Consider the following 72,089-nt stretch of genomic DNA (forward strand, 5'->3'; position numbering starts at 1 on the left):
CAATTTCACATTTCCGTATAATCTTTGAATGAGATGGGGGTAAACATATTGCTTGTCTATATGTGCCATATTCTTTCTTTTTACTATGTAATTAATAAAGATAATATAAATAAATTGTGGAGAATTTTTTAAGCCATTGTTTATAAACTGCCATTCAAAGTTTGAAAAAAAATAAATTAATACTTTCAATTGTATTATTTTTTGACATTATTACTATTGTAATGCAGCCTTGGTGAGCATAAGAGAATTCTCTCAAAAACACATAAACAATAAAAATAAAAGATAAAAAACCTTACTGACCCCAAACTTGAACGATAACGTAAGTCCTTGTGGTTTGATTGACAGAATTAGATTTGCATGTTTCTCCCAAACTTTTATCTACAGCTATAAAAAAATTTGTGGGCAGTGATAGGCAAATAGCTTTGCTTTCCGACTGATATTTGTTATGTTAGTCTACCGACCTACAGCAGCACATCACTTTACAGCTCTTTTAGCATTTTTTTACGTTTCGTTTCGTATCGTTTCCAATTCTGATTCCTTTTTCCCATAAATTCACCCAGATTAAACATCTTTGACTGAGGCAGCTGTTTAAGACCCGCCACATCACTGCAAGCTTACAAATAAAACAGGCAGAAAAAAATCCAGCCAGAAGCAAACAAACTAGCACAAACAACATATGCTTATACTCTCATGATTTAAGGAGCGGTTCCTCTCTAATACATCTTATCACAGCTGAGTGACACGCTCTGCAACGGTGGCATTTCTCCCATCTGCCAGTGTTGAGCCTACACACTCATTACGAGGCGGAGTGAGACAGCACTGTTGCACCCTGGGTGCGTTTGTGTGTGTGTTCGAGATGAGCGAGATGGGTTGCTGGTATCGATCACTTGCATACACAAACTCACTTCCACCCCAAATTCTCTCATTGGGATGTGGAGCGATCCTTCAGTGTTTCCCTCATCTCACCAGACCCCCTCCTGTCTCCGACACGGCGCTCTACAGCTCTCAGACTCTCTCTCCGAGGGGTTGGAAGGTGTGGCGATATCTGAAGGATCTGCTGAGGAGAATGGGGGTCAGTCTTGTACTGGCGGTCCTGAAAAAGCCTTAAGCCTGGCTCAAGGGGGCTTATGCTGATACCTTGACCTTTCTACCAGGGACTACATTTCACACCGAAATTACCATTACCATGCGGCTCTCCCCTGAGGTCTGCCGTCAAGTTCCCTCCTCTGGGATTAAAAGTCATCATGGCATGATACCCGCCTCGCATGCTAAATGACCGAGACACATGTTAACCACGAAGTGGACCCCATTCCCAGTGAAATCCCTACTCATTGCTGCTCCTAAGACTCGTCTAAGAGAGCTGATGCTGAATGGTTTGATATTTGACCTAGCAAGGGATGGACTTGCCAAGGGGAGCACTGGGACTCCAAGATGGCCGGTCAACATGTGGGCCAAAGGCTATTGAAACTATATGTTTATCCTAAATAAATATTACAAAGATTTAAAGAGGGAATAACCTTCAGACTAACTATTGCAATGCCATGGCGGATATGAAAAAAATGTATATCATAGTTACATTTGCGGCCAGGGGCGGCCCCTGGCATAGGCGGAATAGGCAAATGCTAGGGGCACCACTCAATAGGGGCGCCAAAATGAGTGAACAAGTGAATTTTTTTTTTAGAATTTTTTTTTACTAATACTATTTTAAAAACATTAATTCAAAATACTACAAAATAAAGCAAAAAAACTCCACAAAAACTTAACTAAGTCCCCCGACTCCGATCCGTCGCATCAATCTTCCCCCGCCCAGCGAGTGCTTGAAGTGCGTCAGAAACAGAGCGCGCGCGATCAGTTTACTGTTGGTAATTTGTTGTGTAGCGTCGCCCCTCGCTGCATCCAATGTAGACAGCATTGCTTTCATTTGAGGGCACTTAACACACTCAAGCACCCCGTAGAAACGGGCCTGGCAGCTCACGCCAGGTCTAGACATGGTGAAAGTTACCTGATTGTGACGGATGGCCAAATTTCATGACATATTTTAGATTAGCATTATAGTCTGCAATAGATACAGTGCCAAACGGAAGAGAAGAGGATAAAACGGGATAAAAACAGAGGTAATGTAATGAATGAACAGTTTATCTAATTGCATAGTAGTAAGATATATAATTTAATGGCAGTTATTTTAAGCTAACAGTTGTTCTGAGTTCTCCAGAGCCCCCAGACAGTGTGATTTGTAACAATCTCAATCATTTTTTTTAGACGCATTCACTATCACTTTTATTAATGAATGTTTTACTCTACAGTTGTGCAGTTTTGAGGGGGATATATGGCATTTTTTTAATTTATTTGCCAAAATTATTAATGATATTTATATAGGCTACAGGTTTATTAAAAGTAGTAACGTTTTATGGAAAATTAACATTAAAGAAGACATTTCGCAGTTTCATTCATGGTGAAAACATGAAACGTGCCATAGTTTAGTGGAATATTGCTGCCATCAACTGCAAAACAAAAACTTTTGCTAGCGCTCAATGAATAGTTTGTGCATGAATGACATTTGGACGATGACATAACTGTTTTATCCAGAGCGGCTATATATACTGAACAAAATTATAAACGCAACAAAACTGTAAGGCTGTAAATCTGCCTTGAAATAATCTATATTGTAAAAAGCGCTATAAAAATAAATGGGACTTGACTTGAATGCTAGATGTAATGCTCTTGCTATTTGTGTTTAGGCTGTAATGTGTATATATATATATATATATATATATAGGATAAATAATCATGAACACAATAACAGGGTGAAATGGGCTGTGATGCATGGGGCACCAGGTAAAATCTTGCCTAGGGCAGCAAATTGGCCAGGGCCGGCCTATTACCACATCTTATTTATCATAGAGAAACCATACCTAATCCAATTCAATTCAGTTCAAAAACATAACTGTATTATGAAATAATGAGCAACAAAAGTATCTTATAATATCAAAGGTCTGAGTCACAAAGTCTCTATGCTTGATCGACATCTATGTCTGTAGCATTTTTTTGGAATTATACCCGTTCTTATCAAATGTACCCCACTAGTTAAGTTAAAAACAAAGTATGGTTCTGGTTTCAAAGTCTGGTTTCTCCCAAGGTTTTTTTCTCCATTCTGTCACCTGATGGAGTTTTGGTTCCTTGCCACTGTTGCCTTGTCTTTTGGCTTGCTTAGTTGGGGACATTTATTATTCAATAATATTATTGATCTGCCTTACTTAAGGTGGACGTTGACTCAATTTTCTTTTAGAAACAAACTCTGTTATATTATTTTCATGTTATCACTGTGAAGCTGCTTTGATACAATCTGTATTGTAAAAAGCGCTATATAAATAAAGGTGACTTGACTTGACTTCTCTTTGTGGATCTTTGATGTTATTCCATGTATTTTATTTATTTTACTGTTTTAAAATTCAGCAGTGATGTATTTGTATTAATTTATTGTTTATTGTGTTATTGTTTTGCCTTAAATGTTTTAAAATGGCTATATGAACAAATCAATACAGCTTACTATTATTAGAAATGTTTAAGGACTCATTACTCATCAATGGCTGGAGTTGGCTTGCTTTGGCTAGTTGTCTGGCTTTTTTTCTGTGAAGCTGCTTTATAAGAATATTTGTATTATGTACATATATAAGTGCTATACAAAATATCTTCTTATATACCAATAATCGATGGAAATAAAAAAAAAAAACCTGTTCCAAAGACAATTTCAATAATCTATTTTCATTTTATAACAATGACAAATAAAAGCTAATAATTCCATTACAATAGTTTGCCTGTTTTTAAATAAATGCATAAATAAATAAATAAACTGCTGATGCTGTTCAGGTCTTTTGTTGTAGATGCTATCTTGTCTCATAAAATGGTCTGGCACTTGTCTAATAAAATGGTGAGTGTGAATGTATCTTTCGAGATAATCTGTTAATATATTGGCATAAACATTAAAATGGCTGGTTTGTTAGCTAAGGCCGATGTTGAGATTCAGGTAATGACATTATATCATTCCTATGGTGCTGTACAGTCAGCTGGGACGCCTCTAATGTGTTGGAAATATGTGAGGAAACGATTGGCTGTGGGGTAGCCACATCAAACACAAACACGCACACACCATTTACCGCTGGTTTATTTGTCTTTAATTCTCTCCCATGTGGGGATAATCAGAAAGCAGTGACAGCTGTCATTCTGAGATGACCTCCAGTGAGCACTGAGTGGTTGTGGCATGATAATTGTGATGGGTGAGTGTGAGTGAGAGAGTGAGTGAGAGAAACTATTACACCCCTGAGGGCATGATGCCAGTGTGCATTGGTGCCACTTGCCAGCAATTCAAAGTGACAGAGTTACAAATAAACAAGCATATGAGCCCAGGTGGATGTGACATACAGCTATTAACACTTACTGTATGCCGTCTGAACAGAGTGCATTGTATATTACTGTATATGAGAGATGTGTTGTATTGTCACATTAGAGTAACGCTCACTGGAGAACAAATATTAAACAAATTCATGACAAATTTTCTCATAATTATCCATTTTTTTCGCAACAGCTCAGAGAAAGTTAAGTGACAAAATTGTCACCATATCTTATTTGCACAAACATCACACAGGTATGGCATAAATCAATGTCCATTCATCCGACAGATTAAAGCATCCAAAACAGCCACTTATCTTTCTAGTACATGCACAGAGGCGATGCCACATGCACCTTCAATTTTTTTGAGCCATTTTTGTTGCCCATCCTCTTCATGTCTCATAACACTTTTGTACCCACTATAATGCAGCTGAAGTGCTACTGTTCAAAAGTGTAGGGTCAGTAAGTTTAATTTATATTTAAAATTAATGTTGTTCTTTTAAAATTTCTGTTGATCACAGCATCCTGGAAAAAAATAAAATTCTACAAAAATATAAAGCAGCACAACTGTTTTCAACATTGATAATGATAAGAAATGTTTCTTGAGTACCACATTAGCATATTCAAATAATTACTGAAGACTGGAGTAATGATGCTAATTATTCAGCTTTGTCATTTTAAAATATATTAAAATAAAATGATTTTTTAATATATATACAGGTCCTTCTCAAAAAAAATTGCATATTGTGATAAAGTTTATTAACCTAATCATCTGAATCAACTAATTAACTCTAAACACCTGCAAAAGATTCCTGAGGCTTTTAAAAACTCCCAGCCTGTTTCATTACTCAAAACCGCAATCATGGGTAAGACTGCCGACCTGACTGCTGTCCAGAAGGCCATCATTGACACCCTCAAGCAAGAGGGTAAGACACAGAAAGAAATTTCTGAACAAATAGGCTGTTCCCAGAGTGTAGTATCAAGGCACCTCAGTGGGAAGTCTGTGGGAAGGAAAAAGTGTGGCAAAAAACGCTACACAACGAGAAGAGGTGACCAGACCCTGAGGAAGATTGTAGAGAAGGACCGATTCCAGACCTTGGGGGACCTGCGGAAGCAGTGGACTGAGTCTGGAGTAGAAACATCCAGAGCCACCGTGCACATGCGTGTACAGGAAATGGGCTACAGGTGCCGCATTCCCCAGGTCAAGCCACTTTTGAACCAGAAACAGCGGCAGAAGCGCCTGACCTGGGCTACAGAGAAGCAGCACTGGACTGTTGCTCAGTGGTCCAAAGTACTTTTTTCGGATGGAAGCAAATTTTGCATGTCATTCGGAAATCAAGGTGCCAGAGTCTGGAGGAAGACTGGGGAGAAGGAAATGCCAAAATGCCTGAAGTCCAGTGTCAAGTACCCACAGTCAGTGATGGTCTGGGGTACCATGTCAGCTGCTGGTGTTGGTCCACTGTGTTTTATCAAGGGCAGGGTCAATGCAGCTAGCTATCAGGAGATTTTGGAGCACTTCATGCTTCCATCTGCTGAAAAGCTTTATGGAGATGAAGATTTCATTTTTCAGCACGACCTGGCACCTGCTCACAGTGCCAAAACCACTGGTGAATGGTTTACTGACCATGGTTTTACTGTGCTCAATTGCCCTGCCAACTCTCCTGACCTGAACCCCATAGAGAATCTGTGGGATATTGTGAAGAGAAAGTTGAGAGACGCAAGACCCAACACTCGGGATGAGCTTAAGGCCGCTATCGAAGCATCCTGGGCCTCCATAACACATCAGCAGTGCCACAGGCTGATTGCCTCCATGCCACGCCGCATTGAAGCAGTCATTTCTGCAAAAGGATTCCCGACCAAGTATTGAGTGCATAACTGATAATAATTATTTGAAGGTTGACTTTTTTTGTATTAAAAACGTCTCAGGTTACGTATGTAACCCTGGTTCCCTGATAGGGAACGAGACGCTGCGTTTGAGACGCGGTGGGAACGCTCTGCGTGATTACGTCGTGAAGCACGTGTAAAATCAGTCCAATGGAAGCCCGCTACGACATAGGTGACGTCATAGACCAGGAAACTATAAAGCAACCTTGAAATCAGACCGCGATAGCTTCTGAAAAACCTGAAGCAAGTCGATCAGGGCATGCAGGAAGTATGGCAGGCAAACGCAGCGTCTCGTTCCCTATCAGGGAACCAGGGTTACATACGTAACCTGAGACGTTCCCTTTCAAGGGAACTCGAGCTGCGTTTGAGACGCGGTGGGAACCCTATACCCACTACGCCATAGTGACAAATGCCTGTTCTGTGTGAGGTCCTGCGCACACTAAGAAGCAAACAACCTCGCCCCAGGAGTGGAGAGGTCAAGTTCATAAAACCTGACAAATGTATGCGGAGAGGACCATCCTGCCGCATTACACACGTCAAGAAGGGAAACTCCCGAAATTAAGGCCATAGAGGCCGCCATACTCCGAGTAGAATGGGCCCGCACAGCCATAGGTGAAGGCTGTCCACCCGCTTCATAAGCCAATGAAATAGCCTCGACTATCCATTTACTCATAACCTGCTTAGATGCAGGGCATCCTCTCTTGAGTGACCCAAAACAAACAAATAGTTGCTCAGATTTACGCCACAGGGCAGCTCTGTGAACGTAGGCATCTAAAGCCCGGACTGGACAAAACAGGTTAAGCTGTTCCTGGTCAGGGGTATTAAAGGGTGGAGGATAGAAGGCCTGCAGCACTATTGGGCCCCCAACATTCAGTGGGACCTTAGGAATATAACCCGGCCTGGGATAGAGAAATGCCTTCACCATACCAGGTGCAAATTCCAGACATGAAGGAGCAACCGACAAAGCATGTAAATCACCAATTCTCTTGATAGATGAGATAGCAAGGAGAAATAAAGTCTTTAGAGTGAGGAACTTTTCAGAAACCTCCTCGATGGGCTCGAAGGGAGCTAAAGCCAGACCCTCGAGTACAATGGCCAAGTCCCAAGCCGGTGCTCTAGCGTGTAGTGCAGGTCTCAACCTCAATGTACCACGGAGAAAGCGAGTAATTAGAGGGTTTCTCCCAATAGAAGTACCCCCCAGAGGGGTGTGGTAGGCAGATATAGCCGCCACGTAAACCTTTAGGGTGGAAGGAGATAACCTGGCCGAGAAACGGTCTTGCAGAAAATCAAGAACTGAACCAACAGGGCAGTTAACAGGATCTAACTGACGTTCAACACACCACGTGGTGAAAAGTTTCCATTTTAGCGCATACAGCCTTCTCGTGGAAGGAGCTCTGGATTGAAGAATGGTTTCTACAACATCGGTCGAAAGACCGGTCTCCCTGAGCCTGGCCCCCTCAGAGGCCAGGCCCACAGTTTCCACAACTCCGGCCGAGGGTGAAATATCGTGCCCCCGGCCTGAGACAGGAGGTCCACCCTGATTGGGATCTCCAAGGGGGAGCCGTCCAGAAGAGACACCAAGTCCGAGAACCAAACTCGGGTCGGCCAATAAGGGGCTATTAGAAGCAGACGAGCCCCTTCTCGGCGAACCCTCTCCAGAACCCCCGGAAGCAAAGATATCGGGGGAAAGGTGTACAGGTGCAGCCTCGGCCACACCTGCAACATAGCATCCAGACCGAGAGGAGCTGGGTGCGTTAAAGAGAACCACATGGGACAATGGGTTGAATCTGATGATGCGAAAAGGTCTACCTGAGCACGACCGAACTTTTCCCACAGGAACTCCACCACTTCTGGGTGAAGTCTCCACTCCCCGGGCCTCAGCCCCTGTCTCGACAGAATATCTGCTCCCACATTCTGACGCCCCGGAATATATACCGCCTTGAGCGACAGTAACTTCCCCTGGGCCCATAGGAGGATCTGATGGGCCAATTTGCAAAGGTGACGTGACCTCAGACCCCCCTGATGGTTGATATAGGAGACCACCGAAGTGTTGTCTGTGCGGACCAACACGTGATGGCCTCTCAGGTCTGGCAGGAAATATTTGAGTGCTCGAAATACCGCCATCAACTCTAAACGATTTATGTGCCAGGAACATTGATGGTCCTGCCACATACCTTGCGCCGAGCGGCCACTCATGACCGCCCCCCATCCCGTGAGGGAAGCATCCGTCGAAAGCGTGACGCGTCGACAAGGAGCCCCCAACACTGGGCCCTGGGCGAGGAACCAAGGTTTCTTCCACAAGGCAAAGGCACGAAGGCATAGCCGCGTGACCCTGATCTTGCGGAACGGATTTCCCCTCGGAGAAACCCCTTGGTCCTGAGCCACCACTGCAGGGGTCTCATGTACAGAAGGCCAAAAGTAATAACGTTGGACGCAGCTGCCATGAGACCCAACAGTCTCTGAAACTGTTTCACAGTGAGTGACTGGCCTAGTTTCACATTCTTTGCGGCTGTGAGAATCGCAGAAATACGAGCAGGAGACAGGCGTGCCTGCATTGTGGTCGAATCCCAAATTACACCTAGAAAAGTGGTCCTCTGAGCAGGGAGGAGCACACTCTTTTTGGTGTTTAGCCGCAACCCCAAACTCTTTATGTGGGACAGAACAGCATCTCGATGCTGAACTGCCACCTGCTCTGACTGAGCTAAAATCAACCAATCGTCGATGTAATTTAATACGCGGATGCCCTGGAGTCTCAACGGAGCCAGAGCTGCATCCACGCATTTTGTAAAAGTGCGGGGAGATAAACCTAGGCCAAATGGAAGAACCCGATATTGGTATATTGGTATGCTTCGCCCCCGAAAGCGAACCTCAGGAACCTCCTGTGATGAGGATGGATAGATACATGGAAGTACGCGTCCTTCAAGTCTATTGTGACAAACCAGTCCTCGGACTGAATCTGTGATACAATCTGTTTGAGTGTAAGCATTCTGAACTTGAGTTTCTGAACCCTGCTGTTTAACTGGCGCAGGTCTAGAATAGGACGCAGCCCTCCATCCTTCTTTGGAACAATGAAGTAACGGCTGTAAAACCCTGACTCTCTGCTGGGAAGAGAAACCCTTTCTATAGCTCCCTTTCGAAGAAGTGTCAGTACTTCTTGCTCCATTACCAGAGCCTGCTGTGAGTCCACCACCGTGGGGAGGACTCCTTGAAATCTGGGCGGACAAGAACCGAGCTGAATTCTGTAACCCTTTTCTATTATGTGCAGGACCCATAGAGAAATATTTGGCAGAAGTTTCCACGCTGCCAGAAATTCCGATAAGGGAACCAGTCTCTCGAGACTGGCCTCTGGATTTGATTGAACAACCATTTCGGTGCCCTGAAGCGGCGAACCGGCAGGGAACAACCGAACTGACCATTCTACAACCCTCCTCAGAGGATTGCACGGGGACGCTGACACCTCGGCGCCCTGAAGCGGCGAACCGGCAGGGAACAACCGAACTGGCAGCGCTGCGACCCTCCTCAGAGAGTCGCACCCCAGAGGGCGCCGTTAGGAGAAACGATTTCTCAAAACCATCCCTCTTTTTTTTTTCATTCGACAGGACTTCTTGTCTTAAGCTTTATTAGAGATGACGACAGTCCTCAGATCTTGCCTACCTCTAACTAGCTTAGTTCCTACGACCCTCCTCGGAGGATCCTAGGAAAAAGCAGGCACCTCGGCACCCTGAAACGGCGAACCGGCGGGGAGACCGAACTGACTGCTCTACGAACCTCCTCGGAGGATCGTATGGGGACGCTGACACGGCGAACCGGCAGGGAACAACCGAACTGGCAGCGCTGCGACCCTCCTCAGAGAGTCGCACCCCAGAGGGCGCCGAGGAGAAACGATTTCTCAAAACCGTCCCTACCCCGGAGGGGACCACCCTTAGAAGCCTGATAGCCTCGGCATCAGGTCTTCTTCTTTGTACTCTATGCCAGTTTCAGGAACATAGATTGGTGAGGAAGAAACCTCTGGAACGCCGCTGAAAGGTTTAGTTTTCTTGAAAGTGGAGCGTCCAGAAGAACAGACATTTTTATCTTTCTTTTTCTTTATTTTTATATCAGAAAAACGTGTATATATATATATATATATATATATATATATATAAATATATATATATATTCTCGAATAGAGTCAATGCTGACATCCTCACATTCATCTATGTCCTTAAATACTTTACCCACCAGTACTGCCTAATAAAATTTATTTATTATTAAAGATGGCTGGTGGGTAACGTCGGGGTTAAAAATGATGACGCCGACTCGGGAGAGAGAAAGCTCGCAAGCGTCTCTATAATCCAAGGCACTGTCATACCATGATACTTAATACCCATAACATTACTCTAGTTAGACGTTTGGGTATTAAACACATAAAATAGAAACCGGTTTATTCCACGATCTCGACACCTTAGTGTGGAGATAGGGAAAAACCAGTAGTCCCCGACGAGGAGGCTGAGATACAGAGTTTTCCTGTTTTTTTAGATATATTTCATCTAATAAACTCTTTTTATTTTCACTCTCATAATGTTCAGCTGTCCAGTAAATATTTAACTAGCAACAGCATTAGAAAAGCCTCCTTTTAAAAGCTCCTCTTTATTCAACAGAGTTATGAGCTGCCTATTTATTGAAAACTCAAACATCTGCCTTCTTCTTAATATTTTAATTTGTTTTGTTCACTTTTTCTTAACAAAACACTAACGATACCAATTCCTCAGAACTGGAAATCGCAGCACACTGGATCTGCAGGTGAAAGCTGAGATAGGGCGGGGCCCGTCCCAACCCACGCTGTCAGATCCGATTTCGAACCCCAAAATGCGAGTCGCCGCCGTGTCTAGGCAACAGCGGGACCCGCGCGGGGAGCGCAAACCGTACCGTCCTCCTCAAAGAACGATCGGCGAGAGCGGAGCGTCTTCATAGATAGACTCATACAATGCTCACAATCAGCCACCTCGAGGACTGACTGAGCATGCTCCACTCCCAAACAAGCAACACAAAGCTGATGTGTGTGTCCCCACCCGTATATAACGAGGGCAGGGAACAACACACCGTCTATAATCTTGCTTGCTCGCCATAATAATGATAGATATATTGGGCTTGACAGACAACAATAAATAGACTAGGACAGATATACAGAGAGCGCTTGCTGAAGGTGCAGAAGCTATCGCGGTCTGATTTCAGGGTTGCTTTATAGTTTCCTGGTCTATGACGTCACCTATGTCGTAGCGGGCTTCCATTGGACTGATTTCACACGTGCTTCACGACGTATCACGCAGAACGTTCCCATATACAGTATATATATATATATATATATATATATATATATATATATATATATATATTATATAATGTATATATTTGTAAAGTTTATTTTGATCTGGATGATTTAAATATAATGTATGTATACAAATGTAATGAGTGTCACAATGGTGGTAGCAGTCCAACATGACTGACTGTCACGGTTATGTTCAGATAGTTTAATTTTCACTTTTAATTTGCACTCATCAGCTACCTGTCTCCTTGGTTCTCAGTTTCCCGCCACTAGTTTGTCTGCTTTGTTACTCATTTGATTTGTCATTCTGTTCAGCTCTTGCCTTTTCTTATTCCCTGTATATAAGTTCCCTTGTTTCATTAGTTTAGTGTCCGGTCTCGTCTTTGTATAGCAGTTGATATGTTGCCTGCCTTCTTCTGAGGTATTCTTTGTGGATTATTCATTCAAGATTTTTTAATCTCATCTTCTTCATTGTGTGTGCTAAACTACCATATGTGACAGACACAGGTAATACAAATAAACAATATTTTGATAAGCAAATAGAACACTCAGGAGATTAACAGGAGTTACCACACATATAACAGACAAGAACTGACAAGCAACAGAACCAAACAGTGTGTATATATACAAGAAGTACTAGACAAGACACTAGTAGGGCTAATCAATAACTAAGGCAATTAACAGATAGTAATTAAGGTCAAGCTGAAATTAAACACTAGGAACAAAGACACAGGAATGAAAACACAAAGAAACCTAGGGAAGAGCCTGGGGGCCGACTGATTGAGGTGGAACTGGTTAAGCTGTAGACCTCAGCAAACTGCAAGGACGATGGCCCAGAGCAACATCAACGGCCAGAAAGTCCAAGGCGGATCCAGCAGCTTGTGGGACCAAAGTGGACATGGTGCCTGGCGGAGCCCGGTGGAGCCAAAGGGGTGGAGGGTTGAGGCACAGGCAGAGGACCGGAAGTCCAAGGCAAAACCAGGACAACAAGAGACCAAGGTGCAGCCAGAGGGCCGAGGGAGCCTCGTGGAGCCCAAATGATGGTGGACCAGAGCGGGGCAGAGGTAGCGCAAAGCCAAGGTGGAGCCACAGGCCGAGGTGAAGACATGGGCTTGTGGTCCCAAGGTGTAGGAAGGGGATCGCCACCAACTCTGGGGTGGACATGATACTCCAGCCTCGGGACGGATATGACATCCAGCCTGCTCTGTCTCCAGTAAAGACACGGTGGCTGGCTCTAGCTCTGTGGCTGGAGGTGGTGCATAGGGGGCACTGGCTCGGGCTCTGTTTTTATAGTGGGCTCAGACGTTGTTGCTGGGTCCTTGGCGGAATATTTTCCCTTGGTTCTGGGGCTTTCCCGGCTGGGAAGATGAGGCTTCCGGTCTGGAACTGGCAAGTAGACAGGCTCTGTGCAGTCAGAGTTGTTGGTGTCTTCCTCTACGACTAACACTTTGAAGAAAGATCCACACATCCACAGGGTATAGTTGATGAAGTCCTCCTCAGATCTTCCTTCACAAGCAACATCTGGCCTAAGATGTCATCTATCCCACTCCAAAAGATGTACTTAAGAGCCTCATCATCCCAGCATCTCAGGGTATAAATCCAGGATCTCCACTGTTAACTCTTCTAAAGTTCGGCTGTTCTGCGAAGGGCAATACATTTCTTTAAAATCAAATTGAAATGAAGCACAACGAACAAAGACACATGAAAGAAAACATAAAGAAACCTAACATAACCATAACAATTACCTTAATCCGAATTGCTTTGAAATTTTTAAATGATACATTAATAAATTTAATATTTAATTGTGTATTTAATTATTTGTATGTGTGTAAATGTATATATTTACTTATTTATTAAGTTATTAATTAATAGGTTATGAATTTTTATATTATACCTTTTTTTTGGATCATGTCTGGGTTAGGCTTAGGGAAAGAATTAAAGAAGGCTTGCGACTGGTGCATAATGCCCCAGCATGCACACATTTCTTTTTCATTGTCTCTTTGCTAATCTGCAGGAGTGAATTTAGTCAGTGCTTTGTGTGGATGGAGGAGAGATAGACAAAAGAGTGAGGTGATGGCTTGAAACTTTGTATCAGGAGGAGAGAGAGCGTATATCCACAAATCAGCCCCGACAGGATCTGATGACTGGGGTCATCTCTCAGTTAAGCACTACCACTGGAAGAGGTTGTTTACTGGGCTGCGGATGAGTTCAACCACAGGAAATGTTAATGTGATATCGTATTCCACTGATGTTGTAGTTGCAAAGCAGACCCAGGAGATGTGTATCTGTAATTGGGATGGTGTATGGAGCATACAAGCACACACCCGCACCAACATACATATACCGTTCTGCTACAAGCGATGAACCTTGGATGAGGTGAGCATTGAAAACCGGAAGCTAAGCCTGGCCTCTGTTATTGACCTCCTTCTGTCTACCCTCCGTCAATCACTCTGTGTGCGTGTGTACACTTGCCTACGCTACAGAATCCATAGCAAACCGCTCTCCCTTCTAAAACGATCATATGTCAGCAATCCCCCCAATTTGGTGCCTGCTAAAGCGGGCTGTGAACTCATTGCTCCCATCTGGAGAATTATGCAAGAAAAAACACGGCTCTCACCTGACAGCGTGGCTCAGCCCACCGCCACAAACGGCTGCCGGTCATGTGATAAGTCGACCCTGACCAGTTCAAAGCTGATTCGGCGACAGGCTGATTGCTGGCAGCTAATCATTTTAGCAACACCTATGAGCAGGGGGCACTGCTCGAACGAAGGGAAAGAGAAAAAGTTTTCCCTGTTTTGCCTTCTTTCTCTCTTCCTGCTCTCCTGTCTTACTGCTGGCCTTTAGCAGCTGAACTTGGAGTGAACCTGGCTATGTTATTATATATTTCATATCTTCTTCCATGCTTTTTTTTTTTTTTGAGAAATTTGTTATTCAGCGGAGCTCTGCATTGTTCTGCAGGCCTTACCTCAATAGGGTGATATGCACAAGGTTACCTTTTGAACCGGTTTAGTATTATAAGCCTGACTTCTTTCTAAGCATTACAGGAGTGGATGGGGATTTTAAATCTTTATTAGCGCAACAGGGATAAAAGTGATTAAGCTGGAGTTTTTCAAAGTTCCCCATCCATCTGAGATATTTATGAAGTAATTAGTGGATCTCTCTATAAAAGCTGATCTGCAATCAGATATTTGAATTAATGACTACAAGTCTCTACAAGTCGCAAGTAAGCAAAATTCACAAAACTGATTTGGAATAGTTGGAAATCTGGCAATCAATACAAACGGTCTGTAACCGTCTGTAACAAGAGAATGGCAGTGTAGCTTACAGCTGTAGAGAAATCCCACAATTCTCATTCACTCGTTCCTCCTGAGTTCTGCATACTTTATAATGAGCTCTCTAATGGCAAGGATGGAGAAAAGGAAAGAAGGAAAAGGGATACAAGGGATGCTCTCTCTTCTGTCATTCCGACTGCATTAGGATCACCTCCCCGCCCGGCTTCCAAAATCTAGCATGCAGATCTTTTCTAATGGCGCTTTTCCACTGCATGGTACGGCTCGGTACGGTTCAGTACGGTTCGGCTCGGCGCGGCACGGTTCGGCTCGCTTCGCTTTTCCACTGCGTGGTTCGACTCGGCTCGGCGCGGCACGGCTCGGTTCGCTTTAGCTCGGTTGCTTTTCCACTGCAGTTAGTATCGCTTCAAAGTGGGTGGGATTATGACTCGTTATAGTTTATCCGCTCCTCGTCAACCAACAAGAGGAACGTCTGTACTTCTCGTCCACTGACCACGATACAGCCATTACTTTTTGGGACGTTTTTTTTCTTCAAGCAAGTCAAGCAAGTAGTTTTAAAACAGGTGCTACAGCGGTGGCTGTTACTGGCTATTTAAATCTAGCAGGTTTGATGTCTCGCAAATACAATGACGCTGGTAGTGACGATTCTGTCTGTCTGAGCAATCAGTGATATGCAGTGTTTTCACGTCACATTTTAGTATCGGTACGGTACGCTTGGAACCTCAACAGAGGTGGTACCATTTAAAGCAAGCCGAAGCGAGCCATACCGTACCGTACCATGCAGGGGAAAAGAGCCACAAGTGAGCCGTACCGAGCCGAGCCGTACCGTACCATGCAGTGGAAAAGCGCCAAAGCGTGCCGTACCCAACCGAACCGTACCGTACCATGCAGTGGAAAAGCGCCATAAAAGAGTTTACCTGAGTGTTATTTTTTTTTCAATTTGTGCTTTTAGCATTTTATCCTAAAATATTCACTAATTCCATCGGTAACACTTTATTTTGATGGTCCCTTTTGAACATTCTGTTAACTATAAGTAACTTTGCAACTACATGTCAACTAACTCTCATTAGAGTATTAGTGGACTATCTGCTTCATATCTGCAAACTATTTATTGTGATGGTCCTCCAACAGACACTCCACTGACTATAAGTAACTTTGCAACTACATGTAAATTTATTCTAACCCTAACCCTACCAGTCTACTAATACTCTACTAATACTCTAATGAGACATGAAGGTGCAATGTTACTTATAGACAACAGAATGTGTTAAAGGGACCATCAAAATAAAGTGAATCCATTCCATCATATAACATAATGTGTAAATATGTTTTTATCTCTCTTTAAGAAGCATTCAGTAGTCTCATGCATATGTAAGATATTGCTTTGCATTTCACATAGCAAGAGAGTAATGTTTGCTCTCCAGCAGCAAATTAAAAAAACATGAAGCTGGATGTGGCACAGCAGGTCTCATAGAAAAACAGCCACTTGAATCTTATGTCTTGAAATGATCATCTCGCACCCCACTATTGTGATGAACATTGTGTCGCTAACATCTTTTTATAACATATTCACTCAAAACACACTGTGAAACTCCATCTTGTATCAGTGAGTCGATATGGTTTCTTGCAGGGGAGTTATTGCGCAACAGTGCTGGTTTTCGCCCAGAGCACAAACCACAAGTGCACAGAGACTACAAAGTTACTTTCTCATCTTTTATTTATTTATTTATTTATGTATTATTATTTTTATGTCTTAAGTGTGCTGGGGTTTTTTTTTAAGGAGCACAATCATGAGAGTATTGTTCATTTAACATGCCAGCTTTTGCATCTCCTTTGCATTTTTAGGACCAGAAGCAGTGCAGATTTCTTCAGGCAATTTGTTTCAGGTAACGGGAGCTTTCAGGTGCAGAAAAAGGTATCCTGGGAACTGTTAGAAAATAGAGAGGGGGAGATAGAATGAAAAAGGAAGGGTGGAGCTGTTCAGATCATTCATAGATTCTGCTTTGCGAACATGGTGTCGAATTTGGTGTTTCGCGAATATGGTGTGCTCTGCACTTGATATTGATGGCAAGTCTTTTAACAACATTTACTTATATGCTGTCTCTCTTGGTAAAGATAGCCATTTGATTTTAGTGTACCAGACAAGGTTACTTTTGAATGAATATTCAGACAGACTCTAGAAGTGCTCTTATGTTTTGCATCATTAAAGCAGTTCCCTTAAGGGAACTCGAGCTGTGTGAAACGCTGTGGGAACGCCCCTGCGTGAGTGCGTCATGAAGCACGTATGAAATCAGTCAAATGGTGAGACGGAACGTCATAGGCGGGTGACGTCATCGACCAGGAAACTATATAAGCACCCCAAAACACAAGCGCTTCAGCTTCTGAGTCTTCAGCAAGCGCTCTGTGCATGAAAAAGTCTGTGTCTCAAGTGTTTTTGTGTTTTTAAATATATATATATATATATATATAAATATATATATATATATATATATATATATATATATATATATATATATATAAACTATAAAAGAGACTATATATATCATGGCGAGCGAACAGCAGTTCAGAAAGTGTGTTCATCCCTGCCCAGGTTATATTATGGGTGGGGACACACAATCTGTGTGTTGTTTGTTTGGGAGTGCAGCATGCCCAGTCAGCTCTCGTGGGAGCTGATTGTGAGCATTGCGAGCGTTTGTCCATAAAAATGCTCCGCTCCAACCGAGCCCTCTTCGAGGAGAGTGGTTCGGTGCGCGCTCCCCGCGGTTCGGTTCCCGCTGCTGCCGAGGCACAGCGAAGGCTTCAATCGTGGGGATCGCAAATGGATATATCAGCGGGGATTGAGAGGGGCTCTGCCTTATCTCAGCCCTTACCTGGTAGATTCAGTGCCTCAGATCCGGGTTCGGAAGCACGCGCTGCGGTTTCTTCCGCCCGGGCTGAGGCACCATCACTTCAATTATCCAGTTCTGAGGAACCGGATGTTGAAAGTAATGATACAGCAGAGACTGGGGACTCGTCACTTCGGTCTCCTGCTAGTGAGGAGCTTATGGAGGTGCTCACTCGTGCTGTAGAAAAATTAAGTATCGAGTGGCCAGCTGATAGACAGGAATCTCGTTCAAAGAGTAAACTAGACGAAAGATTTCTGCCCTCTCGTGCTGCACCTCCACGCCGGTGTCTTCCGTTCTTTCCTGACCACCACACCGAGGTGTCGAGGTCATGGAAAAGACCAGTGTCATTCAGAATATTTAGCCAGCAAACATCTGTTTATTCAAATATTTCTGGGGCTAAGAATTATGGTTATGGGGCGATGCCTAAGGCTGAAGAAACGTTAGCGAGTCATCTATCTCCAGTTACAGCATTGTCATTTAAGACACCGGCATTGCCCACCAAGCCATTAAGAAACACCTCGGCTTTGGTGGGCAAAGCTTACTTAGCGGCAGGTCAAGCGCCAGCGTGCTTACACACTATGTCGATATTACAAGCCTATCAATCAGACCTATTAAAAGATATGAGTGAGGGGGATGAAATTAGTGCTGAAATTAGTGCCTGACGTAATTCTCGAATTACGTCAGGCAGCAGATTTATCTCTCCGTGCCACCAAGGAGACGGCCAAATCAGTGGGCCGTTCTATGGCAGCCATGGTGGCAACGGAGAGACACTTATGGTTGAACTTATCCAACATGAAAGAAAAGGAAGGGCTGATCTGAGGAAAGTTATCGTTGCCTAGAAGGCCTCGTCAAAGAAGAGGTCCTGATGCCAAAAGCGTCAGGATGCTGAGGGTGGTCCCCACCTCGGTGCCCTCAGGGGCCCGTTCTGCCAACCCCGCCTGCGTGCCGGGGCGTAGACGGTCCCAGCGAGCGCTTTCCCGAGGGACGCTCACCCGTTCTGGGGAGCGGTTTAGAGCGGCCAGACCAGTTGTTCCCTGCCGGTGCGCCGTTACTGGGCACTGTGTCTGCCACTCAAAATACTCCAGAGGCCAGTCTCGAGAGACTGGTACCCTTAGTAGAATTTTTGGCAGAGTGGAAAAGCCTTCCAAATGTATCTCAATGGGTCCTGCAGACTATCGAGTATGGGTACGCGATATATAGAGCGAGTTCTTCCTCCCAGCAGCGAGTTGGGTTATTACAGCCAATATTTCATCGTTCCAAGGAGGATGGGGGCTTACGTCCAATTTAAGATCTGCGCCTATTAAATCGCTTGGTAGGGAAGCTCAAGTTCAAGATGCTGACTCTCAAGCAGATCGTGTCACAGATCAGGTCCGAGTACTGGTTTGTCACGATAGATCTAAAGGACGCATACTTCCATATTTCCATCCTTCCTCAACACAGGAAGTTCCTGAGGTTCGCTTTCGGGGGCGAGGCGTACCAATATCGGGTTCTTCCATTCGGCCTAGCACTGTCTCCCCGAACTTTCACGAAATGCATGGATGCAGCTCTGGCTCCGCTGCGACTCCAGGGCATCGGCATTTTAAATTATATCGACGATTGGTTGATTCTAGCTCAATCGGAGCATCAGGCGATTCGGCATCGAGATGTCGTGCACGCCCAGTGGCGCAGATAGGATTTTTTAACTGGGGGGGACCAAGCTGTCAGCAAATGATTTAAACTAAATTCGTTATTTTGCGTAATTTGGGCTTTAACTAGTGCTCAAGTAGTTACTTTGCGTAATTTGGGCTAATGATTTGCACTAAAAAGCCATTGGGGGATTCTTATTTGAAATCATGGATAAACAACAATGAACAAAGGTAAACAAAGGCCTACCTGATCACCACTAGCAATGCATGATCATAATATTATTTGACTAGTATGCCAATCACCCACCAAAACTTCATGTCTTCAGCAAAGTATGTTTTGTGGCTGCCCTCCTGCAGATCCTCACTTGCCTGACTAGGGCAGAGGTCTTCAATCCTGCTCCTGGAGGGCCACTGTCCTGCAGAGTTTAGTTCCAACCCTAATCAAACACACCTGAAACACACAGCTCATCAAGCTCTTCAGGATCGCTTGAATATACAAAGGCAGGTGTGCTGAAGCAGGTTGGAACTAAACTGTGGCCCTCCAGGAGCAGGATTGAAGACCTCTGGACTAGGGCCTGCCTTACTGTCATCAGAAATCGCCTGCAGGCCAGGAGGACAACATTTTAAATCGTATAATTTCAGTTAACCCTCTATACCTCTATAGAATTTCACAACAATGTGAAATACAACATATTCCTGAGAATTAATGGCTAAAACTACTATTTCAAAAATGTCTAAGAATAACTCAATTTTAAATTTAAGTGTTAATTACAAGTTTGTTGCAATTTATAGATTAGAAATATCTTTCAAATGATGTATGACAAATTAAGAAATGTTTTTCATAGCCCATAATTTAAGAATCTATATCCTCCGTTGCTCCAGTCCATACAATAGAAAAAACATGATTTCCTGCTATAAGAGGATGTCAAAAGTTTATGTAGGCCTTTATTTGTTGCTTGCATAAACCTTGCACCACACAAATTTACTTATTATGATTATTTTTATAGTGGCTTACACGACAGTGAACATACCTCAGTCAATTTATACAGTACAATGGGTTAAATGATAAGATAAAACATTATTTCCTGACGACGATAAATTGTTTGATTTATCCAACCATTCTTTTTGTGTTCATTCATTATTTGTCTCTGTCCACTCACCTAAATGCATAGTTATGGTCTCCACATGTTGCTGTGTTTACTAAGTGCAAAAGCCTTCTTGCCATTATTGTCAGACTAGCTATTCTCCTTAACAAATCTAATCTGCCACATCTGGGAAAGTCAACAGGCATAGGATACTTACATTGTTTGTTTTTGAAAAAATGAGGTGATTGTTTTTTGTCTCTTCATTGCCTTTATGTGGCATTTATATAGTCGATTTTTTTCAGTTCAGAAAATCACCGACTCAGCTCAGTCATAGATTGTATATGATCACTATGGTTACCGGCCCGCCCCTACAGGCACAATTGAGGCAGCTACCAGCTCCTCATAGGACCCCTGCGACGTCACTCAGGAGTCGTAGCACACACCCAGAAGAGAGTGTAAACGTCGGTGGCATGATGGCATCGTGTGTTTATTGACAACAGAACAGCGTGTTGTGAGAACGTGGGTACAAACAAAGTAATGGTGACCGGTGTAGATTATTATTGTGTGTCAGTCCGCGTCTGCCCCGACCCGATTCTGAAGCAGCGGCGGGCCGGGACACTACTTTGGCTAATGTACTTGGCGAAAACACTGGTTAATCCTCTGTTTTACCGATTTTTGTCGCCTTTCGTAGGGATAGTGAGGGCAGGGGACGGATCGGGTCATTATGAATCTGGGGGGGTCATGTCCCCCCCGTCCCTAGTGCCATCTGCGCCCCTGTGCACGCCCATATCAAAAAGTTGGGGTTGATGCTCAACGCCAAGAAGAGTGTGCTTTCTCCATTACAGTGGAGCACTTTTCTGGGTGTGGTTTGGGATTCGACGACGATGCAGGCACGTCTGTATCCTGCTTGTATAGCTTCGATTCTCTTAGCCGTCAAACAGGCAAAGCAAGGCCAATCACTTACTGTAAAAGAATATCAGATAATTCTGGGTCTGATGGCAACAGCGTCCAACGTTATACCTTGCGGCCTGCTGTACATGAGACCGCTGCAGTGGTGGCTCAGGGCCAAGGGGTTCTCCCCAAGGGGAAACCCGCTCCGCATGATCAGGGTCACGCGACAGTGTCTTCGCGCCCTGGCTATACATCATCATCTTCAATGGCATATAAATTGTCTAGAAATGCTGGCGGTGTTTCAGGCTCTGAAACACTTCCTCCCAGACCTGAGAGGTCATCATGTTCTTGTCCGGTCAGACAACACATCGGTGGTCTCTTATATAAACCATCAGGGGGGTCTGTGTTCGCACCCGTTATACAAGCTGGCTCCCAGATCCTTCTATGGTCCCAGGGGAAGCTAGCTTCTTTCATTGAGGGTGATTTATATCATGGGGTATTTAAATCAGGGGGCAGACATCCTGTCGAGGCAGGGGCCGAGGCCCGGGGAATGGAGACTCCATCCCGAGGTGGTGGAGCTCCTATGGAAACATTTCGGTCATGCCGAGGTAGACCTATTTGCATCCAAGGAGACATCACACTGTCCACTGTGGTTCTCACTAAGCTATCTAGCCCCTCTGGGGTTGGACGCTATGGTACAGGCGTGGCCGAGGTCCTGGTTGCGTATGCAACCCACCGTTCCCTGAAGGAGGGAACGGAGGACGTAGTCGACATTGACTGAATGGGGATGACGCCAGGGAGCCTATCATCTTCAAGTACTATTGAACGAGCCAATGTAATTGGCGTGCGTGATTCGCATCACACACTCCGCCCCCGCAGCGCAGGTATAAATACGGAAGTGGATGCACGCACTAGTTGCTTTTTCGCTGAGGAGCCGAGCGTAACCCGGAGTCAGCGGTGGTCCAGCGGTAGTGGCAAGGGGACTACATCCTCTGTTCCCTCCTTCAGGGAATGGTGGGTTGCATATGCAACCAGGACGTTCCCCCTCAGTCGATAACGTCGGACGTAGTTCTCTAAAGTGCGGCACAAATCAACATGGTGTCGCCTATCGCATATTATAAATCAGCTAACATGCTTATTATATAGGTTTTTAAATGAAAAATCACATTCACATACACAAGCGAAAGGGTTGAGTAAGAAATGGAAGCTTTAGCACAAGTTCTGACAGAAAGACGTCACTTATTACCTTCTCATCAATCCAATCGTGTTCTAATATTTGTGGTATAAAAGACTTATAGACTTTACAGTTGAATAAAGTTATAGGAGATACTTAAAGTGCTTACATAGTCTGTGTATGTTCATTGAGCATTCATCGTAGCACCAAAAATGAAGATACAGAATACTGAATAGAGTTTAACAAAGAGTTTACTGGTGTCTGACAAGCATGACATTCAACAATAACCGACAAAGGATAGAACAGAACAGGGAGTATACATACACAAGGTGAATAAGGGAACTAAACATGCACAGCTGGAGAAAGATTAAACAAATTAGAGCTAACAAGAACAGGTGTAGACCGAACGATCGTAATCGTTACATTACGCCCCCTCGAAAAGGCATGACATTGCGCCGTGATGAAGTGGCGGAGGCTTCGGTGGAGGGCGTGGATCTGGTGACAGACAGGCGCCTGGGGAAGGCAGGCGCCGGTACCATAGTGGCACTGACGGAGGGAGGATCCAGGGCAGAGTCCTGACTGCAGAGGCGGATGGAACCCTGGGGCGGATCGGCGGAACCATGGTGAGGGGAGCCGGAACAGCGCGACACCGCAGCCCTTGAAGCTTGGTGCCGAGCCAAGGGTTTGCGGGACTGACGTGGATCTGGCTGAACGGGGTGACAATGGGACGACTGAGGGTGACAGGGAGGTCAGAGGAAGGGACCGATGACACCGTAGGGGTGCAGGGTGTAGGCTTCGCCGGAAACCCTGAAGTCGGTGGTGGAAGCTGTGCATCGACCTCCGAAGACCGACCTGGAGTCCCGAAGGAGTCTAGCGGAGTCTACGGGGCAGACGAGCCACGGCGGTGACAGAGGGAGCGATGAGCCTTGGTGAAGCCGATGGGTTGACAGGTGTAGGTGGAGATGTGGGCCTGGAGGCCCGAGGTGCAGCCGGTGAAGGAGAAGCCAGAGCCGAGGCAGGCGAGCCACACAAAGTGAGCGGCGGGGGCAGACCAGAGGAGCTGGACCACACCAGTGGTACCGAAGGATCCAGGGGACTGGCCGTGACCAGCGATGGAGACGGGATGAGGTCAACAGGCAGGGATACGGACAGAAAACTTCCAGACGGGGCCGATGAAGAAGATGACTCGAGGGTGGGGACTTGGATCCGTGGACCAGAGATCGATCAGGTCAAGGTCCGCTCCTGGCTCTGAGATAGATTGATCCGCCTGCGTCGACTCTGGGGCTGGTTCTGGAATGACCTCGGTGGGCGCCTCGGGCTCGCTGGCTGTGATGGAGAGGTAACCATTCCTGATCATCCAGGTCAAGTATCCCAGTTATTTCCGGTTCTCCTGGAGGAGGAGGAGGAGGAGGAGGAGGAGAAGGAGGAGGAGAAGGAGGAGGAGAAGGAGGAGGAGACTGTGAGGAAATAACAGCAGGATGCAGTATGCAAGTAAAACTCAGTTTAATGGATAATTCAGACTGAAACAATGAAGCAGGCACAAGTCGGGGACAACACTCAGATGGACAGTGAAGCAGGGACGAGATGGCGATCCGGTGGTAAACAGGTTATGACGTGCTCGAGTGAATCCCAGGGAAAGTGAACATCCAGATGACACGACGAACTGACGAACATCCAGACGGGGAACAGCAGACGAGGAACAGCAGGCGAGGAACAGCAGACGAGGCACGAGCACAGGAAACACACCGGGGAACAACCACAACGATCTGACAACAAGGGAGAGAATTGCTGGGTATATAAAGGGAACTGGAATGGATGACAGCTGGTGACACTAATCAGCACAATGAGTAACCACACCCACACAATACACTCACGCAGACACATCAGCGTGAGAGAGCCGATTCATAAACCGTGACAGAGACGCAACGCCGGTGAGTCCGTGTTGATACTTTTTGTTTGGTCTTTTATTCTGTCACGGGGCGCCAAAGAAAGAAGATGCAGAATACTAAATAGAGTTTAACAAAGAGTTTACTGGTGTCTGGCAAGCATGACATTCAACAATAACCAACAAAGGATATAACAGAACAAGGAGTATAAATACACAAGGTGAATGAGGGACCTAACTAGCCAGAGGTGGAGGAAGATTATGGCTAACATGTAATTAGGGCTAACAAGAACAGGTGCAGACAGAACGGACGTAAGCGTTATAGCGTCATTGTCTGATTAGTGTAACGCTAATGTCAATGAGTTATATTCTTTATTTGGTGGGATACATTGTTCTCATTTTCTTTGACAATGTATATCAGATCCGCTTTTATTTGAAGAAGTCTTGTTGATTACGCAAAGTGTGACGAAAATAAAAGTCAAGTCAAGTTGTCACCTTTATTAATATAGCGCTTTTTACAATACAGATTGTTTCAAAGCAGCTTTACAGTGATAATAGGAAAATAATGTTGTAATAATATTGTTAAATATAAAATGAAATGTACCCAACTAAGCAAGCCAAAAGCCAATGACAACAAAGGGGAAGAAAGGTGAAAAAGTTGAAGAAAGGCGACAGTGGCAAGGAACCAAAACTCCATCAGGTGACAGAATGGAGAAAAAAAAAACCTTGGGAGAACCCAGGTTCAGTCAGGGGGGCAGTTCTCCTCTGGCCAGAGAACGAACAGTGTATGATTAGGATTCAGGCAGCATTATAGGTCAGAAGATTGGATCAGAACTTTCACAATATTTATCCAGTTCCATCTGGTTGGGGGTCGGAGTCATCACGCCGGTATGGAGACGGGTTTGTTGAGGTGGCCATGAGGCCTTCACAGGGCTGATAAGGCTGGCACTTTCAGGGATGCATTGTCGTCATGTCCAGGCGCAGATCCTTCATCAGATCTGGATATGGCCTGGATCCGGCGGACTGCGCTAATCCTCGGGATAAACAGAGAGACTAATATTAGCGTAGACGCCATCCATCTTATGATGTACCAAGTACATCAGGATTTTTGGGAAGTGTTGATCTAAACTATGCACCCTAACATTGAATTATAGATGTCTATAATGTGTTATGTGTATGCTAAGCAGAAGAGATGTGTTTTTAGTCTAGATTTAAACCGACAGACTGTGTCTGCTTCCCGGACAATATTAGGAAGATTGTTCCAATTTTTTGGTGCTAAATAGGAAAAGGATCTACCCCCAGCAGTCGATTTTGATATTCTAGGTTTTATCAACTGTACAGAATTTTGAAATCGCAATAGACGTGAAGGACTATACTGCATTAAGAGATCGCTCAAGTACTGGGGGCACGTGACGCAATTCACGCACGATAACGTTCATTGGCTCGTTCTGTAGACACTAACAAAGATGCTCCCTGAAGTGATCCCAATTACGTCGTCACGTCGACTTTACATCGAACGTGAGCGACTGAAAGGGAACTAATGCCATGCTTCCTAATGATATCTCCTAAGGATAGCATGTACAGAGTGAACAGCAACTGTCCTAGTGCTGAGCTTTGCTTTGGGCTTTACTGAAATAAGACTGAGGTGCTCCCCTTGCCACAGTATGATTTAAACCATGCTAGTGCAATTCCACTAATGCCAACATTATTTGGAATTTATTTGGTCTATTTAAAAGAATGCTTTGGTCGATAATATCAAATGCAGCAATAATATCGAGTAACACTAATAGAGAGATACAGTCACGATCGGATGATAAGCGCAAATCATTTGTGACTCTAATGAGAGCTGTCTCGGTACTATGATACGGTCTAAATCCTGATTTAAAATCCTCGCAGATACCATTTCTTTCTAAAAATGAACATAGTTGTGAAGATACTGCCTTTTCTAGTATCTTTGACAGAAAAGGTAGATTCGAGATCGGCCTGTAATTGACTAATTCTGTAGGATCAAGTGGTTTAATCATAGCCAGCTTAAAAGTTTTTGGTATGTATCCTAATGACAAAAATGAATTAATGATATTAACAAGAAGATCTATGACCTCTGGAAGCTTCTCTTTCAGTAGTTTAGTCGGTATAGGGTCTAACATACATGCTGTCGATTTAGATGATTTAACGAGTTTATAAAAATCACACTCTCCTATAGCAATGAATTAATCAAATTTTTCGTCAGGGAGACTACTATGCACTGTCTGATGCGATACTGTAGTAGATGGTAGCATAGTTATAATTTTCTCCCTGATATTATCAATCTTGTAAGTAAAAAAGTTCATAAAGTCATTACTGCTGTGCTGCATTGGAAACGTCTGGGCTTGAAGCTTTATTTTTCGCTAGTTTAGCCACTGTTTCATATAAATAAAGCAGTTTTTAAGGCCTCTCTCTATGCAATCGTGCTCTCTTTCCATGAAATGCGAAATACCTCTAGTCTTGTTTTCTTCCAGTTGCGCTCCATTTTTCTGGCTGCTCTCTTAAGGGCCTCTCTTAAAAGACCATATGTGGCACCAGAAAACACTGTCTCTTATGTGTGTGCAACATATATACTTATTTTCCTAAAGCTTCACAGTGTCTCAAATTTCACATAAATGCAACACGGTCATAGCTCTATTTCTCTGCTTTTCCTCAATTGGGACAAACTTTTCTCATTCAGTTCTCTGATAGCATTTTCCCCCAACAGCAAAAAGGAGCAGGTTAGGTCTAAGCTGAGTCTTTTTATGTAGGCCACAGAATCCTCTGAGGCTGAGAGTTTAAGGAGTGGAAACATTTAGCCCTGTGCATTGAAATGTCATGCTAATGGAGTGGAGAATACTCTTATGGTGCCAGGCTAGTACGGAAAGCTTGGCTTGACCTGTGAGGCACACAGGAGTAATTAGGACATTTGAGGCCTAAGGAAGGGGGCATCTCAGCGGCTTTGACTATATGCGTAGATCCTGCAGCGTGTAGATAGGTCACCATAACCTTAAAGAAGAGAATGTTAACCGATACATGGATGGCAGGATTTATTTATTTATTTATATATTTATTGTTTGACAGCTGTTTGCAAATGTTGTGAAGTGAAAGAGTCAATGAGTCATTCCCTGTGTACTTAAATAAATGTTTGGCATTTCACAGAGCACAAGCAACTTTTGTAAGACAATGTTGGAAACCGTGTGCTCCTAAACCACATTTGCTTGTTCTCAATTCAACTTTGACAGCGACACTAGCCTCAAGAACAGCTAAATGAGTTCTTGCTACATGGGATTTCTCATTTGGAGATACAGCAATATGTGCCATTCAATATATATTTCAGTATATGAAAATAGTTTTTGGAGGTCACACAGCACCTCTAGCAAGCTGACAGACACACAGTTTATGTGTCTCCTTCATAAAATGGCTGAGAACTTTGTATGACCCCCATTTTGCATATCTGTCATTGGCAATTTGCAGCTGTAGCAGTGTCCTAGGCAATGTAGGAAAGAGAGAAAAAAGCCAATCTACAAAGATGTCAAGGGCACGCTTTGAAATGAGACAGGCACATTCCGTACCCTTCTTTTTTCCACCTTATGTTTCAGCAATATCCAGGACTATATTACAGAAAGCGACTACACAATACCACCAAACCATAGCTTCAGTGACAAAATAGTTGAGTTAAGTCTTTGTGGCTTCATAGTGTATATTCTTGTTTTAGAGAGGTCAAACTAGGCAAAGTGTCACAAAGTAAAGTTGTCATTACTGACATCTTGTCTGGACTAAAATAAGTCTTGGTGCGATAGATAGTAGTCTTGGGCTAGTTTTCTGACCCTCAGGCAATGAGTTGTCTTTTCAACACAACTTAGCTGCAGTCCACTCCACAAACTACACCATCCGACCTGGCAGGTGAATATATCAGGAACGCTCCCGGACCTCAGGTATTGAAGTGTACACTAGTGACAGCTCTCAATAAAACTCTTGGCAGATTGCTGTGTTTCTTTAATCTCCATAGGCAGATGATGGCATGAAGCCGACAGACATTAAAATCCCTTCATCAGCAGAACAAGCTGGATGGTATTTAGGCGACAGCCCTGCCCGTGCTGAACGTTTCTGCATTCGCACACCCAGTCGGCAATTATTACCGCGGCCTTCTCAGCTTTGATCTCCACGGATGATCGTATGCAAAACCATCTGAGAGAGAGACCAGTCGCCAGTGTGCCAGGCAAAATCAACGATTTTGATTATCTTTTTCAGGCCTCTCTCTCTTTCTCCCATTTATACAGTCTTTCAGAATAAGTTAATTTCTCTGTATGCCACCTTCGATGAGGTGAGTGAGGAAAAAAAATTAAACTTTTGAAGATTTGCACAAGCCTCTCAGACATACAAAAAAGGCGAGAAAAAGAAAGAACAAGAGCTCGTTGCTAAAGAGCCATTTCATCAAATCCCACCTGCAAGTGTAAAATGTCTTCATTAGGGCCGGCACTACTAAAGAAAATACCAGCCCTTGCACAATGCCTAAGGTCTGCTCGTGACCTTTCCTTGGTTTTAATCATTGCAACTCTTGACAGCTTAATAAGTTGAAGGTGCTGGATTGCAACCTAACTTAATAAGGCCTCACAGCCCGAGTCTTGGCCACCTATGATTGCTCCCATAAGTCTTTGCACATCTGGTGCCATGTCCTTGGGAGAGAAATATTTTCCATAACTTTGCCTCTGCTCTGAAGCCCTACTGCCGGCCATGCCTTTATTAGCATAGGAATGATACAGTGCGTTGTGTGACACTGTGGCAGGACCCGTACGCTTGATGTCAGACATTTTTGGTGACCCGCCGCTGCCGGATAAAGACTTCAGCATTGCCCCCGACTCAAATATTCAACCTATTAGATATTCCGGTAATTTATAGGTGAACTTTGTAAATCATATTGTCATGTTTAATCTATCCCAGCGAGGTGTATTGTTACACAGGATATATGCTCTCCTTATTCTGGAGTTTATTACTTTATAGATGAATTACTCTCCTTTTATGATACACATAAGCTAGATAATGCTATAAGCAGTAAAGGCAAGGTTTTATGGAGGCTTTTCTTTTTTTTTTTTCACTTGCAGGCGTAGATCCGCTCTGTCTGAAATAAGGATGTGTTTTCATGCGACATTTCCCTACTACCAGACTCTTAGTCATTCAAAATAGACCTTTACAAGTGGCATCAATGTGCACTGATGAAATGTGTATCCTTGCATCAAAGGATATTTTCTGCTCGTAATATTTCCAGAGCTTGTGTAGTGTTTGATGATAAAGTAAGGATTGATGTATATATATATATATATATATATATATATATATATATATATATATGTACATAAATCAATCCTAATCCATAATCAATTATATATGTATAATTAACCCTATATAAATGAACTATCTAGTGCCGTTGCATATTGCATGTTAGACAATGTTGTCCTTTTCATATCTCTGTTACACTTACTAAACAAGAATGTGTGATATATATATATATATTATTTTTTTTATTTTTTTATTTTTTTTAAACAGACTAAAGTTAAACCTCTCTGGAATTGATACTACCCACCTTGTCCCACTCTGTTTGAGACATAATTGGAATGACAATGGGACAGAAAAAAAACCAGTATCTCTGGCCATTTTTTTTAATTACATTTTTTTTACTGTTGTTTTGTGCATAGCTGTAGGCTGACATCCAACCCTGTGTTTAGAGTTGAAGGCACAGGAGGGATTTCAGCAACCGCAGCCTCGATTTTCTGTCATCCTGGCCGGAGAGTCTTGCATCTTGGCAGACAAGAGAGAAAAACAGGGGAGGGGCATGTAGAGTGAGAGAAAGAAAAAGAGAAAAACATTAGGCCTGGAAGGGGGATCATCATTTTCCCCCTCATTTCCTCTGTGTAGAGGTGCTCTCACCTGAGAGAGAGACATACTTGTGAGAGAATACAGTTTATGATACAATTTATTACCATATGAGCAGAGAAAAACATCATTATTCTTTTACCTTTCATTGTCTAGGGCAGGGGTTGTCAACCCTTTCTGAACCACGCACCCCCCACTCAGACTCTCAACCAACAAAGGGTCCCCTAAAAATAAAAATGGAAATAATCATTTATCAGTGCCAATAACATTAAAATAACATTATAACTATGGCATCAGTTACCTAAATTGTCACAGACTCAAAGGATTTAGTTCGGTTCCTTTTTTTAAATAATACGTTTTTTTCAGCAAGGATGCATTAAATTGATCAAAAGCGACAGTAAAGACTTTAGTAATGTTATGAAAGATTTCTCTTTAAGAGAAAAATCCATTCATTAAAGAAACCTGGTATATTTTTTGTGTCCACGAAAAAAAAATATTAAGCAGCACACCTGTTTTCAACATTGATAAAAATAAGAAACATTATGTTATTAGGCTATGTTATCAAGATCTGTATGTATATGTTTGACTTCCTGAAATACTGTATATGTACACTACTGTTCAAATGTTTTTGGGTCAGTATGATTTTTTTTAAGAAACTAATTATTTAATATATACTTTTATTCAGAAAGGATGCAAGTGACATTAAAGACATTTGCAATGTTACAAAAGATTTCTATTTCAAATACATACTGTTCTTTTTAACTTTCCTTTGTTAAAGTTATTATTAAAAACAAAGAAGGAAGCCCAGCCCAGGTCTGATAAATTAAAACAAATGTTATGTAACAATTACTTTCCATAAAAAAAAGTAACTTAAGCAATTAGTTACTTTTAGGGAGCAACGCAATATTATAACACATTACTTTTAAAAGTAAAAAACTTTCCCTAACACTGCTTAGAATGTTATTTCCTTTTCAAAAAAAGCTCCACGTACTGTATATGAAGTGATCAAATTATAAAAGAGAACGAGAACAAAGGTTCTGTGCTCTCCGATGTGACCCGGACATCTTCAAAGGCTGGACCCAGAGGCTCTTTCACTCGCTCTCTATATTTCTGTCTCTTGTTCTTCCTTCCCATCATAACCGCCATATTGGTCTGTCTGTCTGTTTGTTTGTCTTGTGTTCATTAGATGCTTGACCCATTATAGTTGTCTCTGTATGAGAGGTGTCTCTGTGTGTTTTACTCTCTTCTAGAGTAATGAACCTGCCTCTTTTTTTGCACTACCTTTCCATTTGATCTCTATTAACATCACTGAGCACTTCAGCTGAGCTATTTTTTTTCTCAAAATATAGCTGGAGATGTTTTAATGAGGACTTCCATTTGCTCTCCACTCTTCCATCTGCACCATTATAACTTGTTCTTTTTGCAGTTACAAACAGGAGGTTATGTGGGACTAATGGGGGGTTTCTTTTTGTCACAGTTCTTTTTTTACATCAGCATTTTTAATGACACAGATACGATATTTAAATGTATTTTTTCCCCATTTGTCAGTATCTGCACTTGTGATATTCTAATAAAAATCCCTCATGCTTTAGAAATAGTTTATTTGTGTAACATCAAGATATTGAAAATCACCTCACATTTCAGCCCTAGAAGTGTTTTTTTACACTTTTAATATGATGTTTAATTAATGGCACATTTCTGCATAATAATTTGATGTCCAGCATTCCTGTTAGTTGCGCCATTAACAAATTCCAGAAAGTCTGTCCATTTTGAATTCCTTTAGGTTTCTTAGCAGGTAAAATTCCATTCTCATTTTTAAACAAAAAAAATATCTCTGTTGAGGAACAAATTAAAATTGAAACTGAGGCTATTGAAACTACTGGTCCCTGCCTCTAGGGCTTTTTACATCACTGCTGACAGAGGACTCTGTGAATCTTGGGAAATGTTTCATCAGTCAAAAGGCATTATGGGGTGAACTGAAAGCCACATTAAACTTTTCAGTTACTCCTTCAATGCCTCACTTTTATAGTTTGGCCCTCATTCACTGACATATCCACCACAGTGCCTATCTATGTAAACGTTACTTTCCATTTGCCTAGTTCTGACTGTGACAACAAATCATCACATACTTTGTGCCTCCTAATATTAGTTTATGTTAATAAAGAATATAAACTGCTAAAGAATGTAGCTGACTTTAAATATCCACCTATTTGCTACAGTACATATTATACACTTCTATAATGAGCTGTGTCGATGTGACAATTAATATCACAGAAGAGTGTTGTAGACATGGCTGCATTTTTAATTAAGTGAGAGAAAATACACATTGTGAGCATTTACTATGAGCACATACAGTTATCACGGTGTGGTGCAGGCAGAAGGAGATGAGGAATCCAAAGTTCCAATGCAAACGTTTACTAACAATATCATACAAACAGGTACAGACAGGCAGAAGGTTCAAACACACTTAGTACAACGGAGAACGGACCAAGACTGACTGAAGAGAAGGGAGCTAAATACAAACACAGATGAACATAGATTGACAGAACACAGATGAAACAGATGATGACATCACTCCCCCTCCCGGTAGGCGCGTCCTCGCGCCGTAGATAGACCAACTGCAGAGGGAGGGAGGGGACTCAGGAGGAGAATGAAGCGCAGATGAGGCTAGACAGAAGGCAGGGGGGACCAGGGCGGAGCAGGCTGTGTAGGCGGCCAGGGGGGAGCAGGCTGTGCAGGCGGCCAGGGCGGACACGATGGAGGGAGGACCCATGGTGGAGACAGGGCTGACGACTCCAGGGGGCCGACTGACGGGGGCGGAGCAGGTGGGCGAGGAGACCAGGGTGGAGCCGGAGGTGGGGACAGAGAAGGACACGGTGGAGACAGAGGGAGTGAGGAGTCCAACAGAGCCAGGGGGACGAAGGGACGAGGCGGAGCCAGAGGAATGCAGTCCAGAGGTGAGGGTAGTTTGACGAGTGACCAAGGTGGATCATGGGGGACGAGGAAGCCTGGCGGAACTGGTGAATTGATGTGCCACGGTGGAGCTGAGGGAGGTAGGAGCCAAGGTGGAGCTGATGGATCGACGGGCAGAGGTAGAGTCCTGGTTGTGGAGGTTGGAGGCGGAGACCGGGGATCTACCGACCAGGTTGGAGCTGCAGGCTGGTAGACACATGGCGACCCCACCCCCCCGAAGGTGGTTTGAGGAGCTGAGGGGCTGACAGGCAGTGGTGGAAGAAGGGTTGAGAGGTGGTAGATGGAAGGAGGTGGGAGAGGGAGGCTGGGTGGGAATTCAGACTCCGATTCTGGCTCGGGGACAGACTCAGGATCGGAGACAGTCTCAGGCTCGTGGACAGAAGACTCAGACTCGGCAGGACTGACGTGAACAGTGTCTGACTCGGCGGGCATGACGTGAACAGTCTCTGGCTTGGCGGGCATGATGTGAACAGTCTCTGGCTCTGCGGGACGAGACTCTGGATGGGTGGTCTCGGCAGGACGAGATTCTGGACAGGTGGTCTCGGCGGAACAAGACCCTGAAACAGGGACTGGAATAGGTATCGGAGTGGCGGCGGCCATCTTGGCTGGCCCTATCGTCCATTTTGGGCGGTCACAGTGTGGTGTAGGTAGAAGGAGATGAGGAGTCCAAAGTTCCAATGAAAACGTTTACTAACAATATCATACAAACAGGAACAGACAGGCAGAAGGTTCACACACTTTTTTTTAGAGACCAAGACTGACTGAACAGAAGGGAACTAAATACAAATACAGATGAAGATAGATTGACAGAACACAGGTGAAACAGATGATGATGATGGTTAACTAAACACAGGTCATACAGATGAACTGATAATGATGATGACAAGACAACTCCGATGAAACCAAACTAAACAGAATACAACTGTGACAACAGTACTGTAAAGCTAAACTGTCACATTCAAGTGCCTGCAAAAAATTACATATCTTTCCTCCATACGAGTGTTTGTGATGGCTAATGTGGTTTGTTTATTGTCCACTGCTGGTGCAACGGATCATCATTGATCCGTGGTCCATTCGGATCAATATCTTCGGTTCGGCACACACGTGATCCGCGGATTGATTTATGAAAAAAAAAAGTTGTGCGCATGTTCAGTCCACACACAGCACATGGCATCATTTAAATCCCCTGTATGGGAGCATTTTGGCTTCCCTGTCAAATATAATGATGAAGGAAAGAGGTTAGTGGATAAAACCGTGACGATGTGTAGGCACTGTGGCAGCATGGCCACGCATTTGAAGCGACATCACCCCGATGTTTCACTGACAGGAGTGAAAACGAATGCTGCTCAACAATTGCTTATCACCGCGGCATTTAAGCAACCCCTTGTTGCACAATCAGACCGGGCTAAAGCCATCACAAACGGCATTCGCGCAGCACTACCCCTTGCTCGTCCCTCTCCCTCCCGCGCGCTCTCTCTCTCTCTCCCTCATATGAGGTGCCGTGCAGTCAAGGGCTTAAATCAAACTTCATTCACGCACACATGAAACACTTGCATACACATATACTAAGTAGTCAAACATACATGTATACTGCTGGATGCTCAAACAACATATGAAATGCACAAAGACACACCTAAATTCGCTCACGCAAATACACGCAAACACACACGAGATGCGCGCACACACAAACTCTCCACGCACATAATCATATGAGAGACGCGCGCACACACACAAACTCGCGCACATACTCATATGAGACGCGAGCGCGCACATACAACTCTCCACGCAAATACTTATATGAGACGCGAGCACACACACACAAACTCGCGCACAAACTCAATGAAACGAGAGCGCACAAACACAAACTCTCCGCGCACATACTCATATGATACGCGAGCACACACACACACACACACACACAAAAACTAGGGCACATACATACTCATATGAGACGCATGCTCACACAGTACATGATGCATATGATTCTCAGTGGTCACACATTGGTAAGTGCATTTTTTGTTAACAGAGAATGAGAGTCCATTGCTTTTATTGTTTTTGGTTGTTTTGTTCATTTATTGTGGATATTTAAAATGTTTTCAGTGTTAAATAGTCTTTAAAAATAAAAGTTTATTGATCTTTGAAAAGGTATACCAGCATTATTATGCCATATCATAATTTTAGATGAAAATGGTCGGAGAACGACAATATTATCATATATTATCAATATTATCGTTTATCGCAATAATTTATTGGACAATTTACCATCCAGTAAAATTTGTTATCGTGACAGGCCTAGCTATCGGTGTGTTTATAGGTGCAGACATGAGGCAATTAATTTTTTTATTTTTTTTGCTGATCCGAAAAATGATCCGATCCGTGACTCTGATCCGAGAAACGATCCGAACCGTGAGTTTTTTGATCCGTTGCACCCCTATATGTCCACAGTGTCAGGATCTCTCCCTCATCCTGTGAGGAGCTTAGTAAACCGTCATCTTCCTCTCAGCATGTAAAGAAGATTCTAGATCCTGTGTAAATACATGTCTTCACTTCACTCAAGGCCCATACATTCACATTCATTAGACTAAATGAAGTGCTCTGAGCTTGTAAAAATACTAGTTCTCAGTGGGATGATAGGTAAGTGAGCACGTTTGTGGCCATCTGAAGTTGGGAATTGATTCATTTGGATTTGGCTGTGGAACTGATTGGTTTATGGGTTTGGAGGACTGGGTTTGGATTGGCGCTTATGGTCCGAACCATAGACCATTACTGGGGCATGTATGACAAGGATTTCCATTAGGATTACGTGTTTGTGGGGCCTTCTTTGCCTATGCAGACATCAAAGCAGACATCCGGACGATCTAGTTAAAGGATGAAATACATCTTTTCCCCCCTTTTTGAAATGAGTTGCAGTAAGCCCTTATGAAAAAACTCCCATCATGCACTGCTTCTATGAGAGTATGGTGTGCACACAAATCATTTTTAATGCAATATTTATGTAGAACTTTAAAAAGTATGACTCTTAGAGCCTCACAAATAACATTTTCTACAACTATTTGGCCTGTACCTCTCGTAGTCGTATAATAGCAGAAAGGTCAAGTTGATTGATGCTATTGATAGCATTTCACAGAATGACACTGTAAACATTCCCATCCGGCTCTCTCCGGTTTGTCATGAGCTTGCCCATAGTTCAAGAAGATGTCTGACACGGTCATTCAAGCTAAACAGCCCTTGATCACACCATCAGGAAGCTTGTTATGAAACCCACAATGACCATTATAATTGGTATCAATCTGAATTTCACTCAGCTCAGAGAGGAGAATACGTGGGCCGGGGTCACCCAAGGGACAAGAGGAGAGAGAGAGAGAGAGAGAGAGAGAGAGAGAGAGAGAGAGAGAGAGAGAGAGAGAGAGAGAGAGAGAGAGAGAGAGAGAGAGAGAGAGAGAGAGAGGCCAGAGCAGGAGATTACGAGGAAAATAAATGTAACATGGACAAGAGCTGTATTAATAGGGTTATAGGCTCATGGATTTCAATACATCATCTACACAAATAGGGGAGAGACCAAATTTGAGAAGGCAAAAGTGGGAAAGGAGGGAAAAATCATGTTAATGGCTATTTGTCAGGACTGTGGGATATTTTGGTGGAATGTGGCTGCTGTGAATAACAAGGCTTAATGTGCAGGGATATGATGGGGGCTTGTTGTTAAAATAGTCACCAAAAAGTAAAAGGTATTAGGTAAATGTATTGCTCATCTGTAAGTTATGATGTTAACTTATTATTCTGTGGTCAACATGACAGCAGGCAAATTATTCCATAATTAGTTAATAATTAATACCATTGAAAGACCCCGTGTTAAACAGAAAGAGGCTGTTCATTTACAGTTATTTCTGGTCTTTTTATTTGATTGGCTGTGAGGCATTCCAGTATATGCTGATATACAGTCCAGACTTTTCATTGTTCATTGTAGCACTCTGCTTGTCTGTGTTTGCTGAGTTTAATTTAGTAGAGCAGGAAATGGAAAACCTTGTTGTTTTGCATCCCTTTAAAACTATTTAAAAAAATTAGAAAAACTAATTTCTAACTAACTGGCCAACTTTAGTTTGCTTTCATTTATAGAACTGTTAAGAGGATGAGATCTGCAGGCAATTAGTAAACACCTAAGATTACATTTTTATATAACAAATTACAGAATTTACAAAATTACAGTCTAAAGAATTGTTTATTTGAGTAATTATTAAAACATTCTGACATATATTCATTGTGAATATAAAATATTACTATTTAAAATATATATTTAAAGAGAGGGAGAGAGAGAAAAGGAGGGTAAAGTGGAAATTCAATTTTGTTGTAATCAACACATAACATACATCATAAGTGCAGGGGATTGCACTTAACTTTTATTGAACCTGTACAATTTAGTTAACTGAACACTTATGTATTTTATTATATTGCTATTTCCAATCCATCTTTACTTAGGTACGGCATTGTACCTAAGATCACCCCTTACCTATGGTAATACCACTGTAGCAAATGGCTTTTTATGGCCTATTGCTTTACTATTGTATACAGAACAGTTTGCACGTCAGTCATGTCAATGCCATCATGATAATGGCAGCTTTTACTGCAAAAGTATTATGCAGTGCTTGTGCTAATAGGGTACAATTGATATCGGTAATAATCACAGTATCACCCTTAGCAACGGCACTTGCAAACACTGAATTATGCAGTCTCTTTAAACAGCTCAAGTGATGTTCATATTCACCCCATTTATTGTCAGCATAAGGGGAATCGTTTTGTTTTTTAGCTGTTTTATTGCATATTCAACATAGTGCCTTATAAACAATGCTTTTTGGTGCTGCCAGTGAGAAGCAGTCATCCTGAGATAGAGACCATAAAGGCTCTGCCAGCCTTATTAGATGGAGCAGCATTTTGGGTTGTCAAGAAACACAGCAGTTAACCTCCTTAGCATGCATTAGCCGGACCTGTGTAAATCTTATTTCTATTACTCCGTGCATGCTTTATGATAGCAATATTGCCTTCAAAAGATGGAGATGGCTGTTTCATGTGGAGCTGTATTTGCTTCATTAAGCATACATGGTTTTGCGGTTCAGGGGACAAGAGCCATTATGACATGACGGAGTGCATCCACAACATAATCAAAAGCGCACTTCTGCACTGTTTCAATTACTTCCCACTTTATTTTGCAAGGTAAATCCTTCTCTTTCTGGTGCTATGTGCTCTTTTATGCTTTAGGCCAGGTGCCTTTTGCTGCACTTTGCTGAGCCCATGGCTTGCCATAAATTACTTGGATGTAAGGGGTAGTATTGTAAACTCATCCCTTTTGTTGAGTCTGCCACAGAGGTGCTGGAAAACACACAGACATTTAAATCAATCTGTTGTAACACTGGTTTATTTTGTGGGAGAATGCCTCTTTAAGGAAGAAAGGAGGAGTGCAAGCTGTTAGCGCTGATCTGCTTGATTGTCTTTATTTCACTGGCCTCCTGGTGGCTGGTGGCTTCAAACAGCTGCCTTTCAAAGATTCAAAACTAGTTTGATGATTGTTTCCATTAAAGACCTAATGAAATCAACATTTGACTTGTCTGTTAGACTCAGCTGTATCTATTAGCTTTGAAGCTAATCCATAAGCTAGTACAAATTTCGTTCGAATAAACCTTTAGCATTTCAAATGTGCACTGACACTCTCTGTAAAAGTAATGTGATGGATGTGAAGTAACAAAGGCCCACTGGCACTTTTTTATGCTAATGTCCCACCCAGACGTCCTGTATCAATACATCAACACAGGAATAAAGAAAAAAACACTCACTCGCCAAATTTCATGGGGTCCTTAAAGGAATAGTTCAACCAATATGTCATAATTTAAAAAAATATATATTTTCATGCAAATATTTTGAACTGTTTTCATTCATTCATTCATTCATTTATTCATGCGTTCATTCATTCGTCAGTCACTCACTTTTGTATTTTTGTAAAATTTGTATTCATTATAAAATACCCATTTTAGTTAATTTTAGTTAAATTACATGACTTTTCTAAGTATAGAATTCATACTTTTAAATATCCAGGCATTATAAGATAAAGACAAAATGTTGGTTTAAAATAAGACATATCTTGTTTTTTTGTTGTTTATTTTATATCATTTTAAGTCATCTTGAGGCCCCCTCAGATGTTGGCTAAGGTTCCCTGGTTTAGAACGACTGAATTAAAGTCTGTGGAATCTAAAACAACATTGGACCCCATAGACTTTCATTATACAAACAAAAAGATATCGAAAACATGTTATTTGGTGTTTCATAATCATACCCTCATGTCCAGGTTTGGAACGACATAAGAATGATGAATAATGAAAATGTAGTTCCCTGGAAGAGCGAGACGTCATAGGCGGGTGATATCATAGACCAGGAAGCTATAAAGCACACCAGAAAACAGACCGCGACAGCTTCTGTGCCTTCTGCAAGCGATCTGTGTATTCTGTCCTTGTCATATTTATTGTTGTCAATATATATATATATATATATATATATATATATATATATATATATATATATATTATGGCAAAAGAGAGCAAACAGCTTTGTGTTGTTCCCTGCCCACGTTATATCACGGGTGGGGACACACACATCAGCTTTTTGTTACTATTTGGGAGTGGAGCATGCCACAGTCGGTTCTCGAGTGGGCTGACTGTGAGCATTGCGAGAAGCTCTCCGTGAGGACGCTCCGCTCCCGCCGGACGTTCTTCGAGGAGGACGGTTCGGTTCGCGCACCCCGCGCGGGTCCCGCGGTTGCCGAGGCACGGCGGAGACTCGCATTTTGGGACGGATCTGACAGCGGGGGTTGGGACGGGCTCCGCCGTTTCTCAGCTTTCAACTGTCAGATCCAGTGCTGGCGATTTCCAGTTCCGAGGAATTGGTATCGTTAGTGTTTTGTTTAGAAAAAAGAGAACAAAACACATAAAATTATTAAGAAAAAGGCAGATGTTTGAGTTTTCAATAAATAAATAAGTCAGCTCATAACTCTGTTGAATAAAGAGGAGCTTTACAAGGAGATTTATCTAGTGCTGTTGCTAGTTAAATATTTACTGGCCAGCTGAACATTATGACAGTGAAAAAAAAAAGAGTTTATTAGATGAAATATATCTTAAAACAGAAAAACTCTGTATCTCAGCCTCCTCGTCGGGGACTGATGTTTTTCCCTATCTCCACACTGAGGTGTCGAGAACGTGGAATAAGCCGGTTTCTATTTTATGTGTTTAATCCCCAAACATCTAACTATAGTAATGCTTTGGGTATTAAGTATCATGGTATGACAGTGCCTCGGGTTAAAGAGACGCTTGCGAGCTTTCTCTCTACCAAATCGGCGTCATCATTTTTAACCCCGACGTTACCCACCAGCCATCTTAAATACATAAATTTTATTAGGCAGCGCTGGTGGGTAAAGAATAAGGACATGGATGAATGTGAGGATGTCAGCACTAACGCTATTCGAGAATTGCGTCGTGCAAAAACAGATAAACTATACTGGGGAGAGACGGTTTCGAGAAATCGTTTCTCTTCTGTGTCCTCTGGGGGGGCGACTCTCTGAGGAGGGTCGCAGCACGGCCAGTTCGGTTGTTTTCCTGCTGGTGGCCACGGAGTGATCCATTTAAATCAGATTAAATCAGAAAAATAAAGAAAAATAAGATAAATTATGTCTGTTCTTCTGGACGCTCCACTTTCAAAAAAACTAAGAAATAAACCATTCAGCGGCGTTCCAGAGGTTTTTTCCTCACCAAACTCATGTTCCCAAAACTGCTGGGCGGAAGCAGTCCCGGTCTACTAAGCTCCTCGCAGCACAGAGTGCAAAACGAGCATCACCATTTGGGCTGCTCCACAATCGAGGGGGACCTGGGAGGCGGTAGCAGTCTAGCCAGTTAGAGATATGCAAGATCTGAGGACTGTTTTATCTCTAAAATAGCTTGGACAAAGAGGAAGCAGTGACGCCGAGGCTATCAGACTTCTTAGGGTGGTCCCCTCCCGGGGTAGGGATGGTTTTGAGAAATCGTTTCTCCTTGGCGCCCTCTGGGGTGCGACTCTCTGAGGAGGGTCGCATCGCCGTTCAGGGCACCAAGGTGTCAGTGTCCCCAAACGATCCTCCGAGGGGGGTCGTAGAGCAGTCAGTTCGGTTTCCCTGCGGTTCGCCGTTTCAGGGTGCCGAGGTGCCTGCTTTTTCCAATGATCCTCCGAGGATGGTCGTAGGAACTAAGCTATTTAGAGGTAGGCAAGATCTGAGGATTATCGTCATCTCTAATAAAGTTTAGACAGGAAGTCCTGTCGCAAAAAACGAGGCTATCAGGCTTCTTAGGGCTCCTCCGGGGCAGGGACGGTTTTGAGAAATCGTTTCTCCTCGGCGCCCTCTGGGGTGCGACTCTCTGAGGAGGGTCGCAGCGCTGCCAGTTCGGATGTTCCCTGCCGGTTCGCCGTTCAGGGCACCGAGGTGTCAGCGTCCCCATACGATCCTCCGAGGAGGGTAGTAGAATGGTCAGTTTGGTTGTTCCCTGCCGGTTCGCCGCTTCAGGGCACCGTAGTTACTGTTCAACCAAATCCAGAGGCCAGTCTTGAGAGACTGGTTCCCCTAGTAGAATTTCTGGCAGCGTGGAAACTACTGCCACATATTTCTCAGTGGGTCCTGCACACTATAGGAAAGGGTTCAGAATTCGGTTCTTGTCCGCCCAGATTTCTAGGGGTCCTCCCTACTGTGGTGTACCCCGAGCAGGCTTTGGTTATGGAGCAGGAAGTACTGACACTTCTGCAAAAGGAGCTGTATAAGGGGTTCCTCCTCCTGGCAGACAGTCAGGGTTTTACAGCCATTACTTCATTGTTCCGAAAGAAGATGAGGGGTTGCGTCCTACTCTAGACCTGCCTCATTTAAACAGCAGGTTTCAGAATCTTAAGTTCAAAGTATGCTTACTCTAAATATGATTGTGTCACAGACTCAGTCCGGGGATTGGTTTGTTAGAATAGACTTAAATGACGCTTACTTATCTATCCATCCTCATCACAGGAGGTTCTTGACGTTTGCTTTCAGGGGCGAAGCATACCAGTATCGGGTTCTTCCATTCGGCCTAGGTTATCACCCCGCACCTTTACAATATGCGTGGATGCAGCTCTGGCTCCTCTGAGATTCCAGGGCATTTGCATATTAAATTATATAGACAATTGGTTGATTTTAGCTCAGTCCGAGCTTTTGGCAGTTCAACATCGAGATGTCGTTTTGTCCCACATAAGGAGGTTGGGGTTGCGGCTCTACACCAAAAAGTGTACTCCACCCAGGTCAGAGGACCACTTTTCTAGGTGTAATTTGGGATTCGACAACATGCAAGCACGTCTGTCTCCTGCACGTATTTCTGCGATTTTCAGCCATAAAGAATGTAAACTAAGTCAGTCATTCACTGCAAAACAGTCTCTGAGACTGTTGGGGCTCATGGTAGTTGTGTCCAACGTAGTTACTTTTGGCCTTCTGTACAGGAGCCCCCTGCAGTGGTGGCTCAGGACCAAGGGGTTTTCTCCGAAGGGAAATCCGTTTTCGCATGATCAAGGTCACGCGGCTATGCCTTCGTGCCTCGGTCATGTGGAAGAAACCTTGGTTCCTCGCCCAGGGCCCAGTGCTGGTGGCTTCTTGTCGAAGCGTCACGCTATCGACGGATGCTTCCCTCACAGGATGGGGGGCGGTCATGAGTGGCCGCTCGGTGAAAGGTCTTTTGTTGGGGCTCATGGCAGTTGCGTCCAACGTAGTTACTTTTGGCCTTCTGTACATGAGACCCCTGCAGTAGTGGCTCAGGACCAAGGGGTTTTCTCCGAGGGGAAATCCGTTTTCGCATGATCAAGGTCACGCGGCTATGCCTTCTTGCCTCGGTCATGTGGAAGAACCTTGGTTCCTCGCCCAGGCCCAGTGTTTGGGGCTTCTTGTCGACGCATAATGCTTTCGACGGATGCTTCCCTCACAAGTCGGGGGCAATCATGAGTGGTCGCTCGGAAAAGGGTGCGGACAACACACTGATGGTCTCGTATATCAGAGCAGATATCCTGTTGAGGCAGGGGCTGTGGCCCGGGGAATTGAGACTTCACCCCGAGGTGGTGGAGCTTCTTTGGGAGAACTTCGGTCAACTCAAGTCGACCTTTCGCATCGTTTGTACATTGCATTGCCCTTTGTGGTTCTCCCTCACGCATCCAGCTCCGCTTGGACTGGACGTAATGTATTAGGTGTGGTTAACGCTACACCTGTACGCATTCCCGATATCTTTGCTCCTGGGAGCTCTGGAGTTATGGATACTGTGGGCTCGGCCTCTGAGGGGGCCCAGCTCATAGATTCAGGTCTCTCGACCAAGGTCGTGGAGACCATACTCCAGTCCAGAGCTCCCTCCACGAGAAGACTAAATATGCATTGACATGGAAACTGTTATCTGCCTGGTGCAGAGAACGCCTTCTGAATCTTGTTTCTGCCCTGTTGGTACTTTACTTTATTTCTGTAATGAATGTTTCTTTGCTGGGTTATCTCTGAGGAGAGATCCTTAATTTCGTCTTCTCCGTGGTACATGAGGCTGGGGCCTGTGCGTACTTGGATTTGCACCTGGTTTGGTGGTAGTATTTCTTCACCCCAGGTCGGGTTGTATTTCTTAGTTCCCTACTAAATGTGTGGGTCATTTGTGCTCCAGGCCTTCTGTCCTTCACCTGTAATACCCCAGATCAGGAAAAACTTAATCTGTTATGCCCTGTCCAGGCTTTGGATGCGTATGTCCACAGAGCTGCTCAGTGGTGTATATCAGAACAATTATTTGTCTGCTTCGGGTAACTTAAGATAGGTTGCCCTGCATCTAAACAGATAATGAGCAAGTGGGTAGTTGAGGCTATCTCACTTGCTTATGAAGCGGCCGGACAGCCTTCACCTATGGCTGTTCAGGCCCATTCTACAAGGAGTATGGCTGCCTCTAGGCTTTAATTTCGGGGGTTTCCCTTCTTGACATTTGTAATGCGGCAGGCTGGTCCTCACCACATTCATCTGTCAGATTTTAAGACCTAGACCTCTCCACTCCCGGGGCTAGGCTGCTTGCTTCTTAGTGTGCGCAAGGACTTCACACAGAACGGGCATTTCTCATTATGGTGTAGTGGGTATAGGGTTCCCACCGCGTCTCAACGCAGCTCGAGTTCCCTTGAAAGGGAACGTCTCAGGTTACCTATGTAACCCTGGTTCCCTGAGAGGGAACGAGACTCTGCGTTCTCCTGCCATACTTCCTGCATGCCCTGATCGACTTGCTTCAGGCTTTTTCAGAAGCTGTCGTGGTCTGTTTTCTGGTGTGCTTTATAGCTTCCTGGTCTATGACATCACCCGCCTATGACGTCTCACTCTTCCATTGGACTGATTATACACGTGCTTCACGACGGAATCGTGCAGAGCGTTCCCACCTCGTCTCAACGCAGCGTCTCTTTCCCTCTCAGGGAACCAGGGTTACATACGTAACTTGAGACGTTTTTGGGTAAACTATGTAGGAACTCAGCTTTTTGGAAATATTAATAATCAATAATAACTTGTTATTATTAATTATGAATATTTGGGTCAGTTAATTGGATTAACTTGATGTGGCTGAATTAATATTAGAATCATTAGAATATTAGTATATATACTTATATGAATATGAATAAACTAAACAAAATACACACATGAATACATAAATAGGTGAGTGATAGAACGAAACCGAAAATGGAACTATTGAGAAGTTCCATGTAACTATATGAGAAGAACATCAGCATTTCATTTTCAAAGGCTGTCCTCTGGTTGGCTGGAGGCACAGGAAGACTAACCACAGCAGCATCCTGGAACAGACAAAGGGGAGAGGGAGAGAGAAAGGGAGGAAAGATCTCAGCGACTCTCGTCCTTTGTTGGCTAGGACAGTCTTTCCGCTTCGAGGACGCCGGTATGCCACTTGCTTCGGTGTTCTGGTGCTGCGGTGTGCAGCACATGGTGCGTCATGGGCATACACTGGCATGACCCCCCCTTTTGCACTGTGGCACCACATGTTTTGGCGCAGCGATGTCATCAGGTGCACAACACAGAGTGTTGTCCTGTTCACACAGGGTGTGCTTTTTGACCTCAGTTGTCTGGGGCACCGGTTGTCGGTGGGTGACAATCACTGATCACTCTCACACCTGCATCGAGTTCCTCACGCAGCTCCGCACTCATTTATACTCCACTCTAACTATCACTCATTGCTAAGTCTTGTTTTACTGTTGTGGACATCACCAAGCTTTTCCTAGTCTAGTCCTGTCTGTGTATCTGACCCATCGCCTGTTTTCTGGATTCCGTCTTGTCTGCCGCCTGCCTCTGTCTTCCCGCCTGGTTATCGGACTCTGAGTATTGCCTTGTCTCCTATGCTGTGTTTGCTGTCTGTGACCCTTGCCTGTCTGACTACCCTCTAATAAACTCACGCTGCGTTTGGATCTACCTGTGTCTGGTTGTATCATGACACTAAACTATGGATTTGCCTGGACCAACACTCCATAGTGGGTTACAGCGGTTGCGTGTTCAAGACCACACTGTGTGTGTCCCTCCAAAGGTTTAATCAACATGCTGATGGAAATTCTCATTACTATACGAATTCTTCTCTAGCTACACAGTTTACATGTAGTTAAACTTAAGTTTAATTGACAGGGCATCTGCAAATTTTGCCTACAGCGCTCAGCCAGGACTATGCCTAACTAGTGAAGGTGAAATTTAGCTGAGAAGAATTGAAAGTACGGAAAGTGAAGAATATGAAACCCTAACTGGGGTTAAAGAAAGTATTCTAGAATACTTTGCACTGTGTAAACAAAAGCTGTAATTAAGGCTTCAAGTGAATGATGCTAACTGCTAACTGTAGAAGTTATTATTAAGCTTAGCCTAAGCTGGATGAATGCTAGGTTAGGTTAACTTAGCTTAAGCTGGATCGACGCTAGGTTAGGTTAGCTTAGCCACCTAGGCTGGTTTGCTTACAAAGTGACATCACAAGTTAGCACTTCCTGTGACCAGTTGTTGTCATGGGAACCAGAGCATGTCAGAACAATTCAACAGTACCTGAAGAATGTCTGCACATTTTACTGAGTTATCCATATTTAAACAGTTAAATATGGGGGCGCCTATACTTTAAGTTTTTCAAGAACTTTACATTCAGTAAAATGCAAATGTGTTTTGGCATTTGCTAATTTTACTCATGGAACTCTTCTCTTTGCTTTACACAACTTATTCTATTTGTTTACAGAGTAAGGAAATAGATTTGCTGTAAGTCAAAGCTTGTCTAAGCCTATATAGTTACGTCCCTCTCATGCATAAATGCTGACTTTTCAGCGAGTGAACAGTTTTGATTGCTAGGTAGCTCTCTGCTTGTAGATGCAGCTAAAAATGTAGGTGAATTACATCAATCTAACAATAATTTGTAAGGCCTTTACATTGTAGAAAGGGGAGCATCACCCAGGTCTACGTATATGACACTGTCCTGAGCTTTCTTTGTCAAAAAAAGGTTTAGCAATACAGCAATTTGGATTTCTTTAACCAAAGCAGGATAGATATCGGTACAGTTTATAAGCTGCTGAGATGAGATTCCTTTGTCAAACAGACTTACGCTTTAATGCTGAACTTACTGATACCAGTTGGAAATCTAAGACTCTTTCACTTACAGTAGAGATGTCAATTCCAGCTATCGTTTTATCTGCATTAAGACAAGCCAGCAACCAGTGATCAAAATGCGTATCGCATGTTGTGTTCCAGTTGGACCGCAATGGTCAAATGCACGCCTGTAGGTTAACAGTAGTTTAAAGCTCAGGTGGTGATCCTACACTCTGGCATCAAGGTGACGTATGCTCTATTTGGAGCTAGTGTTTCCTGTAACCCCTCATTGTCATGGAAACTAATGTTTAGCAGTGCCAATTCAACCAGCATGTAGCAAATGTTTGTTTCAAAAGAGTCGTGCATAGTCTGTTGGCAGGTGAGGCTTACACGTCCATTCAAGATTTTCTTTATATCAGTAAAATTCTACTTTTACTAATGCAGAGTCTTGCTGCTCTTTGAGCACACATTTTCATCTACTTTAAAAGTTTTATGCCCTATACTGACCAGGGACTTTTTAGCAGAGTCTTGCATTGTGTTCATGCTGTGTGCCTTCTGGTTTTGCAGTTCAGAATCAATGGGGTCTTAGGAACCCTTTCTGAGGAGGCCTTCTGTGTTAGAGGCCTTCTGCATCAGGTCACGCAACGTTGAGTGGGCATTGTGTGGGGGCAGGTGAAAATATGGTGACTAACTGGTTTTGGAGGAAAAGTTTCTTGACGCTAGTGTCCTCCTCCGTCACAGGTTCGTTGTAAGTTCCACAGAAAACTCGTTCAGAGTCGGTGGTGGTAGCACAGGCTTTTCTAGGTCTGTCCTGCTTGGTGTCTGGGCAGGGCCCAGCTGGGCTGGATGTGTCCAGATCAGATGGAGTCTGTCTCGGTGTGCCACACCGGTGAAAATCAATGTCTCGTAGATTGGCAAGAATGTTTCTGACCTTTCAGATTGTTGAGTGTCACTTCATGTGCCATTTCAGGGTTTGTCTGAGTTACCTTTTCCTCCTGCAGCTGCAGGGGCTCTCAGGACACTGGCTGGTGAAATGTTAAGCCGAGGGCTTTGGCTCCTCCCCCCTTTGTGCAGGGCTGGGGAAGCTTACGCTGCTGATGTGAAGGTCAGCAGGGTACATCTTTCTTGTGTGGTCCATTTGCAGTGGGTTGGACTGTTGCAGCTCTCTTTGGACCACATGGAGTGCGTCAATAATGTTACAGCATCGCTAAGTCAGTGTTCGGACTTCCGCTGCACATAGCTGGCTTTAGCTCTCTTTTAGTTCAACCACTTCTTTAAGTTCTTTGAGTGAAACAGTTCTTTAATCGTCGGTTTGCAGGTGCTCAGAGCTGTCGTCCACCTGAAAACTGATGATCTCTTTCAGTTGCACTGCTCTGTCAGGGTCCTTGCATCTGTCCTCGGTCCTCTCACGCTGAGCAGGGTTTGTATGGCTGGCAGCATTAGTTCATTTACCTCCTGTTTGAGGCCTGCGGGAGTGCGGCCAAGGAGAAGATGATTCTGGTCAGCTCTTGGTGGCTCAGGCCGGACGTCTGCTTTCGTTGTCATCTAACTGTTCCTTTTCTCTTCCGTGGTAGGTCATTGCCTGCTTCAGGCTGAAGGATGTCCATGACACTGCTCTGCCGGGTCTCCAGGGGGTCCTGGTGGGAGGCAGGGCTGGATATCTGAGGCCTACTGGCACACTTGTGGGACACGAGATAGAGAGGGCAAAGGCAAATGCAAGTTTCTACTGAGGTGGTGAGCTATGAGCTTACTCATAACAAAATGTTTTGAGTATCCTAGTTGACGTGCTTTAAGCAGCGTCGACTGATTACTGTGCTTTTACATGTCACATCTATCACTCAAAAATGCTCATGGTTCTTCTCACATGTTACAAATAGAATGAAACAATCAAACAAACTAAAAATAAAATAAAATGAAATAAAAATAAAAATAGGATGAAACCAGAAAGGAAGAGGAAGAGAGGAGTGGTTTACCTACTTAAATTTAGCTAGGAGTCATAGTGTCACTTATGGGTAAGCTGCTATTTAGACTAAACTAGCAGGGACACATCAAACATCAGGGTCAACAGAAGAAGAAACAACGGGAAGTGTTTCCAGTTCTGTCGGGGGCCTACTGTGCGTTTGTGTTAGCTGTACTTCATGTACTTAGCTTGGTGCTAAGGAGTGAGGAGGGGTGAAACACAGACAGGAAGTAGGATGTTAATGACCTGTGTAACTCGCTAAGGAAACAACAGTCGCTAGATATTGTAATCCTATAGAGAGAGAGAGAAGATGAGGATAGTGACTAGTGATCTAAAATAAGGTAAAGGTAAAGTTAGAACATCCTTATAGCTCTGAGAAACTAAAAGGAAAGAGAAACAAGTAATTTAATTAAGTTTCAAATTTAGTCAAACTCTATTTAGCTGAATATAAGAATTCAGGTCGAAACAAAGGTAAATAAATTGAAATAAAATCAAAATAAAAAGGTAAACATCGAGTGTTATCATAGCTCTGGTAACTAGCGTGGAAATTGAATAAGCAAATTGATTTAATTAAATCCCAAATTTAATTAAATTCAACTTAACAGAATAGAAATATTCAGGCTCAACAGGTGTGAAGACACAGAATACGATAGGGGTAGGTTTAGGTCGAAATAAAAGAAACACGAATGAAAACCACAGTATGTGGGTTTCAATCTGAAAGTGAAACCAAGAGGAAGGGGTCGAAAGAGAGAGAGAAGAGAGTGGTTTAACCCTCTTATGAGACGTGCTTCGTGAAGCTCTGACACCAGGGTGAATCATTCGTCTCAAATCATTCGAAGTGTGTATCACTGCTAAGGTCACGTGATTTTATTAAACTGGGCTTCGTTACGCGTCATAGTTGTTTCGAAATTGTTTTAAATTTCAACGGTTCGTGAACCAGTGTGTATCTGGTCTCTATGTGATCCCGTATCACTTTATAGATTCGTACACATTTAATGACGCATTTGATAAAGGGTCTGATTGACTTTCAAGTCAAGCTTTCATAAAACGAGCCCTACAGTTTACTAGGATATTGTGCCTTGAAAGACACCTCATGTTAAACAATATTAGGTAGCTCGCGGATTGCCATTACCTGCTTACACCTTTTGATAAAACCTTTGCGATTGGTTTGTAAAAGGTGTTCCGTTGATTTGAGTTTCCGCTACACTTCCACTGTTTTGACCAGCAGGGTGAATCATTTGTGACGCAGTTGACTCCTTTGATTCAAAGCCTCAAAGAGCTTTGACTCTCATTACTCGTGTTCAAATCACTCAGTTCAAATCACGCAAAATCTATAGTCTTTGGTTTAAGGTTACACTTTACGCTCTAAAGTGTCTAAGTTTTTAGGCGGTGCTAAAACTCGAGGTACAGGGTTTTACTTGTAAGTTATGCGTGTAAGTTAGGATTGAGGGAGCTATTGGCTACAACCGTCGCTTGTTTACACCAGGGTCTGTGAGATTGGTGCTGTTGTCAGAAAAACTAGATAGGAACGCCTGCTCGCGTTCCGGACGCAATGCCAACCAACAACACAGATCGGCCGGAGCAGCAGCGGAGTCTCTCGCTTTGGCACATGACGTTGCATGTGAGTGACTCTTTCACAAATCAAACCGCACCGTTCTTTCCCAGACAATGGCAAATTACTAGTTAGCTAGGCTAGAATTTATACCACTAATTTGACGCGATTGTTTCATATGAGCGCTTTGGCGGTTTAATATGAATACAATGACGTAACGAACAACAAGGCCTTGATTGGTGACTGAGGAGCATCGCTCAGATCACCTTCAAAATGCTGAGAATGGAGTTTTCTTCGTACATAATCAGATTCAGTTGTTCTGGTACCATTTATACGCACGGCTAATCTGAGATTTCTCCGACAGAGAAGGCTTAACGTACGCTCAACTTTTATCTGAAATTAGGATTTCTTCGCTAATATCAGGAGTTTCTTATCGTACGATTTAAATATGCATTATAGCATTTGAGAAACTTTCTGCCATTCGTAGGAAGGCATATTCAGGCTATAGTTTTGTTGATTTCAGATACTTTTGCGTGTGTATGAGATGTATGATATGTTAATAACAACTTATGGGACAACATATGATTGATTACTGTCTGCTTGCATACAATGTTTTATACGATGACCTAAAATTTTCCACCATTTGTAGGAACTCAGCTTTTTGGAAATATTAATAAACAATAATAACTTGATATTATTAATTATGAATATTTGGGTCAGTTAATTGGATTAACGTCTCAGGTTACGTATGTAACCCTGGTTCCCTGATAGGGAACGAGACGCTGCGTTTGAGACGCGGTGGGAACGCTCTGAGTGATTACGTCGTGAAGCACGTGTAAAATCAGTCCAATGGAAGCCCGCTACGACATAGGTGACATCATAGACCAGGAAACTATAAAGCAACCCTGAAATCAGACCGCGATAGCTTCTGAAAAACCTGAAGCAAGTCGATCAGGGCATGCAGGAACTTTGGCAGGCAAACGCAGCGTCTCGTTCCCTATCAGGGAACCAGGGTTACATACGTAACCTGAGACGTTCCCTTTCAAGGGAACTCGAGCTGCGTTTGAGATGCGGTGGGAGCCCTATACCCACTACGCCATAATGACAAATGCCCGTTCTGTGTGAGGTCCTGCGCACACTAAGAAGCAAGCAACCTCGCCCCAGGAGTGGAGAGGTCAAGGTCATAAAACCTGACAAATGTATGCGGAGAGGACCATCCTGCCGCATTACATACGTCAAGAAGGGAAACTCCCGAAATTAAGGCCATAGAGGCCGCCATACTCCGAGTAGAATGGGCCCGCACAGCCATAGGTGAAGGCTGTCCGGCCGCTTCATAAGCCAATGAAATAGCCTCGACTATCCATTTACTCATAACCTGCTTAGATGCAGGGCATCCTCTCTTGAGTGACCCAAAACAAACAAATAGTTGCTCAGATTTACGCCACAGGGCAGCTCTGTGAACGTAGGCATCTAAAGCCCGGACTGGACATAACAGGTTAAGCTGTTCCTGGTCAGGGGTATTAAAGGGTGGAGGATAAAAGGCCTGCAGCACTATTGGGCATCCAACATTCAGTGGGACCTTAGGAATATAACCCGGCCTGGGGTAGAGAAATGCCTTCACCATACCAGGTGCAAATTCCAGACATGAAGGAGCAACCGACAAAGCATGTAAATCACCAATTCTCTTGATAGATGAGATAGCAAGGAGAAATAAAGTCTTTAGAGTGAGGAACTTTTCAGAAACCTCCTCGATGGGCTCAAAGGGAGCTAAAGCCAGACCCTCGAGTACAATGGCCAAGTCCCAAGCCGGTGCTCTAGAGTGCAGTGCAGGTCTCAACCTCAATGTACCACGGAGAAAGCGAGTAATTAGAGGGTTTCTCCCAATAGAAGTACCCCCCAGAGGGGTGTGGTAGGCAGATATAGCCGCCACGTAAACCTTTAGGGTGGAAGGAGATAACCTGGCCGAGAAACGGTCTTGCAGAAAATCAAGAACTGAACCAACAGGGCAGTTAACAGGATCTAACTGACGTTCAACACACCACGTGGTGAAAAGTTTCCATTTTAGCGCATACAGCCTTCTCGTGGAAGGAGCTCTGGATTGAAGAATGGTTTCTACAACATCGGTCGAAAGACCGGTCTCCCTGAGCCTGGCCCCCTCAGAGGCCAGGCCCACAGTTTCCACAACTCCGGCCGAGGGTGAAATATCGTGCCCCCGGCCTGAGAGTGGAGGTCCACCCTGATTGGGATCTCCAAGGGGGAGCCGTCCAGAAGAGACACCAAGTCCGAGGACCAAACTCGGGTCGGCCAATAAGGGGCTACTAGTAGCAGACGAGCCCCTTCTCGGAGAACCCTCTCCAGAACCCCCGGAAGCAAAGATATCGGGGGAAAGGCGTACAGGTGCAGCCTCGGCCACACCTGCACCATAGCATCCAGACCGAGAGGAGCTGGGTGCGTTAGAGAGAACCACATGGGACAATGGGTTGAATCTGATGATGCGAAAAGGTCTACCTGAGCACGACCGAACTTTTCCCACAGGAACTCCACCACTTCTGGGTGAAGTCTCCACTCCCCGGGCCTCAGCCCCTGTCTCGACAGAATATCTGCTCCCACATTCTGACACCCCGGAATATATACCGCCTTGAGCGACAGTAACTTCCCCTGGGCCCATAGGAGGATCTGATGGGCCAATTTGCAAAGGTGACGTGACCTCAGACCCCCCTGATGGTTGATATAGGAGACCACCGAAGTGTTGTCTGTGCGGACCAACACGTGATGGCCTCTCAGGTCTGGCAGGAAATATTTGAGTGCTCGAAATACCGCCATCAACTCTAAACGATTTATGTGCCAGGAACATTGATGGTCCTGCCACAGACCTTGCGCCGAGCGGCCACTCATGACCGCCCCCCATCCCGTGAGGGAAGCATCCGTCGAAAGCGTGACGCGTCGACAAGGAGCCCCCAACACTGGGCCCTGGGCGAGGAACCAAGGTTTCTTCCACAAGGCCAAGGCACGAAGGCATAGCCGCGTGACCTTGATCTTGCGGAACGGATTTCCCCTCGGAGAAAACCCCTTGGTCCTGAGCCACCACTGCAGGGGTCTCATGTACAGAAGGCCAAAAGTAATAACGTTGGACGCAGCTGCCATGAGACCCAACAGTCTCTGAAACTGTTTCACAGTGAGTGACTGGCCTAGTTTCACATTCTTTGCGGCTGTGAGAATCGCAAAAATACGAGCAGGAGACAGGCGTGCCTGCATTGTGGCCGAATCCCAAATTACACCTAGAAAAGTGGTCCTCTGAGCAGGGAGGAGCACACTCTTTTTGGTGTTTAGCCACAACCCCAAACTCTTTATGTGGGACAGAACAGCATCTCGATGCTGAACCGCCACCTGCTCTGACTGAGCTAAAATCAACCAACCGTCGATGTAATTTAATACGCGGATGCCCTGGAGTCTCAACGGAGCCAGAGCTGCATCCACGCATTTTGTAAAAGTGCGGGGAGATAAACCTAGGCCAAATGGAAGAATGGGTTGAGCATATTGGTATGCTTCGCCCCCGAAAGCGAACCTCAGGAACCTCCTGTGATGAGGATGGATAGATACATGGAAGTACGCGTCCTTCAAGTCTATTGTGACAAACCAGTCCTCGGACTGAACTTGTGATACAATCTGTTTGAGTGTATGCATTCTGAACTTGAGTTTCTGAACCCTGCTGTTTAACTGGCGCAGGTCTAGAATAGGACGCAGCCCTCCATCCTTCTTTGGAACAATGAAGTAACGGCTGTAAAACCCTGACTCTCTGCTGGGAGGAGAAACCCTTTCTATAGCTCCCTTTCGAAGAAGTGTCAGTACTTCTTGCTCCATTACCAGAGCCTGCTGTGAGTCCACCACCGTCTGGGCGGACGAGAACCGAACTGAATTCTGTAACCCTTTTCTATTATGTGCAGGACCCATAGAGAAATATTTGGCAGAAGTTTCCACGCTGCCAGAAATTCCGATAAGGGAACCAGTCTCTCGAGACTGGCCTCTGGATTTGATTGAACAATCGTTTCGGCGCCCTGAAGCGGCGAACCGGCAGGGAACAACCGAACTGACCATTCTACAACCCTCCTCAGAGGATTGCACGGGGACGCTGACACCTCGGTGCCCTGAAGCGGCGAACCGGCAGGGAACAACCGAAGTGGCAGCGCTGCGGCTCTCCTCGGAGAGTCGCCCCCCGGAGGGTGCCAAGGAGGGACGGTTCCTCGGAACCGTTCCTCCCTGGAGGGGACCACCCTCAGAAGCCTGATAGCCTTGGCGTCAGGACTTCTTCTTAGCCCAAGCTCTCCTAGAGATAACAGTCCTCTGATCTTGTCTACCCCTAACAGGTCTGGGCTGCGAGCGCCACTCAGGAACCGTAGATTGAGGAGGTGCCCGAGCGGCGACGCTCTGTTTTTGTTGAACTCTGTGAGCGGAGCTCGTAGACGGATGAGGCTGCTCAGACTTTATACTACGAGCAGCCTCGGGGACAATAGACCGGCGAGGAAGAAACCTCTGAAACGCAGCCGCTTGTTTCTTATTTTCTTGAAACCTATCGACGACACAATTTATAGCATCGCCGAACAGACTTGTAGGTGACAGCGGTGCGTCCAGAAGAACAGATCTATCTTTATCTTTTATTTCTGATAAATTTAACCATAAATGGCGTTCCGTGGCCACCAAGGCTGCCATAGAGCGGCAAACAGACTTGGCCGTCTCCTTGGTGGCTCGGAGAGATAAATCTGTCGTGCGACGCAATTCTCGAATTGCGTCAGCACTAGCTTCCTCACTATCGTCTATGTCCTTCAGCAGGTCAGCCTGGTACGCTTGGAGAATCGACATAGTGTGCAAACATGCTGCGGCCTGACCTGCTGCCGAATACGCTTTACCTACCAACAAAGATGTATTTTTTAATGGTTTGGTGGGTAATGTCGGGGCTTTCAGAGAAGAAGAAGACTCAGGGGTGAGATAGCTCGCTAGTGTGTCTTCAGCACGAGGCATAGTCAAATAACCATAATGATCAATGCCTTGAACTTTACTATAATTCTTAGTTTGTGGGTTATGCACTCTGAAAGACGCTGGTGTAATCCACGATCTCGAAACCTCGGCGTGGAGATCGGGAAAAAACGGGAGTTCCCGACGAGGAGGTCGTGATCTAGATGGTAAATAACGTTCATCTAAAAGACTAGATTCAACATCGAAATCATCGGCTGGCCACTCAATATTTAATTTAGTAACAGCACGAGATAAAACCTCCATAAGCTCCTCATCAGCAGGGGTATGAGCTGGCGAACACTCAATATCCCCCATACTACCGACATCCAGATCCTCAGAACTGGATAGCCGTAATATTGGTGCCTCAGCCTGGGAAGGAGAAGCCGCAGAGCGGGCTCCTTCCTGGGCAAAGACACCGAATCCAGTAGGTAAGGGCTGAGAAAGGGCGGGGCCCGTCTCAAACCCCGCTACTAGATCCATCTGCGAACCCCAAGATGAAATTCGACGCTGTGCCTCGGCAGCAGCGGGACCCGCACCTCGGGGAGCGCGAACCGAACCGTCCTCCTCAAAGAACGCTCGGCGAGAGCGGAGAGTTTTCATAGACAAACTCAAGCAATGCTCACAGTCAACCCCCTCGAGGACTGACTGGGCATACTCCACTCCCAAACAAGCAATACACATAGGATGTGTGTCCCCACCCGTGATATAACGAGGGCAGGGCACAACACAAGGTTTATAACTTTGCTTGCTCGCCATAGTGATATATATATATATATATATATATATATATATATATATATATATATATAATGGGCTTGACAGACAATAATAAATAGACAAGGACAGATATACAGAGAGCGCTTGCTGAAGGTGCAGAAGCTGTCGCGGTCTGATTTCAGGGTTGCTTTATAGTTTCCTGGTCTATGACGTCACCTATGTCGTAGCGGGCTTCCATTGGACTGATTTTACACGTGCTTCACGACGTAATCACGCAGAGCGTTCCCACCGCGTCTCAAACGCAGCTCGAGTTCCCTTGAAAGGGAACTTGATGTGGCTGAATTAATATTAGAATCAATTAATCAGTTTGTCCAACGAACTCTTTTGATTATTAATTTATTCTAAGAAAAGGGTATCTTCCATGGACACAGACGAATAATTATTTCTTAGCATGTACAGTACTTTGAGCAAGTAGCAAAAACCACGATCGTAAAAGTGACTCTGTATTGCAAACAAAACAGAACCAAATACATATTATGTACAAGTTGTATTAACTTAATATAGATATTTATATGAATATAAATAAACTAAAAAAAATACACACATGAATACATAAATAGGTGAGTGATAGAACGAAACCGAAAACGGAACTATTGAGAAGTTCCATGTAACTATATGAGAAGAACATCAGCATTTCATTTTCAAAGCATCAAATCAAAAGTATACTTGCATGCCTGGGTAGCGTACACTATTATCAAAGTTGTTGAAAACTGAAGTTGTTGATGATTCTGCGAGTGTCAGATGTTGAAGTCTCTATCATTTTCTTCTTTGTTGGATGAAGAAGATATGATGAACTTGCATGGTGGGTTAGAGTCGTTGTTACAAACTCCTGAGATTGTCCTTGGTTCTCTGTGAGAGAGTGTCCTCTCTCTTCCATGAGGCCGGTCCTGTTTGTGATCCAGGCCTGCTGGGAGGCCTCTGTCCCCCCATGGAGGGGGGGAGGGGGGGAGGGGGGGGGGGGGGTTCCCCATATCACCTGAAACAATGTTTGCGGCAGGATAAAAACTACCAAGAGAGGGCGGTCACTGTTGCCTGCCTCTGATATAGCCTGAGAAAGAACCAACCCCTAAGGTTTGAATGGACCAATGAGTAAGGTGACATGTCCGAGAGGGGAACCGGCTCTTAGTTGATTTATGGTCTTTGTCCCCAGCGTGCTTAGACTGTTCATTCAAGCTCAAATAGACATAACAAATTCACATTGCATTCTAAGAGAAGGTGATGTACATCAAAGTGTGTGTCATTACATGAGGATTATTTAGGTAGGAAGCATGATACAGGTGAGGTTATGTTGACCGTTGGGTGGTTGTGCAACCACATACACCCCAATCAAACATACCATGTTGTCCCCTGTACACGGGACAGTAAATCATCACAGTTTCTGTGAGGCATGTTCCTTCATAGATCAGAGTAATCCTGCAAAGTTTATTTAATTAAAGATTGTCTCTCTCTCTTAAGCATGTGGCGCATGTGGCCACATTCCTTTCAGGTCGTGAAAGTCTGTTATCAGTCTTAAAGTGTTCTGTAACCGGACACCCGGCTGACAAAGTAACTTCATTGGTGAGGTTAGTTTTGGGGGAGAGTTTCATAGACCTTTATATTTATTAAATATAACGAATATGAATAATTAGTGTGTGTCTGATTGGTCCAGACCCTACAACTATCCCTTTAGAGAATCAGTCACAGTCTGCCATTAGCTGCTTGTCCTCAGTAAGCCAAAGCCTGATATTTCACTGCAACCCACTCGAAACGTGAATCGGACATTAGATAGTAGACATTATTTTCATTCTTCACCCTTGTGCCTCCCTTGCTTCCCTAAAGCATACACTTCATGCGTGAACTGTGTGATCTGGAAAGACTGTACTGTTGGATATCGTTTACAATGTCTGTGGCGAGACTGATATGTCGCTAAATCTCTAATAAGAAATCAATGCCGACTGAAAGACATGTAGGGCTGTATCTGACATAAGTGCATGCAGGAAGTGATTTTTTTTTCACACCAATATACCAGAGAGAGCCTCAACACGGCTCATGTTCACTGAAGTCTGGCTGCGATTCAGTGCTATGAGGGATAACCGTCTACTGCACTTTGAATGAATTTAGACACTAATACAGCCACAGAGTGGAACACAAAGATTTCTAATTTCTATGGCACAAAATAAGTGTGTGTGTATGCATTATATCATCATTGCAAGTTACTTACGAGAGAAAAACAAAGGTACTTTACTGGCTCTTTGCTAATGTTTACCTAGCAATAAAAAGATAAGTGAGGTTAGCAAGGTCGTGCTCAGGTATGTATTCCAGAACCTGAAGGCACGTGATCAACAGTCTATATTTTATTGTCATTGTATTCACAATAGGAAAATAGCACTATTAGTCCCTTTGTTCCTTAACCTCTGAAAAAGCTTACTTGTTAGCCAGTACTGTTTGTTTTCTTTCATCTGTCTCTTTCTCTCTCTTTTTTATTCTTGTGTTAAGCCCAGCTTAGAAGTTGTGTGATGAATGAGTGGAAGTTGAGTCATTATTAAAGGTGGGAGATGATTAATAACGACCATGTGTGTTTTCCTCTGTAGTGTAAATAAAATATATCATTCACGGAATACATGGGACGGCTAGGAGAATGATTTATGGTGTGTTAAAATGCACAGAGAGCCAAAGGCTGAAGCCCCTTTCACACAGCACTCTACCCACGGCCTAAAAGTGACTTAGGCTTCCTTTCTCTTTCTGTTAACGTCTTTCTCCACCCTTATACGTGTCGCAATTTTGTGCCAAAGATAAATTATCTTTCTCTGAAAAGCCACTTTACCCTCAAAATATTACTGCAGTAACATTGGTATCCAAGTAATAATTAGGAGACAACTATAAGCAATATAATGTCATGATTCAGCAACAGTAATACAGTAGTTCAGACCGATGGTGGAAAAGTGCGGCCCCACAGAATCCCTTTTAGTACCATTAATGTATTTTAAATTATATGTACACATCATATTTTATACGAAAGCTATAAGTAGTCAAATTAAACACGCTGTTCTAGGGTGTACATACAATCCTCAACTTAGCTGTCTTTGCTTATTTACAGCTTGGCTCTGCAGGACAGTGGCACTCCAGATGCAGAATTGGACACACTTGTTCTATATGTTTTAAGTTAACCTTCACTTAATTTTATTTAATGTGCACTTGGCCTGTTTCACATACAGGGCTTAGATTAAGCCAGGATTAGGCCTTAGTTCAATTAGGGCATTTAAGTATATTTTATAAACTTGCCTTGAGACAAAACAATGGCACTGACATATTTTAAGATTTGTCAGAGCAAGTTGCTTTCAGTTAAAACAGCTCAAACATGTTTTTAGTCTGGGGCTTAACAATAGATATACTTTAAGACTATATATACTTTAAAGATTAGAACATTACCACCCGGTTTCACAGACAAGGCTTAAAGGCCGTGTTGCAGGGTTAATTTTTCAACAAATTTGTGCAATTTGCTTGTTGGTAATAAACATTTAAACTTTTATACATTGTATATTATGTTGTTGGGTATCACAAAACGGAATATAATACGAAAAAGTAGGTACTATCTTACAGCGGTTTGCAACGATTTTCCTTTCCCCCACAATGCATTGCATTATGTCACCTTGGGGAGAGAATTTACCAAAGCCCGCCTTGAGAGCGACTAGAGAGACGAGTAGTAGACGATAGTATTCAGATAGCGCAGATTATAGATAAATAGATAGATAGATAGATAGATAGATAGATAGATAGATAGATAGATAGATAGATAGATAGATAGATAGATAGATAGATAGATAGATAGATAGATAGACATACCTATATATAGATATATATAGATAGGCTAGTATATGCGGCAACTGCACATCCAATGGCGCGGGCGCCTCTGACGTGCGACCAACTCTACGTTGTCAATCTACCTACTATATATTTCTATCTATTTATCTAGCTGCTAGCTATCTATGCTAACGTTATGCTATCTGCCTATCTCTCTCTATACCGCCCACATGCACCTGCCAAACACAACGACAGACATGCGGCGGCTACGTTTGCAACAACATTTTCACCGGAGGAAGAGATAAACGCTTAGAAACACCCATATAGCTAGCATGATGCCTTCTTTTCTAGATGACAAAGACAAAGTTTACCAGTACTATGTCACTATGACAAAGGTTACCGGTACTTATCTGAGCTAACGTCATGATCACTAGCACTAGATAAAAAGAAAACGTTGATTTTTCACTCGGTGCTATTCAATGACAGTAAAATAATATGTGTCGTTATTGTGCACTGCTGCTCGTAGACTAGCTCCAGTGCTCATTGCTGCGTTGCTAAATGATAGCAACTCACCTGGAAACTTCACCAACTCTCCACTCATTCTCCTCGGACCATGCATTTAATTAGCTTTGACGGCCATCAGTTCTTGGCAATTCCTCATTCCTCATTCCTCACGTCTGGCAGGTTCGAAATTATACATGTTGGCTCTTGCCACCTCTTCCTCATCCCAGTCAGTCACCATAGTTCTAATACTAGGCTGGGGCTACCTTTCCTCCACTTCTCCCCAACGTGACGTCATCACCGAATTGCGAAAAAAAACAACGTTAATACCAAAAACATTAAAAACTGGTCTTTAAGACCAGTTTTGAGACATTTTAAAAATGATTTACATATCTTGAGTGATTTATGTCCCCTTAAATCGACAGTGGTGGTTAACCTCCAACATGGCCTTTAAAAACACACACACACACACACACACACACACAGACACACATATATATATATATATATATATATATATATATATATATATATGTAACTTCGGGTTTCGGGTAGTAACCGGAGCACAAAAAGAAAAACAAAATTCGACTGCTTTACGGCATACATAGTTTTTCTTCATTTTTGATGTCTTTCATAAAATCATGCATGGTACCTTGTCTGTGGCCATTGTTGATTCCAAAGCTGGTGCTGGATAAACAGCGAGCGTGCACGTGCGACAGAAGGCTGCGGTAGGCTAAATTATTTACGACAGCGGTAATGGACAATTCCGCTTCCAACCTGTAGGGCGACCGCAGAGGAAAAGTTCTTTGGTGTTGCTTTAAAGCAGAGGTCTTCAATCCTGCTCCTGGAGAGCCACTGTCCTGCAGAGTTTAGTTCCAACCTACTTCAGCACACCTGCCTTTGTATATTCAAGCGATCCAGAAGAGCTTGATTAGCTGATTCAGGTGTGTTTGATTAGGGCTGAAACTAAACTCTGCAGGATAGTGGCCCTCCAGGAGCAGGATTGAAGACCTCTGCTTTAAAGTGTTGACTAAAATACAAAATACCATGTAAAGTACTTGATCATAACTTTAATTTCAGTGTGTTATTTGATGTTGTATTTAAACTTTATACATTTTAAATTAACTAAATTTTAACTTCATCATTACAAATGTGCAATGACAAATATTTTTAAATACATAACACAATTTTCAATAGAAATTATATTTAAAGTATTTTAGCTTGTCATACATTTTTCTAAACAATATGAGTAATTTTCAAATGTAGTTAAGTTCTACTGTACTTAAGTGGGTCAAACAACTTTAAATAAATTATTAGTATAAAAATTAAATACAAATTTAAACTACCATACATTTTCATTTAATTGCAATTAAGTGTCAGAAAATATTACATTCAGTAAGCACTTAAGTATATTATTTAAAAGTATTCTGTAATAAGTTACTATTATCAATAAGATTTTTTTAAAAGTGATAAAGTGTGTTTCTTTTTCACAAAAATTGTACATGCCGCTAGGAGATTAGCCTGCTATCTTAGAATCATAGATATATTATATAGCCTCATTCTTATTCTATGGGCCGTTATATGTTATACGTAACCCATCGGCCATACTGGAACAGTCAAAGCCGTTCTGTGAACTCTCGAAAACACTTAACTGTTCAACTGTTGTTATACACATGTATGAACATCTATATCTGCAAGAAATTTCAGCAGATGAAAGACAAGATGAAGGCGTTAGCTAACAACATTAAAAAGTTATAGTAATATTTAGTTAAAACATATAACATAAAAATTATCCCATTTTATTCGGGAATTTAAATCTTAGCAGTCCGAAAGGGATGAATTATTGCAGGAATGTTGCATAACAGAACTGTTGTATAAGTATCTATATTGTAAACATTACAAACAAAATCAAAGGTTTAATGTCACTGAGTTTATACAGTGCGCCCCTCTGTGGTTTGTCATTGAATTGTAGGCTAACCAATGTGGGCAGTCCCAAGGGGTCAAAGCATACCTTCTAAGAAGGACAATTTGTCTCTTCTCTCTCTCTCTATAGTGCCTGAATAAGACACATTGTGTGTGCCAATTCACTTGGCAGCACGTCTCACTTTCATGGCCAAGATATTGATTAAATTCTGTGGCCTTCTAATTTTTCAACATCAGACCTCAACACAACCCGGTTGTTTAAAAATGGTACATATAGTACCAGGAAACTACTTGAAATGTCTTCGTTGGTTTATTTGTTTTGAATCAGGGGGATATGTTAGTGTGATGGGGTGTTGAGTTGATATCAGAGCTCTGTTTAGAGTATGTGTCTACAACCTTGGCCTTAAGACTTCAGAATAAATTTTACAGATCAGCAAGGCCAGCTCTGTTTAAACCTTCAAGCTACATCTCAAGGTCTGACCCTCAGATTTTTTTCCTCTGCCAACAAAAGTCATCAATCACAAATCCTGATGTCTTTATTTTACTGCTCACAATCAAAGAACGATCTTTGTTTCAGTAGTGCTTTTGCCAGAACTGAGAGAATACCAACGCTTGTTTATACTGCCTAGATCTGAGGGAAACTCAATGTCACTGTCGTAGTTGAATATTTTTCCGAACATTTGCCCAATGCCAAAGTGTGTCAGAATGCTTTAAGCAATATATTTTATCAAGTGGTGGAAGAGTGTTTAGATGCAACGGAATTCTTAGTGTGTTGGTTTTAACATGGAGATTTCCTTGAAGACCCTGTGCCCCCTCAATTCACATGGACATTACTTTATCGTCATTGAATTTGAATTTGAATTTGGATTGAATTTAAATTTGAATTTGTTCTTTGTTTGTCATTGTTATAAATAACAACGAAATAACATCAAAGAATCCTACAATATAAGTGCAATAAAAAGTCCATAAAGTGCAATCAGTTATTCTTACACCATTTGGCTCACCATCTTAGTACCATGCGACAGGGACATAAAAATGATTGTCCATATAAACAATATACTACAGATTGGGAGATGTTGTATAAATACTACAGCAATGCATACAGCACAGCAGATCCGAACTATTAGAGTTGCATAAAGTGAGAATTGTGGTGCATGTGATGGGCTGGGTGTGAAATGGAGGAATGCTCGTTCAACAGTCTCACTGCACTGGGATAAAAACTGTGGGCCAATCTAGTGGTTCTCGTTCTAAAGGCCCGGTATCGTCTCCCTGAGGGCAGCAGGTCGAACAGGTGATACGCTGGGTGTGACTGATCTCGCAGGATGTTATGCACTCTCCGCAGACAGCGGGTGGTACTTTATTTTTCATTAGGTATTGTTGGAAAAGTAGGGCTCTATTCGAGAATGCAGTATTGCGTGCACAAATAAACTAAACTAATGCTAAGTTAGCAATTAAATGGCTATGAGGAATGTTTTCAGGTTATGAGCCATCAGGTTCTTCAAGCACATCAATTGGATGTCAGTAGGTCACAGAGTTATGAAACAAAGCCATCTGGAAGCTCTTGGTTATGGTCTATGAAATGCTGCTTTTGTCATCACAGTCTGAAGCTATTTTTGCAGTTTTAGAACATTCACACTTTAAAATTATGTTATTTTATTCATATTAAATCATTATTTTTCTTTCTTTTTTTTAAAGAAAAGAACAATGACTACCTTGATAAAAAAAAAAAAAATCAGGAACTTGTTTACAACATCAGTGCTAACTTAGACTTTCTGTTCCCTCTCATTTGTATATTTCCAATCCACTTTGTTTCACTTTCCTCTCTCCTTCTCATGGTTACTTTTTTTGTTGTTCACTAGAGGCTTGCCCTGGTTTCAGGAGTGAGATTTTGGCGCAAACAGGAGAGTGCGGAGCAGCATGGCCCCACCACAGTCACATTGACACACTTAGCTTCCACCGCCTTTCAGTCATTCCTGCTCCCCCTGACAAGTTCACAAATCAGTATTTCAGCTTTTGGGAAACCTGTGGACTTCATATCCTTTGTTTGCGTTGCATGAGGAGTGGACCGCCTTACCTGGGCTGTTAAGTTCAGTCTTACAAAATCTTTAAAACGCATAAGTGAGCATAAGAAGCTTAGCCTAGAGTAGGCAATTCAAGCTATTACCCCTCCTATTGAAATGACAAATTAGAAATGTAAAACAGTCTGTCTCGGCATTAGCGCTAGAAAAGCTGCTTTGCAAGTGAGTTAATCATAAGGAGAAAATACCACATTACAGCAAGTAGGCTTTTATGGCAAGTTATTTTGCCCAGGATGCATTGCGTTGTATGTGCAAGTTGCAGTTAGTAATAGAGTTTACTGATAAGTACTGCCTTTTTGTGCATTCAATAACTGTGAGTACACTTGGAGAGCTTTGCATGTCATTCATCTGTTTGTGTTTTTTGGTTATGTCTTTAACAGAATGTATATGTAGTGGAACTTAACATGTGGAATATTTTAGAAGAGAAATCAGTTAAACAAATAAAGAAAACTTTAATAGAGAATAAGAAAGAGAACGGAGTTGTTCTTGGTGTATTCAAGAGCACTGTATATTTTAAGTCAATCTATTTGCATGATGTGCTGCTGAAATAAGCACATATTTATTAATTTGGTAAATATCTACAGTTACTGTCATGGTTCAAAAAGAGATTACACCTCTAATGTTTTACATTTACATAGAGTAGGAGTAAGTCATATCAAAATTTATATGGCGATTTGCATAGATTAAGTCATTATGCGTACAATTAATAACGCTTTATTGCAATAAATTTGCCTAATTTTGCTACTAAAAGAATTAGAATTGAGCCAAATATATTTAGCTTGCAATATGTTATTTGAATTGGGCTAATATTGCATCTTAGTCTTTTTTCTTTACCTTTATTTTACCAAGCAACTAATAGCATGCTGTTATTAACATAAACAACCTGCTATGATTCAATGTAAAAAATAAACTAGACAATTCTTCAAATTGTGCACTACAATATTCACATACTTGAGACATATTTTTTTCATACAACCCTGATTAGGTCTTAAAATAACTTTGCCTCTGATATGCCATGCATTGTAGTTAGGTTTCTCTTCCTGTTTACACGTAGTTAAATCCCCTAGTGCCAGAAAAGGAGAAGAATCTTTGTTTAGACTGCCGAGCACAAAGGATCCAGAGCACCCGGGAGCTGTAGAGGTGGGCCAGCCATTGGCTGCTGCATGACAGCCTGGGAAAGTTAGAGGTGCCATCTGGTGAGAGGGGGCCAAAGGATAGCAAGAGTGACCTTTGACCCAGATTCCGCTTTTAGCAAACATCTCCATGCGGATTTATGGGCTGTTAAGGAACAATAACGGCTGCGCTGGGCTGCAGGCAAGCAAGCCTCATATCTTCAGGTGATGGGGGCGAATTATGTGACAAGCATGAATTCATGAGGGGGTTGAGAAAAGAAAATGAAAATGACCGTGCTAGTCAATTATGGAGATAATTTCAGATTTGCTCTCGTTTAAGATACCACTTTAGGGTTTATTTTGAAATATGCCGATAGCTCAGCATGCTATTTGTGATTTAAGATTTACTGAACAACCAAAAGTGTGAAGTCACAAGTTTAGAACAGGTGCATGAGTTCAGTCTGGTTTCTTTTTAGATGGAACAAACTGACCTAAGGCCTGAACTTTTAATGTCTTACGCAAGCAATATGGAATGCAAAAGATCACATATTCTGTGTTTATGGTGGAAAGGGCAAGTAAACAGGGAAAAAATTGCTGGACGTCAATAATGAAAAGGACCAAACTTCACCGACAGTCAGTGATCAGGCACTCTTCATTAATGGCTGTAGGCCATTTATAAAGACCTTTTACACTTCTCTTTCTCCTCTCCTCCTTCATATTCTTTCTTTTCTCTCCTTTTTCATTTTAAGAGGGGGGATGGGGGAGTCTATAAGAGGATTTGGCCTTGAATAGACTTTTGTTTTGCCCTTTCTCTTGCCTCCTGACTGTGTCAATTACAGGGTGCCCCTTCGTGAAGGCTCTGGCTCTTCTAAGACAGGACCCTGACCAGCTAGTTAACATTCACAGGCAAACATGGGAAAACGGCGCTATGAAGCAAACGCCAACGCCTTAGAGATCCGCCATCTAAGGCATGTCAAGGAAGGTCATACGAATCACGCTAACCAGATGAGCATTATTTGACACTTTGCAGAATCATCTTTATTCTCACCCCGGTTTACTAAACGCCAAGATAATGTTGAAATGTGGAAAAACTCTCCCGAAACATTAGCACCATTTTTAGCACCCAGACCACGTATTACTTTGTCCTGCCATGATAAATACATGGCCTCCGGGCAGCGCTCAGAGAACATCTCTGGAACGTATAATGAACAGTCCGGCAGTTCCAATCCCTTACGCGGTGCAGTGACATCACACATGCAAATGGCTCTGACCAGGGTGGCATCCCGCAGTGGGAGTTGAAGAATGACAGCTATGTGTTGGTGTGCTCTGTAATTCTGGCTATGCGCACAATCTTGAGAAACAGAAGATAGACTCCGCCGTCACATAATAATGCTGTGTTTTCTCATACATCTCAATCCACTCAATGGTCAATGGTCTCTTTGTTCTTTTCTCTCTCTTTTTCCCTTTGACAGTCTTTAAAATCATCAGGGTCTGTCACATTCCTGATCCCCATAAGGGGAAGAGATTCTATTGAAGTGTAGATCACACATGTGGCATAGACGCATTCCGCACCCCAAGAAATGCCTGGGCAAGAATTCCTAGGACTTCTGCTGCATCATCAGTGAGACGTCACTGCCGTAATGCTCTCGAGGTGAGTGAATAGAGAATGCATTGCATGTGCACACCCGTTTGAATTCCGCCATTATTGGTGAAGAACTCTGTGATGAAATCTGCCTTGTTTTGCACTGGTATTTCTTAACAAGTAGATTCTGTGGTGTCTGTAAAATGCCTTTTTCTTCATGTATTGACCATGTCCCCTGCATATGCACATTCCTTGGGAGACATCACCTCTTGTAATTCTCATCTGGGCTTTATCTCATGAAGCATACAAGCATTTACCACAGATTCAGAATTCTATTTAAGAGTGAAAAATATGAAAAAAATAGCTGTTCTCCATTTCTCATTGATTTAAAGTTTATTTTGTGTGTGTGTGTGTGTGTGTGTGTGTGTGTGTGTGTGTGTGTGTGTGTGTGTGTGTGTGTGTGTGTGTGTGTGTGTGTGTGTGTGTGTGTGCGTGTGCGTGTGCGTGTGTGCGTGTGCCTGTGTGTGTGTGTGTGTGTCAATGTATTGAGTTACCCCGTACCACTCCAGCAGTAATTAGGTCAAAATGGCCTGTCCTTGTCGTATCTGTCCAGCGGCTGTGAATGAAACCACTTCGCCCCCTTTCCGCTCTCACTGCTCCATCCCTCTGAGAGGAATAGTGGGGGGAAAAAGCTCAGAAAAGCAATATTGTCCTGTAGGGCTCTGACACTCATGAAATTAATCTATTATCTTCCTGCGCAGCTGCCATGTACTGATACAAGGTGGCTGACAAGTCCTCTCCTGCCATTGTACTGCCGTGACATTTGGCCATTCAGTTCAGCGTGCTGACATGGGCAAGAACCTTGAGTCGCTAAATTAACGTAACGAACGGAGAGATGAGAGCAAAAGAGCATTCGGAGGCCAAGCGGGACAGTAGGATACATTTCTTCTTGCTATTTAAAGGCCTGACCTCAGCACCTTGCTGCAAGAGCTGGCTCTATTACAGGAGAAGGTTAAAAACACATCTAGCTGGTCCAGACTGTTGCTTTTGATACTGGATGTTCTGGTCTGCCCAAGGTCTGGTTTATTATCTTAAATAAACCTCCATTTGGTGAATGTAAAAGTGCTTGTGCCAATACTGGGGTTAGTGATGCTACTAACTTCATTCTTTAGTAACATAAATAAATTTCCGCTGTTTTCAAGCAAAGTTGAATAATCAAATGTGTTATAGAGAAGCTTCTAATCTGTCATGTCATTTTCAGTTTTAATATGATTTATTGACATGACAAGTTATTGTACATTTGTATTGTCAATTCTAATGCTGCTTAGCTGCATACAAATATAGCAAAAACATTAAAACAAACTTTTGACTCTGACCACACTGATCATCAATTCATTTATTTTCTAGTTTTACTATTTGTATTTAGTGTACAATTGAGTTCCTCTTTATTTTTATGTTCAGATAAATACTGCTTTGATTGTAATATATAATCTGATCGGGTATGCATTTTAAATATATATTCCCTCTTATAGCTTTAGTGTAGTTACTTTTCTTTAGTAGCTTGTAGCTAAATACATTTTCAAAAAGGCAGCTTTGCCGTAATTTAACTTTAATTACAATAATTTTACTTTTAATTATAGCTTGCAGCTTAAGAAGCTTGTGCAGCTTGTGTGTGTATATAGGGGAGAGTTTGTAGTACGGCGCAGTTGCAACATGGCTTATTTCTTCAATAGAATGAGATAGAGAGATGATATTCATATTACACATGCTCAGTCAACCCCTCTTCCCAGCCACATGTGACCATTCCTTCTGCAAAAAAATAAATTTCAAGTTAAAAAAGTAAAAATTGTAAATTCATATAATGTTTTAAAGCTATTGTGTCAAGCTAATAGCAAATGTATCATGGATGCCAACTTATAACAACATTGATTTAAAACCTTGTCATAACAAAATGATATTGTATGTATTAATAAATAACTAATTTTAATAGTCAGGTATCTCCCCTTTTATATTTAAGTAAAAAATCAGACCAGGCATACATTTGATCTGTTCTGTGTTTTCAGTATGCCACAAGAGAGGAAATACACAGCAGACAGGGGTGTCCTTCAACGTAGTGAATCATAAAGGCAGGACACTGAGGTCTGATGCAAAAGACTTTGCCATTTGCCACATAACCTTGCAAGAATATATATTAGAATTTATTCCAACATTAACTTAAATACACCACAGTTCAGTAAGCTTTCACAGTTCATTCAAGTATTATTAAATTGTGGTTTTTTTTTATCAAAATCAACACAATTTAATAACATTTGTGTGAATTGTGAAAAAATAAATAAAATAAGCAATACAATTATTCATTATATATATATATATATATATATATATATATATATATATATAATTTACACACACACACACACACACACACACACACACACACACACACACACACACACACACACACACACACACACACACACACACACACAGAGAGAGAGAAAGTAATCTCTCTAACTCTGATCACCACAAGGGTCAATGGTGGAGTATACAGTGAAGCAATACAGAGGGCGAGAGCAAGGAGGGACAAAATGGATACATTTGAGGGGGAGACTAGGGCGGGATATGGCAGGCTGTGATGAATGACCTGAACACTCACAAACACTCCAAACAAAGAGAGTGTGTGAGCGTGTGTGTGTGTGTGTGTGCGCGCACTCGCAAGCTATGGACAGCTCCTGTCAGAAGAGGCAATTTTATTTATTTATGGTTGCTGTGCTTAAGAGATGGTCAAGGTCAGACTATGTGTCTGCTCTCCTGGTTTTGTTATGTTTTGTGAGCTGGATCAATTTACGAAATATGTCTGTTAACAATTCTACTGACACTCGTCTCTCTAACCTGGCAGTGTTTGACCATAGTAACCCATATTCCACTGTTGTTGCTTTGGCTCTGTGATAGAGAGGTATTTTCGACAAGTTCAGATATTTCCACATCAGTTAAGAACTCGTTGTTTGTTTGCTGCACCCGAAAAGTTCCTCCACGTTTCCTTGTACAGTTCTTGTTAAAGTATATCCTTCCCCCATGTGGATTGTAGATGTAATCCCACGGAAGATTGAACTCCATCGATCTGAATAGAACAGGCTGGAGAGGCAGTTATATGGGTTTGGGAGACTCATTGTAAACATCATGTCAAGAGTGTCGCTTGAACAGAAACGTCTCGCCTCAGCAAATCCTCAGTCTCCTCTCTGAACGGCACTCTGTGATTCTTATGTTTAAGGCCGCTTGCGTTTAATATAATACTACTCAGTCAGTATTTGAGATTGGGAACTGTATTTAATAACAGGTGTGACTCAGATTGCCTAGTTCATATTACAGGAGTGGATTGAATAATGTCTGTATAAGCAAAGTCAAACCTACTAATGATCATGACGTGAATATAAAAAAAAAATATTTAGACTTTTATAACTTTAACTTAATTGGTTTACTGAACCAACTCTCAAAGTGTGGATGTGAAGTTAGTTTGGTCACAAAATAATGTGTCCAATGTCATTCAGTTAAAAAGTATGAGCATAGTTAAAATATGACTAGCTGTGGAACAATCAATATTCATTTAGTCAATATGTGTGAGATTGAAACATTTGATTTATCGATTATTGATATATGGTATTATGTGATAAATATCTAACCCATGCACCACACAAATTTTCTTTGTTTATGTTAAAACGGTTTAATACAAATGGATTGAAATTTGAAATGCAATTCAAATACATCAATCTTAAATTTAGGCATAAATATTTGTTTGATGTATGACTCCTCTCGTGATCACAAATGTTGTGGAAAATACAAGAATTATGCCTTGCGTAATTTTCTCTTCTTTAAAGTAGAATAGAGAGAAAACTGGAAATTATGGGGAGAGGAAATGTCACACACAAGATTTGAACTTGTCATCCTCGCACCACAACTCAGTGTGTCTGAGCACATGCGCTAACCACTACGCTACATCTCTGATTAGCCTGTTATCATTTGGTTTTCTTACAGTTGGTTCTCAAAAAACAGAAATCCCTTTCAATCAGTTTTATTGTTTTGGTGACTTAGATGAGTAACTGAAATCCCATACAATGGTGTAACCAAAATGAGTAACTGAAATCCCATACAATGGTGTAACCAAAATGGAAGTGACACCATCAAACTTATTTATGATTAAGTTTGATTTGCTGCAGGCTTGAGTGGTGATGTATAGATCACATGACTTCATAACCTCTTCCTCCCAGTGACTTTCATCGTTCATGCAGCCACTATTAAATTAAAACCAGGGACTGAAATCCTTGTTCTCTTAGTCTATCTGAAAAACACATTGATATATATATATATATATATATATATATATATATATATATATATATATATATATATATATATATATATAACTCTGTACCCAAAGAACAAACTCACATCTGAGACTGATCAAGCTATTGTCTTAGATGGGTCACTCAGTGTTTCCCCTCACATTAATGTTTCTCTGAAGTTTGTCTGAGATGAGCTGTGCAAAATGAACAGTGAAAGGCTACACAGTAAATATGATGGCGTTGTTTTAACTATGGGCAGATTTAGCATTGTGGACTATCAGGAAATAATTCACGTGTTAGTTTTCTCCTATCTCAAAATAGGGTAAATAAATAAAAGCATTCTGTGTTGGAAATAACACTGAATGGCATTTATGTGTGGCTAAGGCCAATTTTATAGTTAACATTGTATGTATTTGAAATAAAACAAAATTAATATTTAAACAAGTAAAACAAAATGACAAAAAGTAATAACACCTTTATTATGATTAAAAAAAATACTGCTTGTCAGACAATAAAAATAGTACAATACAAAAAGGTATTTATATTAATCCTTTTCTTCACACATTTGCCATATTTCATCTCAAGCT

This window comes from Siphateles boraxobius, unplaced genomic scaffold (assembly GCF_051911475.1).
Source record: "Siphateles boraxobius isolate OS27281-9 unplaced genomic scaffold, OSU_SipBor_1 16, whole genome shotgun sequence".
Taxonomy (NCBI): Eukaryota; Metazoa; Chordata; class Actinopteri; order Cypriniformes; family Leuciscidae; genus Siphateles; species Siphateles boraxobius.